This window comes from Ascaphus truei, chromosome 1 (genome assembly GCF_040206685.1).
Source record: "Ascaphus truei isolate aAscTru1 chromosome 1, aAscTru1.hap1, whole genome shotgun sequence".
NCBI lineage: Eukaryota > Metazoa > Chordata > Amphibia > Anura > Ascaphidae > Ascaphus > Ascaphus truei.
The window spans coordinates 469,295,722-469,356,669 of NC_134483.1; the positions used below are offsets into that span (position 1 = coordinate 469,295,722).

The 60,948-nt window shown below is 43.9% G+C and overlaps 1 protein-coding gene across 1 annotated transcript; it reads left to right on the plus strand.

Moving 5' to 3' along the window:
- The first annotated feature begins 14,099 nt into the window (after nucleotides 1–14,099).
- On the plus strand, nucleotides 14,100–59,731 carry CNGA1 (cyclic nucleotide gated channel subunit alpha 1). The gene is made up of 9 exons (XM_075566928.1): nucleotides 14,100–14,380; nucleotides 37,918–38,034; nucleotides 40,143–40,256; nucleotides 42,061–42,123; nucleotides 42,351–42,386; nucleotides 45,652–45,897; nucleotides 51,512–51,616; nucleotides 54,134–54,240; nucleotides 57,782–59,731. The coding sequence occupies exons 2-9, from the start codon at nucleotides 37,931–37,933 to the stop codon at nucleotides 59,197–59,199; spliced, it is 2,193 nt and encodes a 730-aa protein (XP_075423043.1). The 5' UTR covers nucleotides 14,100–14,380; nucleotides 37,918–37,930; the 3' UTR covers nucleotides 59,200–59,731.
- The last annotated feature ends 1,217 nt before the right edge of the window (nucleotides 59,732–60,948 follow it).

Here is a 60,948-nt window from a genome sequence, read left to right on the forward strand (position 1 = left end):
GTAATCAGAGCATACCTGAAAGAGACCAACGAGTTGCCACTGGCCAATTCGCTCCTAGATCCCGTCCTACGAGAGGAGTGCCACCGGGTATATGCCTTGGAGCGTCACGGGGATCTCTACAATCGTCAACGTGGACTGACGACCATATTGCCAGGGGGAGTGCAACGAATGGCGTCTGGTGCTGTTATCCCGAGCGAGATGAGAACGATCAGCTTTTCTCTCTGGAGAGTACCCCTGTGGAAGAAGTTCAGAAAGGGTATAGGGTACTACCCAAAGTGAGGGAGTGGACGACTAAAATCCCTCTACGAACCTACGTTTATGTGCAAAACATCTCCCCATTCCCGATGGAACTTGATGCCAGACAGAGTCTGGGTTGCATATATCCGGTCAGCCCTGTGGAAACAACGCCCCAGGTGAATGCGGCGGCAGCGAGTGAGTGGTTAGTCAATCTGGACTTCAACTTCGGCGAGTCGACATTGCCCACTGAGTGGAAAGAGCGGCTGACAACCCAGTTGAATAAAAACGACGGACTGTGTTTTCCACGAGTGAGATGGATGTGGGGTGCAGTCGCAGCGCTCAACATGCCATTAGACTGAGTGATGCCACTCCGTTCCGTGAACGCTCTCGTCACATCGACCCTAGGGATGTGAATGCTGTGAGGAACGTCTTGCAAGAAATGGAGACCGCTGGGATTTTGACGGAGTCTCGGAGCCCTTACGCCTCTCCCATAGTGGTGGTGAGGAAAAAGAACGGATCTGTACGACTGTGTGTCGACTATCGAACCCTGAACAATCATACGATACCGGACCAGTACAACCTTCCTTGCATTGAAGAGATCCTGAATGCTCTGAACGGAAGCCAATGGTTCAGCGTGCTCGATCTACGATCTGCGTACTATCAGGTACCCATGAATGCAGAGGATCAGGAGAAAACAGCCTTCGTCTGCACCCTGGGGTTCTACCAATTTACACGTATGCCCCAAGGTATATGTGGGGCCCCTGCTACCTTCCAAAGACTGATGGAGAAGACGTGAACCCTCGGGAGTGTCTCGTCTACCTGGACGACATCATTGTCTTCGGAAGGACCCTGGAAGAGCACGAAGAGAGACTGCTTAAAGTGATAGACTGTCCTGGGAAAGAAGGATTGAAATTGTCCCTCGACAAGTGTCGGTTTTGTCACACCTCGGTGACCTACGTGGGACACATCGTGTCTGCTCAAGGAATCGCCACCGACCCAGCCAAAGTAGAAGCGGTCGTGAACTGGCCGCGTCCCGAGAATGTCGCGGAACTACGATCCTTCCTGGGGTTCTGTGGGTATTACCGTCGCTTCGTGGAAGGGTACTCTAGTCGAGCTAAACCCCTGAACAATCTGTTGAAGATATACCCCGAAGATACAGGAAGGAAGGCCACATCGGCCCGTCAACCGTTTGGCGATAAATGGACGCCTGAGTGTGAACAGGCCTTCCTGAAGTTGAAGAAAAGCCTGACCGAAGCGCCGGTGCTTGCGTATGCTGACCCCGAACAACCATACGTTCTGCAAGTGGAAGCACCAGAAGCACCCCGAGGGCCTTCGGCCTGTAGCCTACATCAGCTGCAGTCTGACACCCAGTGAACAGAAATACCCTGTCCACAAGTTGGAGTTCCTGGCTCTCAAGTGGGCGATCACTGAAAAGCTCCATGATTACCTTTACGGTGTTACGTTTGAGGTAAGGACGGATAACAATCCCCTCACGTACATCAATACCTCGGCCAAATTGGATGCAGCAGGACACCGATGGCTGGCAGCTCTGAACAATTACCGATTCTCCCTGATGTATAAGCCGGGACCCTTGAATGTCGGGGATGATGACCTCTCCCGACGGTCAGGGCTAAGTGCTACTCAAGATGATGAGGAATGGGAAGAACTTCCAGGACCAGGGGTGCGAGCTATGTGTAGCACTGCCACCATCATCAACGATCAAGTGGCCTTCTGAGAATTATGGGTTGCGGATTCCTTGGGATGCCAGTCGCAGGGTGTCCCAGCCGCCTACTGCGATCCAAAGGGGATGAACATAACTCATGACAAAGTGCTACGGTGGAAAGATCTGGTAGACTACCAAATACGAGATCCTGTAATTAGTATCATTAGGCAAGCCGTTGAAAAGAAGAATCCAGCCCTTCTGAAGCATGCTCCCAACGACTTGGTTGCCTCACTCATGCGGGAAGTGGACAAATTCGAAATCGATAACTGTTTACTCTATCGGGTGGTGCAATATCATAACCACCCGGACAGACGACAACTAGTCCTCCCTAGGAACCATGGTGTTAAAGTCCCTACATGATGAGCATGGACATCTCGGTGTAGAGAAGACATTTGGGTTGGTCCGAGACTGCTTTTTCTGGCCCAAGATGCGAGAGGCCGTAGAACGCCACTGTCGCCGTTGTTCGCGGTGTATCCAACGCAAGACCCTGCCTACCAGAGCAGCGCCTATGGGCCATCTGAAAAGTTCTGGTCCCATGGACCTTGTGTGTATGGACTTTCTGTGCATTGAGCCCGATAGCCGAGGAATATGCAACGTGCTGGTCATCACAGACCATTACACCCGGTATGCCCAGGCCTTCACCACTAAAGACCAGAAAGCTATCACGGTGGCGAAGATATTATGGGAGAAGTACTTAGTTTATTACGGTCTTCCAAATCGTCTCGACTCAGACCAAGGTCGGGATTTTGAGAGCACACTGATCCGAGAATTGCACAAAATGCTGAACATTGCAAATCACGATCGACCCCGTATCACCCCGAAGGAGACGCTTTGCCAAAACGATTTAATCGGACCTTACTGGACATGCTTAGAACTCTAAAGGGAGCTCAGAAGACTGAATGGAGTCGACACGTGGAGGCCCTGGTGCATGCGTACAATTGTACCCGACACGAGTCAACTGGATTCTCCCCATACTTCCTCATGTTCGGACGAGAGGCGAGAATGCCAGTGGATGTACGTCTTGGAGTCTCGACGGATGGGATACACAATGCTACCCATTTCAAATACGTGCAAAGACTTAAAGACAGCTTGCAGCAGGTCTATCAACAGGCTGAGAAGTCTACAGCTAAGCTGAATGCTGACATTAAAAGTCGATACGATCATAAGGTCAAATATCGAGAGCTTCGTCCTGGAGACGCTGTGTTGCTTCGAAATCTAGGAGTCCCAGGAAAACACAAATTGGCCGACCGATGGAGAGACGGTGTATATGAAATAGAATCTCAGATGCCTGTCCTCCCGGTCTATCGCATCAAAGACACTGAAGGCCGGGTAAAGGTATGGCACCGTAACCACCTTCTCCCCATTCCACAAGTGGGAGATGAGGAAGCAGAAATACTGGTCACACCGCTCAACGGTGAGTCCGACTTATGGGTCAAGAGACTGTAAATAACAAAACCCACTCTGAAACTCCTGAAGACCCTATGGAAGGACCCTCTCAAAGGGACTATTCCACAGAAGGGGCATCTCCCGGAGGAGCTACGGGTAAAGGGCCCCGTAGGCAACGCCTACTAAGGTGGCACCAACAGGCCAGCATTTGGATCCACAGAGCCCGTGCTTTGTGCCAAACAGAGACTGTTCAGAGACATTTCTCCCCTCAAGGGAAGAGGATGAGCCTCAGGACTGTGTTTATTTACCCCCCCGAGGGAGTTGCAGAAGAACAGCTCCGAAGGAGCCAAAGAGTCAGGTACCCTCCAAATCGGGTAATCTATGATCAAATTGGGGCACCCCATTATGAGGCTCAGCAGTTGTCTCGGAGCAAAATCCAATCTGTGATTGTGATGCTCACAGAACTGTGCAACATCGTATAAAGTCAATGCGAATGTGCTAAATTATATAATTGAACTGCATTTTTATTATATAATTTCTGTACATGGTTGTGTCCCAAGCGAGGTCGTTGGGGTTTTTTACCAGGGGGAGGATGTAGCCAGGTCCCCTCTGTCCCGCGCCCCCCCCCTCATTACCTCCGCTGCCGGGGGTCACTCGACAGACCCGCTGGCACTTATGGAGGGTGGGGGCCGCGCAGGGAGCACTCCGGTGCTCCGGAGGTCCCCGGCGGCTCCCGAGCAGGGCGCCACCACCTTGCGCAAGTTCGCGCATGCGAAGTGATAGCGCGCGAGAGGCAGCCAATCAGCAGAGGGCTCTAGAGAGGGACTACATATCCCATGAGCCTAAGAAGCACCCCACATGACCCCAGGGAGCCAATAGGGCTACAGCATCTCCCTGCAGAGGAGATTAGATACATTTTGTGGGCTCTGAGCACATTGGTCAGTCGGCGTCAGGATCAGCTAGGGGAAGGAGGTAGGGTGCAGGAGTCAGTGACTCCCTGCATTAGGCCAGCAGCCCCCTAGGCCCCAGATAGCCCTGAGCCACCAGTAGCGTTGTGTTGTTTCAGGGACAGGCCCCAGGTTAGGGACCCTGCCTCTTATTATCCAGAGTCAGTTAGGGACACAGCGGACGCTGCGCGTCCATCCAGAGGTCTGGGCTCAGACCTTTGCTGTCGCTGCAGCAGCCATCCGGGTGGGATTGCCCCGGACGGTAGTTCCTGTGGTCAGCTGTCACCGGATCCTTTGTGAAGCTCCTTGGCAGGCCCGGGCACTGGAGTGCTCGGCAGGTAACCATCACCAAGTACACCAACTATACTATCTTATAGTCACACATATCTATCTCACGTGAAGGGACATATTGTGTGGGGTTACTGGACATGGGGTGGGATCACCTGGTGAAAGGGGGTAGCGTCCTGCGAGACGCAGTAGTTAGTGTCTCCTCTAGAGAGGGACACCTGTTGATATATATATGAATAAGTACATTTGCTACAGTAAAGTTATTGGTTGTTTTACATGCTGTGTGTGTGATATATATATATATTGTCCTGCGAGAACAACTCCCCCTCTGGTGGGAGCCATCGCAGGAGGAGGCGCTGCACCGAGTATGAGGTTACTCCTATTATTATACGTGCCCCAGGCTCCCCGTGGCGGAGGCTTAGGCCCCCTGTGAGCCTAACAGGTAAAGCACCACACCTGGTAACATTAGGTTCCCCGCACACACATACTATATGCTATTGGGTGGGGGAATACCCGTTACAACTGTAAAAGCTATGTGTATTAAAATACAAATCTATCACCTTTGTCACATAGTAGTCTATTTCTGTAATTATTCTGCGCGATCGTGCCGGGGTTTGCTGCAGTTCAGGTGTTCCAGCTTGCCTGCCCTTTCTCCTCAGTTTTGCCATTTTGGTTACTGGCAGCTTGCGACTTAAGGCTGCCGTTTAAGTGGGAGTCGCCGAGCAAAGCTCTGTTTGCTGCAGCTCCGGTTGGCCTTTGCTGTCACACATTTACCCGTTCGCCTATTTGGAATTCCTGCTGCTGACCCTGGACCATGACCCTGACCTCGCTGCCTTCCGCCTGCCCTGACCCTTCACCTGTCGCCTGGAATCTGCACCACTGCCGCCTGCCCTGACCCTTTGCCTGCTGTTTGTGCCCTCAAGTCAGAAGCCCCCTGCTTATTGACTGGTAACATCAAGAAAATTGCCTAAAGTAGCAGGAGGTGAGGCCAGTGGCACAGAAGCATACCAGCCGCAGGAGCCATAGATTATTACAAAGAAGTGGTTAAGGCGCTCCTCTATGAGGCAATAAATATATAAACAATGATATTTGATTATAACCAAATGCATGATTCAAACAATAAATAGTGCTCATCTATTATATATTAATCGTGCTAATGTGTTTAAACAATACAAAATATATGGAAAACGCAGCTCAACCCTTTTCAGACGGTCCGAATCTCCTTCGCAGATTTCCAAAGTCAGGAGCGGGGAGCGCAGATTTCACCATATGTGAAAAAACAAAAATAATATAGTGCAATCTATTTTTTTTAAAAGAGACATGTTATTGCACTATATTATTTTTGTTTTTTCACATATGGTGAAATCTGCGCTCCCCACACCTGACTTTGGAAAGCAGGAGCCATAGAAGAAGAAGGATTCATGGCAGCAGAATAGCTACCAAACTATTTAATACTATTATCTTTTACCAAAACCAAAAAAAGAATATAAGCTCTGCCCAGCTTCTTGCTTATGGTTTAAATCTGTGTTTTTCTCATTTATCTCCATATGATCTAGGCACATAGGCCATTAATACAGTGTTGGAATGGACCTTAACAGGCTGTTCCTGCTGCCACGTTTCTTGGTGTTCTTTGAGACTACTGCTACGCTGATGGGCGTCAGTGGAAACCTGAACTGCTAGATAAAGAACTTGGAATGAAACCCAAAAATCAAAAGGAAGAAGCAGAAATCATGCTCAGGGGCATGCTACACCCTTGGTGCCATTCCTATGTGGCATGCCACGCCCTTGTTGCCATTCCTATGGGGCATGCCACACCCTTGTTGCCATTCCTATGGGGCATGCCACGCCCTTGGTGCCATTCCTATGGGGCATGCCAAACCCTTGGTACCATGCCTTGCCAATGAGTGTATAACCTGACTGTTAGTGCCCTCCAGTCAGAAGTCAAACTGTTTCTGCTTCCAGACTGGTAACATTAAGAAAGGTCCCGCAGCACAGAAGCAGATCAGCCGCAGGAGCCATAGAAGAAGAAGGATTACGATACATGTCGGCAGAATAGGTACCAATCTATTTAACACCATTATCTTTTGCAAATACCAACATAATTCACCCCCTGTAAGCTTGGCCATAAATAGTAGCTATTTTGCCAGACTTTTGGCCCAAAAGTTTATTTTTCCTAAGCCTTGTTGATTTATTAAGACTCCTCTTTAGCTCTCACTAATTTTCAGTGAGTCCCACTTATTGAAAGCCAACCTTCACTCATCGTGCTCTCAGACATCAATGGGGTCTCAATCATTGAAGGGCAACTCTTCCATTGAAATGTAATTTCCGTGTTCAGAACCCCCCAATATTACTTGCTTGTGATGATTATAACCAAAGAGAATATAAGCTCTGCTCAGCTCTTGCCTATAATAAATCAGTGGTTTTCGCATTTATCTCCATAGGATCTAGGCGCATACGCCATTAATACACTTACACATACAAATTAATCGTTCCTGGCGCTGTTAAAAAAGTCCAAAATACCGTGAACCAACAAGGCAGTCTCTAATACAGGCTTCCTTAGGCGGATTGATGGTCTTGATAGTGGTTTTTCAGGCAGGGGGGTTGTCCTTTAAATGATGTTCTGCTGCTTCTGAAATCACAGAAAAAACAGCAGGGCATGCCAATTGCGTAGTGGGTTTTAACAACTTCCCCTATCTAAAACCCTAGAATCCTACTTCCAGGATATGGGCTCGCAAAGTTCAGTGGAGAGAATCTGTGACGCACGTCCCTTCTCCTCAGATCGTCTCACGGATCCCACGTGGTCTGGTCTGCAGGAGTCTCCCTCAATCAGCGATGGTGTTGATAGAAGTATATCACTCCAACGCTCCCACAAATACACGGGTGGGGGGGGGGGGAGGGGGTGGAAAATGAACAACACTAGTGTGATAACGTACAGGATTTAATGACAAGTAAACGCTAAAAATCACACTTACATAAAAACGGGGTATCAAATACCGCTCACAATGCCGTCCGCAACCTGCACAGCTCCTATTGCCGCCGAGGAGAGACACACCGCCTCTGTTAGATATGATGCCAGATCTGCATATCACCCCCCTTCCAGATAATATCGCTTTACATCTCGGCCATGCAAGTCTTGCACTACAACGTAACAGTGACTGAGCGTTGGAGTGATATACTTCTATCAACACCATCGCTGAGTGAGGGAGACTCCTGCAGACCAGACCACGTGGGATCCGTGAGACGATCTGAGGAGAAGGGACGTGTGACACAGATTCTCTCCACTGAACTTTGCGAGCCCATATCGTGTAAGTAGGATTCTAGGGTTTTAGATAGGGGAAGTTGTTAAAACCCACTACGCAATTGGCGTGCCCTGCTGTTTTTTCTGTGATTTCAGAAGCAGCAGAACATCATTTAAAGGACAACCCCCCTGCCTGAAAAACCACTATCAAGACCATCAATCCGCCTAAGGAAGCCTGTATTAGAGACTGCCTTGTTGGTTCACGGTATTTTGGACTTTTTTAACAGCGCCAGGAACGATTAATTTGTATGTGTATTTGTATTACAGGTTTGGAATAGTCTGTTGTTTTTTTGTTCCATTAGGCTGCTTTATTCACATATCAATCTATTGTTAATCACTTATTTTGGTATCACGTTTTCACTATTATTTGTGTGTAGGTCAGCGCTTTTTAGAGGGCTTATATTTGTTTGTTTGCCATTAATACACTGTTGGAGTGGACCTTAACAGCCAGTTCCTGCTGCCACGTTGCTTGGTGTGCTTTGAGACTGCTGCTACGCTGATGGGCATCAGTGGGAACCTGAACAGTTAGATAAGGAACTTTGAATGAAATGCGCAAAAATCAAACGGAAGTGGAGGCAGGAGGCATCGTGCCTAAACTTCAGGGAGGCAGAGGAGAAGGCATCGTGGCTGAACTTCAGGGAGGCAGAGGAGGAGGCATTGTGCCTGAACTTCAGATGAAACCCAAAAAGCAAGATGAGAAAAGCAACCCCATCTGAAAGACGGGTTTCCATTTGGTATTCAGACAGGGCTGGATTGGGGGTCCAGGCAGCTACCTTTCCCAGCCTGTCTCTCAGGCTGCAGCTCCACCCCACCCAAAGACCAATGCCCCGCCCCTCCGTCCCCTCCCTCGCACCTTTCCCAGCCTGTCTCTCAGACAGCAACTCCAGCCCCGCCCACTGACTGAGTCCCCACCCCTTCCCCTCCCTCGCACCTTTCCCAGCCTGTCTCTCAGACAGCAACTCCAGCCCCGCCCACTGACTGAGTCCCCACCCCTTCCCCTCCCTCTCACCTTTCCCAGCTTGTCTCTCAGGCTGCAGCTCCAGCCCCACGCTGCACTACTTGAGGCCCCGCCCCCTGACCCAGATCCCACTCACCTGCAGAGGAAGGGATTTCCCTCTGTCCTTCCTTCCTACTGCATCTCAGGGGGGAGAGCGGGCCCCCCAAGAGTGCGGGCCCCTGGGCTTTGCTCGGGCTATAGCTACGCCCCCCTGACTATATGCATTGAGTTTCTAGTAATTAATGTGTATACAGTACTTTATATATTTGGTTGTCAATTTACTAGGTTACAGTTAGATACATTTAATTACTATCGTTCAGCCAATCATGATCAACATTGTGTAAACAATTCTTTTGTGGTTTTTGTGTTTGCGTAAATATTTGTATTATTGTAAATATAGGTATCGTAGGTTTATTTTTTATGTATTATTGTATGTAACACCCTTTCCCTACACCCGAGGGAAACAGCAGATACTAGTGTTATGGTGCTTACCTGTTAGGCTTACAGAAGGCCTAAGCCTCTGCTCCTGGGGAGCCTGGGGTGGCTGGTGCAGCGCCTCCAGCCGTGAGGATCCCAGCATAGCCGGAATAGCCCCTCACAGGAATCAGTATACCTATAGAGTATACCCCAATAATCACAACCAGAACAAGGTATATGTGACACTCTTTACTTTGGTCCCACAGTATCCCCTACAATAACAGTACAGACACAATAATAATCAGCAGGTAACAATAATGGTAATTGTCCCCCCCCCCCCCAGTACTGATGGTGCCCTGTGCACCTAGAACCCGGTGTCCAGGAGAAAAACCCCTTCCCAAGTGTTCAGATGAGGGCAGCGCTACCCTCCCTCGTGTAGTGTTGGTGCATGTGGGTACCTTCCTGGGTACTCGAGTACACCAGGGTATTTCTTAGACAGACCGCTTCCGTGATCCCACGAGGCAGGGCGTCCGACACAATCCCCTCTCTCCTTACTTCCGGTAGCTCCGCGCGGCCGGTCCACCGACCAGGGGAATACTCCGCTGCGGCTCCATCTGCGTTGCTTGTTCTCTTCTCCACACACTAAGGGGCAGGTCCCTCATTACCGTCCAGACCTACAACACTCCACTACGATGAAGGGGAAACTAGCTGGGGCCTATGGGGAACAGGTCTGGCCTAGTCCAGGAGGGTTAACTAGCTCCCTGGACACTACCTCTCCCTTCGCAGGCTCCGTCAGGACTGAGCACACCGCCTCCAGTCCACAGAGGAAATCCTGAACAGCCATGACCTCCTCTTCCTGCAGCGCCAACCTCAAGATGGCCCCTGCCTTACACATAGTCCATATGTATGTGGCTGCGCCAACCACAACATGGCCGACAACTCACACAAACCCTCCCGAGCGATGGGAGGGTACCCTGCTACACTTATTTCATGTAGTTTATTTCATGTAGCTAAAGTAGCTCCTGTCAGGTGACCGGCCACTCCTCAGTTCCACAACCTGCTAGAATAGTCACCTGACTATGTATGAGTCCTAATAGGTTAAGAATGTCTTTATCTTGCCCAGTTACAGGGGCAGGGTGGTGACATCAAACAGGGGTATAAAAGGAGCTGCAGAAACTTCCAGACCCAAGGCTCCTGGTGGACACCAGAGGAAAGGAGTCTTGCTGTGTTAAATGTATGCTGTTATGGGTATGTCTTATAAGTGCAACACTGTGTGAAGAAGTATGGTCACCTTTTATTGTTTTACAGTTAGGAAGGAGGGGCCACTGTAATAGTCAAGATGCCAAAGAATGCTATCTTCTTTGTGTAAGAAATCCAGTTGTTTATAATAAAATAATAATTGTTTGTTCTTGTATAGCACTTCTAGTTTTTTACGTAGCGCTCTACAGACATTTTTCAGAAACAGTCCATGCCCAGTGGAGCTAATAATCTATGTTTTTGGTGCCTGGGGCCCAGGGAGATAAAGTGACTTGCCCAAGGTCACAAGGAGCTGACACTGGGAATTGAACCAGGTTACTTCAAACTCAGTGTCAGTCAGGTCTTTACTCAATGAGCCACTCCTTCCATACAATTTGATTGCAAGATCTTTGGAACAGGGACTCCTCTTCCGAAATGTTACTTTTATGTCTGAAGCACTTATTCCCATGATCTGTTATTTGTATTATTTATATGATTGTCACGTGTATTACTACTGTGAAGCGCTATGTACATTAAGGGCGCTATATAAATAAAGACATGAATACATTGGAGATTACTTTTCAACGATATGCATGCCCTACGGATAGGCCACACCTGCAGAGGGTTTCAAAAATAAGGTAACAGGCAGTAAGTAGCCTTTATTATTTTTACCTTCCCTCATATGCCATTCCTATACATATGCTGAGGGGAGTTTTACAGCACTGCGCCACATGCTGTGGTGGGTACCACTAGGCACATAATCCTCCTGGGCATGTTAATATTGAATTGGACAGATAATAGAGAAGAGTGCTGCACACCTTAAAAAGAGAAAAATGATACAATTACCGGTGCTCCAATGTTAGAACGAAAGCCTGCAGTCAGTCCTGAGTACATAGAGGAAGGAACAGAGGGCACAGCGGAAAATCTGCTGTGCCCTCTGTTCCTTCCACTATTGAATTGGAGACATGATTTACTGAAGGCATTCCAGACATTATTTGTTCCTAGATCTGGAAGGACTTTCCGTAGCTTATACTGTAGACTGAGCACCATATCGCCCTTTGGATTATTGTCCAGTGGTTCCCAACTCCAGTCCTCCAGGACCACTAACAGTGCAGGTTTTAAGGCAATCCTCTCATTAGCACAGGTGGCCCAATCATTGTGACTAAACCACCTGTGCTCAAGCCGGGGTATCCTTAAAACCTGCACTGTTACAGGTCCTTGAGGACTGGGGTTGGGAACCACTGGATTAGACTATGAAACATGGGAATTAGCTTGGATGGGAGGATACTAGATCATATTTATCTCTTGTTTTATTCCATAACCCTCTCTAACAGCGTGTCTGAGATCAAATGCATTGTAAGGAACCCCAACCTTGGGACAACTCTCGCATGATGTTCCAGGTCAGGCAGCACACCACATAGCAGTGACCCAGCGGCTCCCAAACTAATCAACAGCCGCCCGGTCACTGCTATCCCGCCACTCTCTGCCAGTGCCGGAAGTCTCGTCAACTTCTGGCTGACAGGGGGGAGAGGAAAGATCAGGCAAGAGCGCACGGGCCGGCAGCTCACTTAAAGTGAGAGAGGTGTGTACAGTATGTGTCTGTCAGTGAGTGTCTGTGTCAGTGAGTGTCTGTGTCTGTGAGAGTGTCTGTGTCTGTGAGAGTGTCTGTGTCTGTGAGAGTGTCTGTGTCTGTGAGAGTGTCTGTGTCTGTGAGAGTGTCGGTGTCTGTGAGAGTCTGTGTCTGAGAGTGTCTGTGTCAGTGAGAGTGTCTGTGAGTCAGAGTGTCTGTGTCTGTGAGTCAGTGTATGTGTCTGTGAGTCAGAGAGGGGGAGAGGGAGCGTAAGGGGGAAAGTGTGAGGGGGGAGAGAGATGGGGGCAACGTGGGGTGGGGGAGAGATGGGGAGAGAGATATGGGGGGGGGGGGTTTCGGGGGTTCCCCAGAATCTCAAAATCAAATTCTGGGGTTCTCTAACTAAAAAAAGTTTGAAAACCACTAATCTATTGAGACAAAACAATGTTGAAACAGATACACAGTAACTCTTGGTTTACAGCTGTTTTATCAATACTTTTATCCTGTAAATAAACTGATATTCATTGTATATTACTGTGACCCCGAATGAAATAATGTGAATTACGCAAACACTTCTGAAACTAGTTATTTCAGCACAGCAAGTGCTCTAACAAAATGATACAAGTTCTGGTCTCCACCTGCTCTGCATACAAGGGGTTTCTGCTGTGACTTGGTAATACCTATTTGGGTTTTTTATTTTTGCGTCGTTATAAGTTTGAAACACCTTTATATGAATGCTTATTCCTGTGCTTATCAGCATCTTCATATTGTTTCATTTGTGTATATTACATCGCAGCTTCAATTTTAACAAACTCTAAGTAAAATTTTATTTGTTCACTTATTCAACACTTTATCTGATTTAAGCGCAGTCAAAAAAAGGGGTCTCTGTTTCTCCTTCTCCTTTTATTTCTGAGTATTCATTGCTCTTTTAGTGCACACTATCACACATACTGTATTCGTTTCCTTACCTTGCTGAGGCCAGAGCTTTTTTTTCCTTTCCCTTCATTGATTTAGGTATTTATTTAACGATAGATGTTTATTACATTTTATATTGAAAAGGAACACAGTTGATGTACAAGTGTGTAATCACACATTATACATTTCATTTCTGTATGCATTTTCAAATACGTATACAACAGTCAATGTCATTCTTATGAGAATTTATAGAGATAGAGATAATAGGATCCTGAAGAATTATAGAGAGCTGACAAAGCAAGAAAAAAGAACAGATTACAACTGGCCTACAGTAAGCATAATCCAATGCTTGTGTACATCCCACCAGCCAAGGTTACCTGCTTGAAACACACTAAATAATATAACAGTAATGTGATTTTGACAATGTGAGTAACGTCCTGTATTTACTTTGTAGAGTACACACTTTACAAAACAATTGAGTCTGTTTTATACTAAAACTGAATGTTCTCACCATGCCATCCGCCCCTTTCCAACATTTAAAGAGGTGTAATCACTTTGCAGGTCACTGTGGTGATGAATGCCATATTGCTAATGTTTCTCAGACCTGTTTGTGAGGCTGCATATTGTACGTTAATAGAGGTGTTTTTTCCTCCCAGTAACTAGCATAATGAAATACCATGGAGTAACCAGGGAGTGTGGAGAATAAATAATATTTTATTCCCAGTTGGGACTTGGCTTTATTAGCAGTTGTACCTTTTTATACAACAATGTACTGAATCACTAAGGGGTCATAATTAGCAAACATCACCCAGGGATTTTACCTGCAACTCAATCAAGCATCTAGTGTTTATTGCCTTGGTTTGGTTGAGACATTGTAATCACCCAGTGCTTGGCTTAGGTCTGATGCATTCCTACTGTACTATGTGGTTATTTATACATAATTCTGATGTTGGTTCCTAAAATGGTTGCAGGTCTAGAGATCACAAGTATAAAGTATTTGACGATCCGACACTCCTGAGCGACAAGATGAAACATGCATTGCTATTTGCCTGCCTCCTGCATATTCATCGTATTCATAAGCTTCTTCTCAGGGGAAGGATAATGGTAACGATGTCACTGCTAGTGGCACCAATCTGTAAATCCTAAATTAAGCCCAGTGCGGTGTCAGGAAAATTCTTATTGAACAGTTGGGTAGAAGCAATATTCCCTAGGCTAGGAATCATGCAGGTGTGTTTTATAGGCCTTCGGAACTGATGACATTTGAATATGGTTGGATTGCAATTGCGGCAGAAATGAATCGCATTGGATATGTTGCCTGATAAATGTTGCAGCTGTTACTAAAAGCGACGGATTACTAAAAGCGGAGGTAAGTAAATGGCAAAAGCGAATTAATTGTGCATGCAAATGTTTTGTATATAATGTGTACCCTGTTCATTTATGTAACTGTATTTGTAACCATGTATTATTGGTCTTAGCTTCATGCCCAGGACATACTTGAAAACGAGAGGTAACTCTCAACGTATTACTTCCTGGTAAAACATTTTTATAAATAAATAAATAAATAATTGCATTTAATACCACATTCCTTGTTTCCTATGGGAAAGAAAAAAAAAGTGAATTAAATAGGACGTGAAAACAATTACAGTATATGGTATTGCAGAGAATATATACTGCATGGTTTACAGTTTATATATAAAAAATACAATGTTATTTGTGTAATTCATTGTAAATTATAACTGATATTATTATGCATTTCTATGTTCCTATACTATATTCCTGCGCTGGAAGACACATTACAGCCTATTGACCAAATTGGGCTGCAGGTAACCTTCCAGCATCAGGTGTCTTATCGCAGAACACACTATATACAAACGATATACTGCTCAACCCCAATGCCTATATACAGTATATGTGAAGGGATCTCTTTCCCTCCTATCTGTCTTATTGCAGAAGCCTGTTTAATAAATATGGCCCTGTACATAATAAACATTGTAGCAAAACTTTTTGGACCCAGTTTTATCCAGAATTACACGATGTTATACTCTAAACAGAATACAATATACAAAATGTACAGTTTACAATAAATACAATATATATATATTTTGGCTCTAAAAACAATTTAAAAATAAATTAGAATTCCATTGTAATTTAAAAATGTAACACTACACTGTTTTTACTCTAGCTACACAAATACAAATGGTGTTGCCAGTTAATTTGAGTGAAGGCTTGGTTAAATTAACAAGCTGGAAAAAAAGGAAAACTTTCTACAAAACAGAATAATCCGAAATCGTAGAGTTGTCTCGGAGATGTTTATTACGGGGGCTTTCTATACTAGCATACTGTATTGTGACTGCAGAAAAGGTGACAGGGACTAAGGAGGTAAATGTGATATGAGAAGAACACCTGGGAACACCAAGTTGATGACGTACTGCACTGGAGAAATGGGTTGAGATGAAGCTGCACGAAGAGCAGATAGGATTGGTGACAGTTCAATGATAAAGTGGGAATTTTAATCTGACAGAATTAAATGTATGACAAATTAAGGAACAAAAGATGAAAAAGATGCACACCAATAAATAAATAAAAAATACTTGCAACCACCGGTGCTCCTGGTTCAGAGACAGCTGCCAATGAATCCTAAGATAGTGGAGAATTGATGATCCAGGGCACAATGCGGATTTTCAAAAAGGTTTAATTATCAAATACAACGTTTCGCCCTACTCAGAGGACTTTCTCATGCCAGTCACTTGAGAAAGTCCTCTGAGTAGGACGAAACGTCGTATTTGGTACTATTTGATAATTAAATCTTTTTGAAAATCCGCATTGTGCCCTGGATCATCAATTCTCCTCTGACAAATTAAGGAAACGTGAAAAGTGCTTAAATTGCAAAATAGTTTATACTCCGATACACCTTTTTCTGTGTGTGCATTTAATGCTAAGAGAATGCAGGATATTACAGGATTGTGAGTATGCAGCTTGCATTCTTTTTTCTACTTTCCCTGACGTTTTCTCATGATTGTTCAGAATGTACTGACATCTGTTTAGTAACAGAGACAAATGGGAAAATAATGTTTGTATATAGGAAGACCTACTGTACACGTAAAATCCATGAGTGCAGTAGGGCTAGTTCCATGAAAGGCCAAAACCCCATTTTAATCCTATCTTATACTGTATATCTGAGTAGAGATTTCCACAGAAGGCAGACCATACATGTTTTTTTTTAAATAAGAGTAGGTTAATGGTACTGCACCGACACACTTTATTCGAGCAAATACCCGGTATGTACCTGGCAGATACCTGGAATGCGCCACTCCTAACCTCTGACAAGCCCCGTTGCATTTGCCTTCCCAGCCTGGGTTCATGCCTGGCTGATGGGCGGCTGATCTGTTAAATGATAATGATTAGGATTTAATAGGCTGCAATGCTTCGCGTGTCTACCAGATGGCATAAATTCATGAATTGTAATGCAGTTTATATATATATACTGTGCAGTATTGCAGCCAGCGGGAATAAAATGCTTCAATCCCTGCTTGGAAAATAACTCAATGTACTCGGGCAGAAAACAGTCACAAACCTCAATACACCCGGGTATACCCGAATTCGTGGGACTAGCCAAGCTCGAATAAAGTGTGTCGCCAGTGTAGGCCCTGATATGTTTGAGGGGTGAGTTAGCTCAGAACCAGGTAACTGGAAGGTTAGGGGCCTAAAATAGAAGTGATATATACAGTATATATATATACAGTGTGTATGTGTGTATATATATATATATATATATATATATATATATATAAAACAAAAAGATAAATTACAGCGCCACAGTAAAGAGAACAACAATCTTATACAGTATACGTATACCCCAGTGTATTATAGGACTGGAAAGGTAGATTAAGTGCAATTACAATACAATAGATAAATAGGCTAGGCAAACAGAATGATAGCTAACTAAGACAGAAAACAAAGGACTACAAAACACTATATGTACAAAACAAAACAACAAACATACGGACAAAAAGGGGGAATATATGGGATAGGATTGGGATTGGCTACAGTTTATTCTATGCGCAAGTTCAAGAGACCTTTGTTAGTTGCATTTTTATATTATTCACTAATAAACCTATTTTACAGATTTATGCTATGGAGCCTGCGCTTTCTATTTTTGTTTTATATACTGTATATATATTTATATTGAAATCAGAAAGTTTGTTGGAGCAACATGAAAAAAAGAGGCTTGCAATTGCAGTACTTGGAAGAACATTCGGGAGGTCTTCATCCAGCAGTGGATCGATAAGGGCTGAAGATGATGACCTGCAATATATATATATATATATATATATATATATATATATATATATATATATATATATATATATATACTATGGAGGTCATGCACTAAGCAGTGATAAGTGGGTTTTCTGGGTGCTATGCACAAAGCAGTGATAAGTGCTTTTAAGTGAGATACATGCCTTTAAAGCAGTGATAACACTGCAGTATCGTGCTATAATGGCCTTTTTTCCCACTTAAAAGCACTTATCACTGCTTTGTGAATCTCAGAGCAGACAGTATCACGCTATAAATACATTTATCTCACTTAAAAGACTTATCACTGTTTTGTGACTCTCACAGCAGGCAATATCACGCTACAATGGCTTTTTATCTCACTTAAAAGCACTTATCACTGCTTAGTGCATGACCCCCTATGTGTGAATATACTATATATATATACTGTGTGTATGTATATATATATATATATATATATATATATATACAGTGTTCGACAAACCTATACATTTGCTCGCACTGGGCGAGTGGATTTAACCCCCGGGCGAGTAAATATTGGCCCAAGCAGCACACGTTTGGTACTAGGCGGCGAGTATATTTTTTTGTGTGGCGAGTATATTTTTTGGTGATTTGTCAACCACTATATATATATATATATATATATATATATATATATATATATATATATGTGTATATATATATATATATGTATATATATATATTTATATATTTTGCACATTGTGACTTTGGGTCCCTGTGTCTCAAGCACCAACATTTAAATTGTATTATCTATAGGGCAAGGAGTAATTATGTCTGCAAAATTCTATATACAGTGCAGCGTATGCAGTCAGTAGTTAAAGAAAGCTCATAAAATCCATGAATAATGGGAAGGCCCATGGAGAAGATGAAAATTCTACTTAAATCTTGAAAGAAGCTGGGAATGAATAGGAGAAAATCCTGGCAAAACTCTTTACCTGCTGCGTGAAGAACACGAAAATGACAAAATAATGGACATTATGCGATAGTTATTCTAATCCATAGGAAATGATACATAGAGGACCTCAAGAACTACAAACTAATCAGTCTACTTACAAGATTTGTACAAAGATTCTCACTAATTGGCTGCAATATACTGTATATAGCCTCCTGTAAGAATTCTTAGGTCACCTAAACAAGCTGGTCTAATTAATCCTTAGCCCTATGGGTTCCTGTGGGTGGACTTGGTTTGGAGAAGACACTCTACCTTTGAACATTCAGTGAGGTATTGTACTCCTTACATGAGAACTGGCTGTCAGAGTGTGACAAAACTGTAAATCAATTTAACACTGCATTGACTGTGTGTCTAGGTGTGCCGTTTTTGACATCTGAAATAATAATAACCCACAAATAAACTTCTTTATTCACTCAAACATTCCAAATAAGACATTTCTTTAGTTTTACATTGTCTGAAGTATTCTCCAAACAGCAGTTTAATTTAAAACCACATATTGATTTACCAAAGAAGCACGGTGTAATTACTCCAGATACTGTACTGTAGAATTGAAGACTTGTCACCATTAGCGTTCCGTTTTCCCCCACCAGTCTTAATGTCTCCTCATCTTTTTCCTCTCTATGAAACTCAATTCTTTTAATGCTATAACTAAAATATGCCATTATTTATTATACAGCCATAAATACTAGTCATTATTTAGCCAGGCAAGCTAGAAGTGATAGTTTCATAGAAGCTAGAACTGGTCATTTGCTTAACCCTGCATTGGCATCCTCACATTTTTTGTCACGACTCTCGTCTTCGTCTTCTTCTTGCGTTTCACTAGTACCTGCTTCCTTTATTGCTCTTTTCCTTCTGATATTGTAACGTTGTATTTCACTCTTGACTCCTCTTGATTTCCCCTCCCTCTCGTCATCTCTTTCATTATTATTTTAATCCTTTTATTATTCTATACAAAATAATAGATAATAGGATGAGAAAATGTAGACCGTTTCATAGAAAAACCTTTTAAGTGCATGACATTCTTTGTGGCTGAACCTTGTCCTGTCTTGCCGATCAGACGGGAAGTGAACTTACAGTAATTGTAGTAATTTCCCTATTTCTGGTGGAATAGGTGGCCGTATTTACTGAGCCGTGCTGGAGGGTGTCTTATCGAGTAGCACGGCTTAGTAAATATGGCACATAATGTTTTGCATTAGAGACACAAATTCTTTTATTACCATTTTGTTCCTAAGTTTATTAGTACTGTTCTGTTGGTAAGATCTCCAAGCTGTATTTTCAATACAATATAGTGTTTATTTTACGTAACGAAAAAACAAAGTTTCGGCCTACATCAATGGCCGAAACGTCATTTTATCTTTATGTAAAATAAACACTATTTGTATTGAAAATACAGCTTGAAGTGCCTGGAGATCTTCCCAACTATATAAATTCTCTACAGGTGTCTGCTTGTCTCTTTGAATGCACCAAGTAACCTCTTTCTAATATATTATTGCTGTTATTGAATCCTTTTCAGTGTGCATTATTACCTTTACCTTTTGATGGGCTATTAGTGCCCACATTTCAATTAAATGTTTTTTTTATTCAGATTACAACTTTATATTGTAGTTTTATGATTAATGTTGTGAATTGTATATAAAAGAGCTGTGTTGGTGCCAGGTTTCTTGATTTTGAAATCACTTTGTAGTTAGAATAATCGCTGCCTCTACTGTACTTCCTAACAAAAACCAGTGGCAATTCCCCAAAAGACCCAGGTACACCCAGGTACATTCTGAATACATGCCTTAAACTTTCCTTAAACTAGCCCCAGCATTTCTGCATTGATTAATGGCCTATCAGATTAACAGCGGGGGTCCCTGGCAGTCCCATTCAAACTGAATTGGACTGCCAGGGATCCCTGCTGTGTTAATCCTATGCCCAGAACATACCCAGCACATACCCTGAATGTAACCCGGCTAGTTTAAAGCAAATGTTAGAATAATCGTTGCCTCTACTGTATGTGTTATATTTTTGCCTAGGATGTATGATCTGTAAAAAGCTGAGGAATAACCAAAGAATTAAGATGTTTTAGTATCAGTCCTATTTAAAAAAAAATGTTTTCTTTGAGAAATTGCCTTTGCTTTTTCGTACCCTTATAATTCACTGGTAAATCATCCAACCACAGTGCTTAATTCAAGAAAAATATAAAATTGCCAGTGTGAGTTTTCTAACCTGAAGGGAACGTGCAGGCAGTGCACTGCTTTGAGGTGCATATAGAAATAAGATGCGACGGTGGCCCACTGTTCATTTATTTTGAGCTGCGTGGCCAACCTATGTTGTATTTCCCTATACCTCCCCATTATAGGAGTATTATTTGACTACATCTGCTAGCAAGTCATTATTGGATTATTGCCTGTGTTGATGAGGAAAGCGATATGAATTATTGGATTTATTACTGGACTAAGTGATACATGTGTAACGGTTTTTCTGGACCCACCTTGACCCACCCAATCTCAGATTGACCCCTGTGGTCTAACCGGTCCCCATTACATGGTTGTGTCTGGTGGTGCACCTGTTGACTACAGGACTCCTGAGTCTCCCGCATGATGTTAGTGGGGATATCAGCAAGACAGGCAGCTGAGGTAGTGTGCTTGTGTCCTACCTATATCCTGTGGTGCCTCCTTCTGTGCAAGAACTTCACTACCACACACCAAGGGTTTGTTGAACTTGGGCATCTTTATTGTGCGTTCAGGCAGACTGCCCCTCATAGCGGTCGTACTCAGCCGCTCATTCCTTTGCTGCACTACATTAGGAAGATTCCTTCTCCTCTAATAGAGTTGCTCTCCACCTCCCCCTTATGGAGATTCACCAGCTTGTCTCTCTGCTTTGAGCTGCACAGACTCACAGCTACTGCATCAGACACTGCAACACTGTTGCAGACCTCCACATGACTCTCCTGAACAGAGTCAGAACACCAACAGCAACTCACTCTAACTTTAGGCAGTGCTGTGTCTTATATCACCTCCAGAAAACAGACACCCTTTGTGTCACTAATCGTGGACACAAAGCATGTTGTCACTTCCTTTGGGACATATGACACCTCACCAGGGTTTGAGGGCAAACCTCCATGATTGTTGCTGGCAATCCTGCATACTTACCAGGTTTACTGCCAGCATGAGAAAGAGATATGTACACCAATTTTACACATGGCTACACATGCATTTTCTCTGAGCACAGATACAGAGCTTGTCTCTAATATTGCCTGAGTTTTCCAACCTGAATTAATGTAATTTTGTAGTCATTGCAACGAGGTAATATTCCTTAACTAAGCCCCGACCATGCTTTGCATATTTGCAGTTGATTTTTGGCATAATGCTTTTTCACCTAAATTTGGGACTTGAGGTTGTTACGTGGGTAGATGGTATTGCCCCATTAAGATAGTTTAAGGCATTGCATTGTGAAGCTGGTAGTGTGTTACGTTTTAGTGAGTAAAAGAAGTAGAACAAAATCCCCTCTGCAGGTTCAGGGAGAGTGGGAACATAAGATACAGTGTGAGGAGGAAGTTGGTGTGTTTCTAAAGGATGCATGGCATGAAGCAAGCTGATGGGATTCTCTTTACTCCATACAGATGATTAATGTTACTAGGGTCGCAGACATGGGGGGAGATGCGAGACAATTGTCCCAAGCCGGCGGCTTGTGGGGGCGGGCCTGGCCGATGCTGAAAGTGTCCGGCTGCCGGCCCCTGATTCCTGCCGGGCTCTAGCTTTCCCCAACTGCTGCTGTGGCATGTCTCCCTCCCACACCGGTCGGCGCGAGAAATTGGTCCCGCTCGGAAGTTAGGCCCAACTTTCGCATCCGCACGCGGGACTGGCGTGTCACTGGAATGCCTTCCACCCCAAGGAAAAAGTGTGTATGTGTGTATTGTGGGATGGGGGTGGGGGGGGGGAGAAATGTGTGGGTATTGTGCAGGGTGTGGGTGTGGGTGTGTGGATGTAATTGTGTGTGGTAGTGTGTGTGTGGTCAAATTGTATGTGAGGGTGTATTTGTGCGGGGGTGGGAATTGTGTCTGGGCATGGCTAGTGGAGTGGAGAATTGAGGGAGTGGAATTGAGTGAGAGGAGGGGGGCATTGTGTGAAAGGAGGGGTGAGTGTGTGTGAAAGAGAGAAGGGGGGGAAAGGGAGAGAAGGGGAAAAGAGGGGGCAGGCGGGAGTGAGAAGTTAGAGTGTAGGTGTGGGTGCGAGAGGAAGAGTAAGATGGGGAGAGTGAGAGCAGTGGAGAGTGAGCAAGGGGGGAAGAGTAATACATTATTATCATTTATTATTATCGTTTATTTGAGAGGCGCCAACATATTTCGCAGTGCGGTACAACGGGGTACAGATTTATGTAGATTACATAAACAGTAACATACAAGTGATGACAAACATGCACAAACAGACACAAAGAGGTAATGAGGGCCCTGCTCGTGAGAGCTGACAATCTAGAGGGATTGAGGGACAATGTTGAAACAAGAATGTAAGGTGGCTGCTCATTGTTGGATAAGGTGTGTCTCAAGTTAGAATATGGTCTAGTCTAGCAGCTGAATCCACAAAAGTTTTGAGGGGGGGTGTTACATAGGGCAGAGATTGGCCCCGCCATACAGCAGGTCCCAATGGGGTTGGAGGGGGAAGGTAGTTGGATGTTAGGGATATGGTGTGTAGGCTTTCTTGAAAAAGTAAGTTTTCAGGGAGTTTTAAATGTATGAAAGCTGCGGGAGAGTATGATGGTGCGTGGTAGGGAATTACAGAGAGAGGGTAGCACGGGAGAAGTCTTGTAGGCAGGAGTGAGAGGCAGTAATAAGAGGAAAGGCGAATGTCGTTGGCAGAACATAGGGGGTGTTTAGGTATGTATTTGGGGGTATGAGCTGAAATGTAAGGGGGACAGCATCATTGAGACCTTTGTAAATCATAACTAGGGTTTTTAATTGAATTATAGAGGCTATGGAAAGTTAGTGTAGTAATATGCGTAGTGGAGCAGTAGAAGTGGAGCGTTGAGTGAGGTAGATGATTTTGGTAGTAGAATTTTGGATAGCTTGGAGACGGGATAGGTGGACAAGGGGACTGCCCACTAAGAAAAGGTTGCAGTAGCCAAAGTGAAATATGACGAGTGAGTGGACTAGGATTTTAGTTGCAGCATGAGTGAGAAAAGGGCTTATCTTGGAGCGTATTTTGGGGCATATTTTGAAGGTGGAGATGGCAGGACTTCGTGAGGGACTGAATGTGAAGAACAAAGGAGAGATCAGAGTCAAAGATGACCTTTGACAGAGGGATTGAGGTGTTGATGAGATTGTGGTGTTATTGACAGTGAGGAAGAGTGTGGGTGTAGCGGTGGCAGCGGAAGGGGGAAATAATATTAGTTCTGTTTTGGACATGTTCACTTTGAGGTAACGGTGAAACATCCAGATGGAGATTGCAGAGAAAATTCAAAGGGCGGATATCGGGTGCTCCAATAGTTCCGGAATGTAATAATTCAAGAAATGTCCAGTATAGGACAAACAGAAAAAAGACAGCTGTCGCATGGAGTGGGTAACGTGATAATAGTGAGATAAGTGAGATGTATCATGTAGAGAATAACCAACCCTCCTGAAGGACACATACAGTGATGGTAACCCACCCTGCTGCAACCTCATTGGGGATACATATCCATATAAATTTTGAATGAAACAGTGATACTCACATTTCTTCTTGAATTATTTGTTCCTTGAACATGTAATTAGAATCCTTACCCACTCCTAGAGCTTCTTGACATCAATGTATGGCGTGACCAGCTGCAAGTTGAAGAATCCAAATAGTGAAAAAATAAAAACAGTAGTGCACTGCCAAGGGAGACAGGTTGGAATAATTATTATTAATAGAAAGACATCACCCAAACAAGGTGTAGGAACCTACACACCTTTATAAAGGTGCTTGATAAAGCACTGTGAAGGTGTGAAACGCGTAGGAGCGTTCCTACATCTCCTTGAGGTGATGTCTTTCTAATAATAACACTTTTTTTATAATTCCAATCTTGCTCCCTAGTGCGCTGCTGTTTTCATTTTTTCACTATTTGGAGATTGCAGAGACATAATTGGAGACTCAGGACAGGAGAGGGAGAGATCAGGGAAGAAGACATAAATATGGGTGTCATCGGTATATAGAGGATACTGAAAGCCAAATGATTGTATTAGTTCACCAAGAGAAGAGGTGTAAAGTGAAAAGAGCAGAGGGCCAAGGGCAGAGCCTTGTGGGACTCCAACAGAAAGAGGGAGTGAAGAGACACCAGAGAAGGAAACACGAAGGAGCGATTGGAAAGGTAGGACGTGAGCCAGGAGAAAGCTGTATAATGGAGGCCAATGGAGTGGAGAATGTTCAAGAGAAGGGGGTGATCAACAATGTCGAAGGCTGCAGAGAGATCCAGGAGAACTAGTAAGAAGAAGTGACCCTTAGATTTAGCTATAAGTAGGTATAGTAATTGGTCACTTTTGTTAGTGCTGTCTCAGTAGAGTATAGACGGCAGAAATCAGATTGAAAAGAGTCAAGCAGGGAGTTGAAGAGAGGAAGTGTGTCAGGCGGTTGTATATAAGTCGCTCAAGTAGCTTGGAGGCCAAGGAAAGAAGAGAGATAGGGCGGTACTTAGAGGTGGGAGGCGGAGTCAAATGAAGGTTTCTTTAGAATGGGCGTGACGTGTGCATGTTTGAAAGAAGATGGGAATGTGCCAGAGGTGGGAGATGTTAAAAAGGTTAGTTAAGGTGGATTTTAGTGTGCCAGAGAGGGTGCGGAGGAGAAGTGAGGGAATAGGATAAAGGGGGCAGGTTGTAGGGTGAGATGATGAGGAGCATGGAGACCTCATCTTCAGTCACAGGGAAAAATGAGCTGAGAGTGGATTTACAGTAGGTGTGCGAGGGGATGTAGGTGTTGCATGTGGACCTTGGCATCAGGGCCGCCAACAGGGGGAGACAGAGGGCACTGGCATCCCGGGCCCCGTGAGTCAGGGGGGTCCGGCCACGCCCGTGAAAGTAAAAAGAAAAAAAAAGTTTTTTTCCCCCAATGGCCGCGATTCTTCAGCGCGAGCAAGGTACCCATCCCGCTGCCTGTGGGCCCGTCTGTTTCTCTTGTGAGGTATTGTAAAAATTATATAAAAGATTGTTTTATGAATAACACTGTAACAGTAAGATGTCAGAATAAATTGTAAACTAGATATTCAGGGGATATTAACTATTCGATAACAAATCGTTAATTTACATTTTAATTCATGTGAGTGATTGTGTAGGCAGGGCCCCGTGTACTGCTTTGCCCGGGGGCCCCTAATGTTTTTAAGATGGCCCTGGCACCAACCTAACTTCTCGCGTGCCCCAACCCAACTTCCCCCACTCGCACCTCCTGCCCGGGCCACAGCCACGGGATTAGCCCGCCAGTCTCGCCCGCCCCCCCCAACCGCCCACCTCTCGCGTGCTCCCTGAGCCCACCTCTCGCGTGCCCTCTGAGCCCACCTCACATGCCCCGGGCAGCTGCCACGGGGATATCGGGGGCAGGGGGGGAAGTGACTGGGGGGCAAGGAAGGAAGCAGCACCAGCACCCACCCGGTCAAGGTAAGTCACCCACCCAGTCACTCAAAAGTCACTGTCACCCACCCAGTCACTGTCACCCAGTCACTGTCACTCACCCTGTCCCTGTCACCCACCCAGTCACTGTCACCCACCCAGTCACTGACTGTCTCCCACCCACCCAGTCACTGACTGTCTCCCACCCACCATCATTCACCCACCCACTGTTATTCACCCACCCAGTCACTGTCATTCACCCACCCACTCACCCAGGCAGGCAGTCACATGTCTTTTGTTGAAAATATAAAAATAAACAGGTTGCATTGTAATGTTTTTTTCTGTATCACAATAAGAAAACAGTTAAGTAAAAGTTGCGCGCTAAAAGATATTTTTTCGTGGTAGGTGCACTATGGGTTTGGGGGGGGGCTGCTCCTTTCATTTGTCCCGGGCCCCATGATTTCTGTTGGCGGCCCTGCTTGGCATGAAGATATGTCATGTCTTATTGACTTAATCTTGTCTGGGAAGTAGATGGCGAGGTCTCTGTGTTGGGTAGATGGGGGTGTAGGTGTAGTTGGGGAAGAGAAGGGAGTTAAAGGTGACGAATAGGCATTGAGGTTTGGAAGTCAAAGTTTGTATGAGTGAAGAAAAGTAGGTTAGCTTAGCAAGGAGAGGACAGTGTTCCAGAAAGAGAACATTCATTTATAGTGGAGGATGTCTGCTTTAGAGCGGAATTTCCTGAAGTAATGTTCTGCAGTGCGTGAGCACTTTTGGAGCTAGCAGGTGATGGGTGCGTGCCACGGTTGTGATGGATTATCAGGGTGGGAGGGAACGTGTGGTGGCAGGAGCAGTCTTGTCTAAGACTAATGAGGCAAAATAGTCTATGTCTCCCTCTCCAGCAAAGTCTATGGCCCGAAAAATAAATAAAAAATTGGCATCATCCTCCTATTCACTAAAGCTAGATTGCAAACGTTCAAGGGCTTTTTATCCACACAATATTGATCTTTATTGGCAATGTATGCAAATGAGGTATTACCAGCAACATAATATTTACATGCTATCCACTTGACTGATTGCTGGCAATAGTGGGCTACTGCCCAAAAATACCAACTTGTATTACTTATCCCACATCTTTTGCACGTTCACATTATATTTTATTTGTCACTGTATTTGGTTTTTAGCGCTATATACACCCATTTTTTTCTTACTTATCCCAGGCTGGCATTAGGCCGATCTTGACTTTGTATATAATGGCCATTATAAACATAAGCTGGCCAACCTACTCCAGCCAACTCCCATTGACTTGAATGGTTCTTTAACCCAAAACAGAGCTCAATGAAAATGTTGAAACAATGTTGAACTTATTTATACATTAGCCCTTAGAAGCTTAAGTGGTCAGCTAGTCATACTCGACGCATGACTAGCTGGTCACTTGGGCTACTAATTGCTTAATATTTGTACATATGGATGCTATGCATTTTGTGTTTTATTTAAAGTGTGTTTATGTTGTATGTTAATATATTTTCCTTTGGTGCATAAAGGCTGTCGTAGAAAGTATCATATATTCCACCCCATCACAATTGCATCACTAGTGCTGACCAACACCGATTTCTATGAGCTACAGTACTTGTATCCCAAGCGTTATTAAAAGCAATCCATAGTTGCAGTTCCATTATTTTTAACGACACATTTTAAAAGAGCAATATTAACCTTGAGTGACTGTAGCCCTATGACTAAGTGTGACGGTGAAGGGGTACCCAGGCCAGTAAATAAAGGTATCATGTCCGGCTGGGTGCCCCTGAGTCCTATTGTAAATGCGAAGTGTCAGCTCTGCAGCCCACTGCTGCAAGCCTGTAAATGCGTTAGATATTGTCTGTGTGTGTCCTGCTAGGAATAAGGGGACCACACACATTATACTAAGTTACATTGTATGAGTGCGGTCACAGTTATGGATTAGTTCCGAGTGTTGCAACAATGTTTCACTGCCAAACCGCAAAGCGGGTCTTAACTCCAGCCGCTTTTTCACACAGTACAGAAGCAGGGAGCTAACTTAGGTTAGGAGTATGCGAGCGCTATGAAATTTGGTGTGAGTGCTGCTGGGGTACAAACAGTAAAGCAGTTATGTTTTCCTTATTATTAACTTTAATACAAAGCCATGAATGAATGTTCCTCTCTTTTTAGTGCATTCAAGTTATGAGAGTAAAGAAATTAACATTCAGCCAGGCAGGGCAGCGGATACATTGGGGATTCACAAGTACAATATATGACCGGCAATCCGGAGAGTGAATCATGCATACCTTAAGTGCGGACTTCTCAGGCACCCTGCTGATGTGTCGGCAGAAGTCTGGACTTAAAGACAGTGACAGACTGAATACTGAAATGTTCTTTCGTCATGCCAATAAAGCTGATTTGATTTGATTGACAGAACACAGTGTTACTTTAGAAGGATGTATTATAAACAGTTTGCCCAGCAAATGCCCGGGAGAGAGGTAGACATTCTGCCGCCAGAGAAGGGGGCTTGGTTAGGTATGCTAAGCGGCTCTGGTGTGATGTTAGCGCATGACCCTTGGCATACCATGAAGCCCCTTGCCCGGCTGCATGAATTGTTGGCAACTCTGCCATAGGGTGGGGGTTTGGTTCCCACTCCGAGATTGGCTGCACATAGTACAGATAGGCTTTGACTGGTTTTAAAAGTCTGTGCAGTCAGTGGGGACGAGAGATTCATCTAAGATACATTGTGTGGTACAAGGACTATTCCATCGTAACTAAGCATTGTACCCCGCTTCAGGAGTTCGTTAGAACTAAGGATTGGCGAATGAATCCTGCAAGGGCAGAACGAAAAGATTACTTTTGGTGGAGAAACAGGGGTCACATGCAGCACCCCTAGCCAAAGACTGTCTTACGGCTCTTTTTGCACACCAGCCCCGCTCTTGGGAATTGGTGCATGGAGACTTTATTTTTGTGAAGTTCATTCCATGGACATTTTATTTTGTTTTGCCCTTTTCCAGTAAGTGTTTATTCGTGTTATTTTGTAAATCAAGCTGTGTGTGTTTCTCGTGTAAATAAATCACAATTTATTTTATCTCACGTTTTGCTCAAAGGATCCGGGTATTTTTGTGTTAAAAGCATTGGTCTCCCGCGACACTATGTAACGTTGCGACAATGTTATGAGGCACAGAAATGATTGATTTTCCTTAACATTAATTATCTTTAGTTATTGACTTCTGTTTGCAAATGTAACGGTTGTACTAAAAACTGTGGTGGCTGGTACTTGAAAAAATTATTTAGGCTTGTATATCATTTAGAATAATGACCGTTATAAATAACGCCTTGCTTTTTAAGGGAGTAAATCCTGGTTAACGTCACAATTACTTACAGTGTTTACTTATGTAATGGATTTTCTGGCCTAGACTGACCCACCCAATCTCACATTGGCCCCTGTGGTCTAACCAGTCCCCATTACAGTGTAGTGTCTGGTGGTGCACCTGTTGGCAACAGGACTCCTGAGTCTCCCGCATGATGTTGTGTGGGGATTGCCAACCCAGACAGACAGCTGAGGTAGTGTACTTGAGTCCTACCTATATCCAGTGCAGCGCCTCCACCTCATCAGGATCCCAGCGTCCGCTTGTGGATGGTCCTGGTGAGGAACTCCTCTGTGGTGCACCTCTCTGTGTAATTACTCCACACTTACACACGAGAGTATATTTGAACAGAGTCATCTTTATTGATGTACGGTGGGCCAGCTGCCCGTCACAATGGATATTCTTAGCCTTCCATTGTTCACCGTACTTCCCTTTAAAAGGTATCTCTTCCCTTAATTGGTGGATTCCCTATCCCCGTAGGGATATCTTCCCAGTGACCAGGTCCCTGGTCACAGTTTCGTAATCTGTCCTTTCAACAGCTTATTTCTCCTCCTCTATCCACTCAGCAACAACTAACTTTTGAACAGTGCTGTGCCTTATGTATCCTCTGGGGGCTGGCACAACTCTGACATCACTAACCATGGATTCAGAACATGTGGCCACTCCCATCCATACATAGGGCACCTCACCAGGGTATGAGGCAAACCTCCATAATTACAGCTGGCATGCCCACAACTTACCAGGCCTTACTGTCAGCAGGAGAGATGACTGTTAGCCATTTTACAGCATGGCTACATTCTCCCCCTGGTAAATCCCACCGTCCCCGGCTGGGACCTAAATTTGAAGTACCTTTCTTCAGGAAGCACTGTAAAATGAAAAACACACACATAATTATTTCAACATTACAGTTCGCATGATAAACAGATTGTGCCAAGCGCGCCCCGACCAGCAGCCAAGAACTCGCGCAACAGCTATCCTGTACCTCCTAATAGTAATGCCGAGGGTCAGGTTTCTTAACCTCCCGACCCCCATATCCAGGACAGTTATGCTATGCTATAGTTTCGCGGCAACCCCCTCTCAGGCCGGTACACTACCTTGTGTTTGTACACATTCCTGCCAATGCTCCAAACCCTCATTAGGTGATCTATTCTCTCTTCAGCCCGGCTGCCTGTAATGGCACCCCCTTTGTTGACCATGTATTCTTCAATGGTCTCCCTTAACCACCTATCCCTATTTTCCTCAATTTCCTCCATGAGGGGTTCTGGGACATATGGGTACTCTAGGCCGTGAGAAATTTTATACTTGGCTGCAATAGCCCTCTTGGCCCGGCTGATCCGAGTCAACTCAGCGTTCCCTGCCCTTCCTGGCAGCACCCATGACAGGGGTTCGTCTGGATCCACAGGGTCAGACAATATCTCTGGCCCCATAGGTTCTATATTATGCTGGCATATCTGAACCCACCGTTCCTGCATCTCCCTCTTCTTCTGGGCTGGTGTAAATTCCCCTACCGCCCACCAATAGTCCACCACGTCCTCTTTTTGTAGCAGGAACCGCGTGCGGTCCATCCACCCCACATATCCCTCGAATAAGGGGGCCCACCATCGGGTCTCCTGAAGTCCTTCGGGTCCCCACTCTAGCGAATCTCCTTCCTCAGTATCCCCCCAAGAAGATATCCCAGAGGTTCCTATTGAGCGGGGAGGATTAGACCACCTCTCCTGTTTGGAGCTCTCCTCCAACTGAACTATGGCCACTTTAGGCACCCACCTGGTCTCAGATACCTTCCCCAACTGCCCTCCACCCCTTGACCCACCATCAGAGGCATAGCTGCCCAGTCTCTCCCCAGTCCGTTCCTCACCAGTTCCCTGGGACCCTTCCGACACCCCCAAACTGGACGTGGACCCACAGGAAAAGGTGACTGGGACAGGGGCGTTAGCTAAGGCATGGGGTTGGGCATAGGGACGGGCAGTGGGTATCCGCGGGGTTCCGACCCACTCTCTACCCTCGGATAGTCCTGGATCACTGCGCGGACGCTCCGCTGGTTGAGTCTCACCCTTCTCAGCTTTCCTCGCCGCCTGCCAGCTCCTGGCCTTCACAGGTGATCGGGAACCGCCGCCGATCGCCGAAGCGTAGATGCTCTCCTTCCGGTCGCTCCGCTATCCCCGCCGGAAATGATGTCGTCACCGGAAACGGATACACCACCATCTTGCGATGGATCCCCATGCGGGATCTCTTCTTCCACGACGACGTCCGGAAGTTCCGCCGCCTGCACGTGCACCGCCTGGGCCTGGCATGGCCTCTCCTCCGCAACAGTCTTTATCGGAGCTAGGTAAGCACAAGGACTTGTCTTACCACTCCGCTGGTTGGGCGTGGACCGCCCATCGCCGCTGGACCCGCCGGTCCCCGAATGGGAGGGGCTCCGCCTCTCGACCTTCTGCTCCACTGGTGACACCCGACTCCTCTCACCGCTGCTCCCGGTAAGTGGGGTCTTCCTTCCGTTCCCTTCACAGGATATCACCACGGGCCAGATCACAGCCCCAGACGACTCTCTGGGATCCTCATCGGAGGGATCCGCCGGTACTTTGTTCGGGGTCACCGATCGTGATGATCGCCGTTTGGCCTCTCGGTCGATACACTGACCGACCGCTTTCCTCTCCTCGTTCTCAGCCAGGACGATACGTTCCGATCCCCATTCTCCGGGATCCGTGCCCTCCCGCCATAGAGCACCGGGAAGTTCGGCTGTCAGCATAGCCATCTTCCCCGCGGGTTCAATAGATTGAATTGGCACAAATGTGGGCATAGGCCATAGATACTGCGTACCACACTGTGGACAGTGCCCCGCTGTACCCACGGTGCCGCCTGGTATTCGGCATTGTAGGCAGAGGCCCACCACAGTCTCTGTTCCAGCCACCCGGATTACCAGCACGCCTCCTGGTACCGAGTATGGCTGAGTGGTCATCATGCCCATCACTTCTTGGGGTTGATCCATCCTCTTTGTGGGAGTCACTCGCTGCAATGGTTTGCTCGCTAAGCTGGCTCCTCGCGACTGACCAGCAGGGGTTGAGTTGGCAGCCACTCCTTTGTCTAGCTCCACCCTAATCTGACATAGTTGGAACCCGCCCCCACTAGTAGCAATTATGGGCGGGTCCCACAACGGGATAGGATGTCCTTTAATTAAGGCCGCGCCTTTCACAGTCCTGGAGGGCGTGGCTTCAGATTTCGCGCCAACACCCGAGCACCGTTCCTTATTTGGGGCCAATTCCGGCCAATTTCTTACAGCCTCTTTACTTGCACAATCCTGGTCTTCTTCTCCGCAGGCAGCACTGATTACAGGGACTATTTTCTGTAATAGCACCGCCGGCTCACCAGCTCCTTGTTCCGCTGGATTCATGCCCACGGGGCATAATTGGAAACCACTCCCGATGGTTGAGATTAGGGGGAGGTCCCATAGATTTATCGGGTGACCCAGCACTGGGGCTGAATTAGTCACTGTCCATGAGGGCGCGGCCGCAGCTTTCGTGCCATACCCCCCATCAGGGCGGGGTTTCCCTGTTGGCGCCAGTCCTGGCCAACTCTGCAACTTTTGCAAATGCAGTTTTCTCCTCAGCAAATCCACGCGGTCTCCCAGGGAAGCGGGAGCCGCCATCTTGGTTATCATTCTGTATAGCACTCACCGGCTGGCAAGCAGATATTTCTTTTTCATCACATATTACAACAATGTCTTCAACACTGTCCTCCAGGGTAGTACCCTGCGGTCCTAGGCAGGACCAAAACGGCGCGGCCACAGCCTTAGCACCACTCAACAGCAGGCTCGTGAAAGTCATTTCTGTAGCTTGCTCTCCCGCTGAACGCACACCACATGCGCTCCTTCCATCTGCCTCCGTCCGCCATTTTGGACACTCCGCACCGCGCGGATTCTCCACTCTTGCGGTTGCCATAGATGTATTATTTTCGTGATTATTGTGCATGGAGCTCCTCTCTGCAGGGCAGCTACCACACCGGCACAATAAAGATTTCTCTGATGCACCACCTTGTATACCTAATGTAGGCTGGACTCGTGTTTGCACTACCTCAGGCTAGGCTCACTCTCTCTGTGTCTGCTGTATCTCCTTCCTCCCAGTCTGTGCTCCCTTTGGTAAGTGGTCTGGAATGGGCTAGAGTACTCTGGAGCTTCCATGCAGTACTTGACGTCTACCTACTGTTGGCTAGCCTAGTGTAGACCCTCTTCAGGACTCCTGACTCGTTACCAGGCTATCCTTCCAGGCATCTTACCAACTAGCACTGCCTCAAGGTGACCTGTAAAGCTATAGCCTCTCTCCAAACCTCCAACTCCTTTCAGGCCCCTAGGTCGTCCCTGCGAGCTGACTATTCTCCATCAGCCCCTGACTACTCCTAGGATGTCCCAACGCAGCACAAAGTGGCAGCAGACACTCTCCCTGTTTCCCAGTGTGCCCAGCAAAAGCCTGTCCTGTTGACAGGTCTACATCTCTCAGCAGCGCCTCCAAATGTAACGGATTTTCTGGCCTAGCCTGACCCACCCATTCTCACATTGGCCCCTGTGGTCTAACCAGTCCCCATTACAGTGTAGTGTCTGGTGGTGCACCTGTTGGCAACAGGACTCCTGAGTCTCCCGCATGATGTTGTGTGGGGATTGCCAACCCAGACATACAGCTGAGGTAGTGTACTTGAGTCCTACCTATATCCAGTGCAGCGCCTCCACCTCATCAGGATCCCAGCGTCCGCTTGTGGATGGTCCTGGTGAGGAACTCCTCTGTGGTGCACCTCTCTGTGTAATTACTCCACACTTACACACGAGAGTATATTTGAACAGAGTCATCTTTATTGATGTACGGTGGGCCAGCTGCTGTCACAATGGATATTCTTAGCCTTCCATTGTTCACCGTACTTCCCTTTAAAAGGTATCTCTTCCCTTAATTGGTGGATTCCCTATCCCCGTAGGGATATCTTCCCTGTGACCAGGTCCCTGGTCACAGTTTCGTAATCTGTCCTTTCAACAGCTTATTTCTCCTCCTCTATCCACTCAGCAACAACTAACTTTTGAACAGTGCTGTGCCTTATGTATCCTCTGGGGGCTGGCACAACTCTGACATCACTAACCATGGATTCAGAACATGTGGCCACTCCCATCCATACATAGGGCACCTCACCAGGGTATGAGGCAAACCTCCATAATTACAGCTGGCATGCCCACAACTTACCAGGCCTTACTGTCAGCAGGAGAGATGACTGTTAGCCATTTTACAGCATGGCTACACTTAGATTAGTAAATTTGGACTTTGTTGGACGAACTTGGCTTTTACTATGACAAGAACTGCTTCTCCAAGTGCACCTTTACCTATATATAAAAGGATAACAGATATATATAAAATGTTATATATACATACATACATACATACATACAGTATAATGATTGATATGGTCCTCTCTGTCCTTGTATGTACCTGATTGAACTGATCATTCCAAATCTTTATGTAGGTCATGATTTCTATCATGAATGTGTCACATTACCTTTGCATTAGCTATCAAAATCACGTTATGTCCACCCTGGCCAGTTTCCCGTGGTAATGATTCTCATTGTGCAAAATGGAGATATTTTCGTTGGGGAACAAAGAATAAACTCAATAGTTTTGCATGATAACCAGCTGTGATCATAAATATCCATCCCTGCCTCATCCAAATGTAGCAGTGTTTCCCCGGCTACTACAGTAGGTGTGTTGTGCTGCAGCATACCTGTGGCTCACAGTAGATCTGAGACCCTGCTGATGTTGTTGGGGAAACAGGACAGGCTTTAGGGGTGATATCTGGTTCCCCTTCATTCGTTGGTCAGTGCCTCCATCTTCCGTAGGCTCCAGGAGAGCTGGAAGCAGTCCCTGCGGAAGAACTCTTTCATATTCCCCCTGACAGACTGCAAGCCCAGGCAGGAGTATATTTGATAACAGGAACATCTTTATTCTTCTCCATTATAGAGTACAGCATACAGGCAGCACTGCATACTATAACACTGGTCTCCAGCCTCAGAATGGTCCCTGGTCTCAACCCCCGGTCATGGGCCCCAGAGGTCGGTCCTAACTCTTCCTCTACTCCCTGATGGAGCAGAGGGTATGGTTCTCACTCCCACTTCCCTAAGGGGAGTCTCAAAGGGGAGAGACAACTAACTCAATTTGGAAAGTGCAACCCCTTAAGACCCTGGGGGAGGGTTCAAGGTCTGAGCCAAGGATTGGGCAGAACACAGGCCTTGTCCTGCCTTCCCCTGTCACTCAAGGAGCTGCTTGCTGGTGGGGAAAACCCTGGATTGGGCCTAACACTGCCTGCACTGATACCAGGACCTATTTGTCAGGCAGGCTAGATTAGTAGCCAAGCCAGGCTACACAAGAAACATAAAGGAATAATATAGAATAGAGATCAAAGTTTGTTTTGATAAAAAAAAAAACTTGGGGTAAAGAAGTAAAATTATGTAGCAATTGGCTAAGTCCCACTGTATCGGTGCATGGAAAAGATGACTAACAACGGCTCTGCAGTGACTTTTAAAAGGTTACTGAAGCCTCATAATTACAAGCATCCTTGTTCTCCTGGTACATAAGGGGACATAAAGACTTAGACACATTGGGCCTCATGCAGAGAGCATCGTTATTTCAAAACTCGACATTTTTTGTTCAATTTCCCTCAGAAAACGGCATAAAATGGCGAGTTGCGAAAAACGCGCCATTTTTTTATTTCTATGTTTAAAACTCGCCTCGCGGCTGGCGAGAACCTCCATCGCGCCATTTTTAAAACTCTCCGAATGCAGAGAGGTGCGAACGGCAAGTAGCGGCTGTTCGCGCCAAAAAAAGGCGCGATTCTCGCATTTTTGCCGCGCCACGAAAATATGGCAAGATGGCGCTCGCCGCCTATAGTAAAGGGGAAAAAAAAGGCGCGAATTTGTTTTTACACGTTTCTGAAGCGCGCATCTCGCCAATTTAAACTCGCCACACGCATCCATGTTAAACATAGCAGAATTCGCACTTTTCTGCATATGGAGAATAAAACTCTCCAAAAAAGCTATTTTTTATGAAATTCGCCATTTTTAAAATTCTATGCTCTCTGCATAAGGCCCATTATATTTTTCACTGCAGCATACATATTTTTTTTTAACAAACATAGGGCCTCATGCAGAGAGCATCGTTATTTCAAAACTCGCCATTTTTTGTTCAATTTCCCTCAGAAAACGGCATAAAATGGCGAGTTGCGAAAAACGCGCCATTTTTTTATTTCTATGTTTAAAACTCGCCTCGCGGCTGGCGAGAACCTCCATCGCGCCATTTTTAAAACTCTCCGAATGCAGAGAGGTGCGAACGGCAAGTAGCGGCTGTTCGCGCCAAAAAAAGGCGCGATTCTCGCATTTTTGCCGCGCCACGAAAATATGGCAAGATGGCGCTCGCCGCCTATAGTAAAGGGGAAAAAAAAGGCGCGAATTTGTTTTTACACGTTTCTGAAGCGCGCATCTCGCCAATTTAAACTCGCCACACGCATCCATGTTAAACATAGCAGAATTCGCACTTTTCTGCATATGGAGAATAAAACTCTCCAAAAAAGCTACTTTTTATGAAATTCGCCATTTTTAAAATTCTATGCTCTCTGCATGAGGCCCATAGTACCCCTGTAATGTTTCAATGCCTCATTGACAGACTTTATTAACGAAAGAATAAGGAACTTCAAGGTGACGACTACAGTAGGTGACATCCTACCAGTGATCAATCCCGACCTCCCTCAAATGGAAGCAATCAGCAAAAGCAGCCTGTGCTCTGCATATGATTGAGGATCTCTGATATCAATAGCTACATGTGCTGTGCTTTATCAGTCTGCTGTATCAGTGCAGGATGTGAACATGTTTAACTAATAGACCCCCAGTTATACTACTGTATTTAAAATAATAATATTGTTTTCTTAGTTTACCTAGCACTTCAATATATGCAAAGACGTACATTTTAGTTTACAGGCATAATTAATTACTGCAAAAAAAAACATGCAATCTAATACCAATAATTAAGTAGGATTAGAATATAGACATATACTTTCTTTTCTCTCTATAGATATGTATGTGTGCACAGTATATACTGTATATATATATATATTCTATTGTATTACTAACCCAATTCAATGGTTTCACACATTACACAGATCTATATCAATCTATAAGTGTACGCTACAATATATATCATCTTCAGCCTCTCTTCTCCACGTTGCTCCAACAATTTTTCTAATTTCATCCTCCCATCTTACTCTTGGTCATCGTCTTAGTCTTTTATTTTCCCTTGGAATCCAGTCGAGTACCATCTTTGTCCAAAGATGGTCATTACTTCTTGCAATGTCACTGCCATTTAAATTTCTTCACCCTTGTGATTATGTCAAATGCTTGTGTTAAATTTAGAACCTATTCATTCTTTTTCCTGTCTCTTCAGGTAAGACCCAGCATACATCTCTAGATATTTCTTTGAGTTGTCTGAAGCTTCTGAATTACCTTCATATTTAAAAGGTCCATACATTTATTTAGGAATAGAGTGATTTATGTATAAATATGTGTTATGCTGATTAATTCTATGGAAAGCCATGCACTAGAAAGGCAACACTCCTGATTATTATATTATGATGAATAACGGTATAGAAATATGCATTTCTCCTAGTGTTCCATAATTTGTACGTTTTACATTACTATGTTACTTTGTTTCTTTACTCTCATCTCATAGAAAGAAATCCAAAATGGCAAGAGTAATCAATACTCATCATACGTATGGCACAGTACCCAGAGTATCGATACAAGACATGGATGAAGAAATAGAAAGGATGGAAAATGGTGAATGCGGGTATGTTATGTTTAGCATTCCTAAACTTATTGTGAATAAATAATGATTTCCCTGTAGAAAAGTATTGCACATTATTCCATAGACATAGTCCTAGATTTCAAATGCATAATACAGACACATGAAACAACAGTAATTGCATATTTGTAGCTTAATATAAATGAAACACATATTTCAGAGAGGATTGAAAAGTTGGTCCGCCACACAAATCAATTTTGCTATATTTTTAAAGCTTTTCTTTGTACAACTTCTAGGAGTGTCAGAGCTCTTTTTTGTTATACTGTAGTGTGTTTACTGCTGGTTTGGGTGGAATTACTGTAGCTTTACTGTTTGAAAACACCTTGACTTTGTTGATGATGAAAGAGGTCATCCTCCAGGGGCAGTAAATCTAGGGGTTCTTAAGAAAAATCTCACTTTAATGGAAAAATATTGAATTGCATCAGTTAGATTCTACTGAAATCCATGGAACTTCTGGTGCCGAAAATCTGTGAAACAGACTCAAAATCAGTAAAATGGTGAAAATCAGTGAGAGTTGATATACCTGGCTATTATTTTTTATTTATAATATATACATATTCCACAGGTTTCCAATGGTTTCTAAAGACGATAACAATAAAATACCAACATTAACTTACGTTGGCATAGGAGGTTAGCAGAGCCCTGCTCCAAAGAGCTTGCAATCTATAAGGAAAGGAAAGTGGAAACATGCTGTAAGGTACATGGGGTGAAAAGGGTTGGTGGTTCTGAAAGCTGCTTCCTATCAAGCAAACAGCTTGGATGCTCATAGCTTTATATCAGATGATCAGTGTTATGGTAGAGGCAGATGGTGCAGATGTAGCAGACATTATTACTCCCACTGGTTCGTTGCAGTGAGATGCACAACGCACCGGCAGGAGAAGCACCCATTGTTTCGAATTAGCCCAAGAAGACGGTGTGATGAACAGGCACCACCTGTAGAAGACAGAGGTGTTCCGGTGGATAATGCATACTCTTCCTTGAAGGGAGATGTTTAAATGTGTGAAGGGTGGGGGGAGAGTCTGATGTTGACAGGTATGGAATCTATAGGTGTGGCACAGCATTGTATGTGAGCACCAGTATCGCAAATCTGGTTTTGCATGATATTGGTAGCCAGTGTAAGAACTTGCATGGCAAGGATGCACTAAGCTCTGTGAACATCAGAACACAATGTGATGTTACCTAAAATAGGAACAGATTTATGTTCCATGAGTTCATCCCGGATCCACCAATATAATTATATGAAACATCTGCACTACGTACCATATCCGTAGAATAGGGTTAACATCATGTCATTGTAGCATAAAGTTGCCTATCTTCCATTATGCAAGTCTTGGCATAATTGTTTTCCAAGAGGAGAGGAAAAATGCCCAGAAATAAGTCAGTTATTTAAATTGTGCCTAAATGTGGTGTTACACCCAAGCGAGTAATGGCAAGTTTAGCTATGACTTAAAAAACGTAACGTTTAGTCCATTCGTTACCGTAACGGATTTTGGTAAATAGGAGATAATGATATAACACCTAATTTGCATCTCATTATCACCATTATATTATAGTTAACTCTATGCTCTTTACTGGGGAAAATATGGCTTAACATTACATTATTGTCCTTAGTGGCTACTACGTCACTACTAACATGCCACTAACCATAGTTACCATCACGTTATGTAGCCTAAGGGAGCTTAGTGCAGTCAGACCATAAAGGGCATGCACAGGAGGGGCGGTGTGTTAGAAAAATGAGTCTGGTGGCAGCATGAAGAATAAACTGGAGGGGGACACACGGGAAACAGGAAGACCAGAGGAGATTATAGTAGACAAAGCAGGATATGTGGAGCGGCAGCACGACTATCGCCTCGATGATAATTTTCATGATGACTCAGTCTCTGGCTAAGAGATCAGAATGCTAGACACTATGTATCAAGGGTTTATGTATTAAGATAAATGTGGAGTAATTCTGGGGCAAAATAACTGCATTATGTATATGATTTAGATTTTTCTTTGCTAGTTTGACATGCATTAATGTGCACTTGCTATGCATGTGTTCTGTATATGTAATATTTATGTAATAAACATATGTCTCTATTGTTAAATCACAGGCCGTTAAATAAGAGTGAAGATAGCCTGTGTGCATTACAAACAGTGGAAAGTGCAAAATGCTACAGCATGTCAGGCAGGAATAGAATACATGCTGCGAGTGGGACAATACACAGGTACGTTCCAACAATGCCAATATTAAGAAGATTGGTACGATTATGAAATCCTGTGAACACATTATACATGACATTTTTCAAAGCTTACAGCCTACTTTTTCTGATTTTGGCTCTACCAAAAATATATTTTTGTGTGTTACTGGAGTAAGTTAAGGGGATTTTGTATAAAGGTGGTAAAGTAATTGTATCATTAAACTGATGTAGCAAGTATGATACCTCCGTCACATTGCGGGGTCTTGTGTCACATATTCAAGGCAGGAAACTCAATATTTCGTTATACAGGTATTATTTGTAGTGGTTAAACAACACAATAATAGGCCCACCATCCCTTTGTGAAAACAAATCATAAAAATAACACCTACTCCTTTCAGGAGACTGTCTAAACATCAGTTCCTTCTGAATGGCTGGCCAACTAAACTGGTTCCCAGCTTTAAATAATCCACTCAGTTAGCAACAATATCAACAGTCTTTAGGCACACAAATATACATTATTTAGTCCTTATCTGTTGTTGGGACTCGGTCCCACGAGAGTATCCCTCTGGATCCAATGTCCTAGACAGGACAGCCCTGCTTCCACAGCAGACTCACGTCCTTTCTTCTTCCTGGGTGTGCAACCCAGGCAGTCCCAGCAGGCTCAGTGACCAACGTCCAGCAGGCCTGGAGAACTGTTCCAGCCAGCTTCCTCCTGGCTGGGGAGAAGTCTCTCTCTCTCCCCCCTCTCTGGGGAAAGCAATCTCTCAGTGTGTGTAGGCCACTTCATGTCTTTTACATTCCTGTTCAATCAGAAGAGCTGCGTGTTTAATTAGTTGCAGCTGCTGCTAGCTGCTCCAGGGAGGTTAACTCCCTTTAGGCTGGAAAGCACATTTGCTACATCACTCCAGCCCATACAGAGACAGTGACCGTATCACACAAGACTTTTTGAACATGCATATTTAAAGGATACATTACATATTGAAATTGATCTGCAGGGTATCCACAGAAGTTCCCCAAGGTATAAGTGAAGTTATAGTAGTAGGGTATGGTGGGTAAAAAAAAAAGGCAAAATCTTTCCCAACGGTACACAGTTAAGTCAGGAAATACTCATATTGTATTAATCTCTCACACAGGTCCTACTTGCTGGCTAGCAGTTTCTTGTTGCAGAACAATATATACAAAAGGACTCTTTCTTGTGACAACCTACATCATAATTACTGTACTGTATGTTGAGTCTCATCTTCTTAGTATTGCAGGACACTTTCCAGAGAGGAAATGCTTCGATCCTTGCAATTAATTTTAGGTCCATTGATTACAAAGATAAAGTGCTCTTTGGTATAGCAGAAATCAAAGAGTATGCAATTATCTACAAATACATGTGCTTTGTCAAACAAAAACACGGAAAGTGTAATGATGCCTTCCAGCCTTTTCTATAATAGCCTACCTTTTGTGTGCTTAGAAGAATGGGAGACAAGACTATAAAACGTTGACTTCTTGGAAAGCATAGAAGTAGGCAATCATAGAAATCCATCCCTGCACATGATGAAATCTCATTAACTGTAGCCCCTTGCTTACTCAGGCCCTGCTGATTTCCACTTCATTCCCTGTCTAGAATCCAGTTCATGTTTCAAGCCAAACAAAGTACTTCTAAAATGGATTCATCATCACTATTTCCAACATTTTGTTCATAATATAAAACATTGGTTAGAGATGATCTACAAAATGTGGGAAATGTGGGAAATGGGAGAGCGAACGAGATACACACACGTTACTTGGTTAAAGGCTTATAGTTTGTACAGTATAGACATGATTTTGTTTTGATATTTCACAGGGAACAACACCTTCCTGGTCCCACTGCACTCTGCAATATCAACAACAGTAATAATAAGGATGAGTAAGTATGCTACGCGTAGTAAAACACAACCAATGTATATCACATGTTTAGTATCGTGGAACAGTATGTATACATGCCTTAAATTGGCAGAATATTCCAAGTATGGAAATATTGTAATGTGAATAAATATGAATGTTTTATTTAAGCAACATTATCAACCAGCAATAATCATTTAAACATGTTCATACAGAAACACAACTGTAGTTATTAATTATCTTCTTTTTCAGAGAAGAAAAAAAGAAAAAGAAAAAGGAAAAAAAAGAGTATGTACCTGTAAATAACAAGGCATTTCAGAAAGATTTACTAAATGATCCTTAAAACAGGACCACCAATAGAGATGGAGAGATGGGGAGGGAGAGAGAAAGAAGGGGAAGGAGAAAGGGGGAAGGAGAGAGGGGGGAGGAGAAAGATAAAGGGGGAGGAGAAAGATAAAGGGGGAGGAGAAAGATAAAGGGGGAGGAGAAAGATAAAGGGGGAGGAGAGAGAGGGAGATAGAGGGATGCAGGGGAGGGAGAGAGAGGTGGGGGAAGGAGAGAGAGAGGGGGGAGAAGGTTAAGGTGACCAGATTTTTAAATGTCTAAACCAGGTCAAATTAAAAAATATGTATAAATTAAATCACAAACTGTGCTCTCCCCATCTTTGCTTTCCTCTCCTCCATCTCCCCTACCCTACCTCTTCCCTTTCCCCCTCCCCCTCCCCCTCCTGTCTCCTCCCCATTCTTTCTCCTCCCTCTCCCCCCCATTGTAATGTTGCTGACTGCAGGACTGGATATGGGCCCGCAGGGCAGAGGTAGAGAGTAATACACTGACCTTGGCCTGGGTTCAGAGGCCTGGGATGCAGGGGTAGTCGGGTACGGTTCCGGGGTTAAGGAAGGCGGCAGACAAAGGGTAGTCAGGTCTGGTTCTGAGGTCGAAATAGGCAGCAGGCAAGGGGTAGTCGGGTCTGGTTCCAAGGCAGGCAGCAGGCAAAACAAAGGCAAGGCAGAGCTCAGACGGGACAAGGTACAAGTACTTTTCACGCGCAAGGTTGGATAGCAACTGCCTGCTACTTAAAGGCCAGAGGCAGCTGCTGGCAATGAGGTCCAAAGCGAAGCATACTTCCTGTGAGGGCAGGGATTGCCATGAGGCAAGATGGTAGCTTTGGAGAAGGTGATGTCACTTCCTGTCAGCAGTCATCCTGGAGGTTCTGACAGATCCCTTATACCCACCCTCTCTCATTCCTCTCCCCCCATCCTTTCTTCTTCCTCTCCCCCTATCCTCTCTTTCCTCCCTCTCCCTCATCCATCTCAGCCTCCCTCCCCCATCCTCTCTCTTCCCTTCCCCCCATCCTGTCTCTCCTCCCTTTGTCCCACTCCTCCCTCCCCCCCATATATACACATACCAAACATGCAACATTAGTGTAACACACGTACTATATACAAATACACATTTATATTCAACTTATACAAACACTAAATATACAACATATACATGCACGTAATGCATGAAACACACAGATCAATTACAAATACTCATACTAACCAGAACACACTTACCAACAAAGACACAAAAAGGGGAAGGGAGAGGGAGAGAGGGAGAGAGGGAGAGAGAACCAGATTTTTAAATGCAAAAACCAGGACACATTATAAAATATTTATAAAACAAATTAAATCACAAACTGTGCTCTCCCCTTTTTTGCTATCCTCCATCCTCTGTCCCCATACTCTCTGCTCCATATCCGCCACCTTTCTGCTCTATCTCCCCCTATCCTCCCTCTACCTTATCCTCTTTCCTCCTTGACCCCCCCATCCTCTCTCATCCCCCTCCCCGCCCCCCCATCCTCTCTCATCCCTCTCCCCGCCCCCCCATCCTCTCTCCTCCCTCTCCCCCTGTAATGCATAGATTCTGGATTCAGTCAAGAACTTGCACACTCCGAGTCAGTAAACAGCCTTAGAGATGTAATCAAAAAGGGATTGTACTTACCTTCGGTTATGTTCTCAGTTACAGCTTGCACAGTTTAACAGCATACAACAGCAAACACTCCATACAACAGCAAACACTCCATACAACAGCAAACACTCCAAACACATGGGGAAGCCCCAATTAGTCTAGTCTGATCCCGAGAGAGCGAGGGTAATTCTTGGGCAGGGCACCTGCACGGTCTGTGTAGAAGCTTCTGGCCCTACTTCAGCTAATAATGGGATTTCCCAATACACCTCCCCATCCTCTCTCCTCTCTCCCCCCCATCCTTTCTCCTCCCTCTCCCCATCCTCTCTCCTGCCTCTCCCCATCCTCTGTCCCCACATCCTGTCTCCTCCTTCTCCCCCATCCTCTCTCCTCCCTCTACAGTCTACACCCCCATCCTCTCTCCTCCCTCTCCCACCCTCTCTACTTTTTCTCCCCCTATCATCTCTCTCCTCCCTCCTGTCTCTCATCCTGCCCCCCATCCTCTATCCTCCCTTTCCCCATCCTCTCTCTCCTCCCTCTACCCCCATTGTCTCTATCCTCCCTCCCCCATACTTTCTCCTCCCTCTGCCCCATCCTCTCTCCACCCCCCTCCCCATATATACACATACCAAACATGCAATATTAGTGTAACACACACATACCATATACAAATACAGATTTATATTCAACATATACAAACACTCCAAATATGCATGCACGTAATGCATGAAACACACATATCCATTACAAATACTCATACTAACCAGCACACACTTACCAACACAGACACACGGAACTAGGAGATCTAGCGAGGAACAGCTATGGAGTGCTCTGCAACGCCACCTGCTGCCCAGAATCTGCAGTGGTTAAGCAGCCAGATAGCCATGCTCTCCTCCCTCCTACCGGCTACACATGTTCTAATGTGATTAACCCCGCATTCTCCCCTGATCTCCTCCAACCTCCAATCTCCTCCTACACTAGCTGCCCAAACCAAGAGGACACTGGCTCATTACTAACTGGGATAGTCCCGGCTACACCAGGATATTTTGACAATTGTTGAGACACTGGAATAGCTCATTAAAAACTGTGACTGTCCCAGCTAAAACGGGACATCTGGTCACCACCGGAAAGGGGGGAGAGAGGGTGGAATTAAAGACAGGAAGAAAAAGAGGGAGTAGAACAAGATAGGGAGAGAGGGGAAGATAAAGAGAGAGAAGGAAACAGGGAGATTTGAAGAGTGGATCTGAGTGTGCCCACTGCCTACCTGCTGCCTTGGAGGTTTGAGGTTGCCTGTTACGAGCATTGTGGAGAGGGCCTGCAGAGCTTCCTAATGTAAGGTGCCCATGGAGGTACATTTAAGGGAATCCTCCCTTCCACCACCCTACATTATGCTGCTTGGACAGGCACTTCCACAGACACCTTCCACCAAGCTGCATCTGCAACCCCTTTTAGAAGGCCCCCTCTGCAGATCAGGCCAGTGTCAAGTTTGCCGGCAGGGGGCCCAGGATCTTTACTCACGGGGCCCGGGACAGATGTCCCAGCTGTCCCCCATCTGCAACCCTGCTTAAGACATTACTGTATATAACAATAACATATTTTACAGAAAGTCTGATCATAAGAAGGAGAAGAAAAAGGACAAAGACAAGAAAAAGGACAAAGACAAGAAAAAGGACAAAGAAAAGGGGGATAAGGAAAAGAAAGAGAAGGATGAGAACAAAAAAAAAGACAATGCAAAGGAGAAGGAAAAAGAGAAGGAAAAGGAGAAGGAAAAGGAGAAGGAAAAAGAGAAGGAAAAAGAGAAGGAAAAAGAGAAGGAGAAAACAGATAAAGACAAAGACAAGAAAGAGGAGTAAGTCTTTTGTAACAGGACCAAAGAAGCCAGTAGAACAGATTTTGGTCTGTATTATATTTACTAAAAGTTTAATGTTTTTAAGTCATCATGAAACAGTACTGTAAAGTAAAGAACTATACAGGCCACGTGTGACGTTTCTCTAATGCAAAATCAGGGCAAAAAATTAACAACCTGGTTTCGATTTCTCAAAGATAAATATCATACATGTCATGAACGACACACCTGTGAGCACATGACTTGCATATGTGACAAGGGTTAATACACACAGCTATTTAGCTCAGAGGTGCTTAACTCCAGTCCTCATTCCTCCCCAACATGTCAGGTTTTCAAGATATCCCAGCTTCAGCACAGGTGGCTCAATCGAGTCTCTGATTGAGCCACCTGTGCTGAAGCAGGGACTGATTGAGGCACCTATACTGAGGCTGGGATATCCTGAAAACCTGACCTGTTGAGGGGGCTTGAGGACTAGAGTTGAGTACCCCTGATCTAGCTGACACATTTATCTCCCTGCAGGTTCCCTATAATGCATAATAGCTCCCCTCTAACCATCACAAATATCACCGTAACTCTACCACCACCCAAAATATGTATGTCAAGATGTATGGATATGTTTTTGAGAGGATTCATTCTACATTATGAGAGACAAATGGATATCAGTTCTTTACACTCTCACAATCATGGATTGTTTCGTATCACTAATTCGTCTGATCACGTGTTGTAAAGATGTATTTGTAATTCTTGCGAATGTCAGACCAATAATATTTCATATTTAGTCAATTTAAACAGTCATGTACAATATCTTCCTGGCTACACCCTCAGGTATTTCCAGACCCCAGAAGAAATCCTTTATATGAAAGGGTAAAAGGGGACGATAGACAGCACTCTGATGGTGTTAAATATATGCAATTGCAGGGTGCACGGAACAAAAGGGGACCCTTATTTCCCTGTATAGTACTAACAAATCTACGTAAGTACCAGCACTCACTGTCTAATAGCTAAATGATGAAAACAGTTGTAATGCAGAATAAACATTTAATAATACAATGAACCAGAAATAAATCAAATGTGTTTGCAGAAACCAGTATCACAAATGGGCATGTCACAAAGTGAGGGGTGGGGGGGGGGGAAAGAAGGAAAAGGGGAAAAAACATGAAACACAAGGAATATACACAAAAAAAACGGAGAACGGAAAGTATGCTAGGGGGGCGACGTTTCGAGGGACTACCTCTTCATCTGGCCCATTCCCCCTGGTCCAAAAGGACCGAGAGGTACTTCCCTAAGCCTCCCTTCCCCTATACCTGGTCAAATCAGACACCCCTGAAAATAGCTAGTAAACATACTGCACCGACACACTTTATTCGAGCAAATACCCGGTATGTACCTGGCAGATACCTGGAATGCGCCACTCCTCACCTCTGACAAGCCCCGTTGCATTTGCCTTCCCAGCCTGGGTTCATGCCTGGCTGATGGGCGGCTGATCTGTTAAATGATAATGATTAGGATTTAATAGGCTGCAATGCTTCGCGTGTCTACCAGATGGCATAAATTCATGAATTGTAATGCAGTATATATATATATACTGTGCAGTATTGCAGCCAGCGGGAATAAAATGCTTCAATCCCTGCTTGGAAAATAACTCAATGCACTCGGGCAGAAAACAGTCACAAACCTCAATACACCCGGGTATACCCGAATTCGTGGGACTAGCCAAGCTCGAATAAAGTGTGTCGCCAGTGTATAGTGTAAGCTAAATACAGCTAAACAGCTAATAGCAGGGCAGCAATAATCCACTAATGGTACAGTTAAAGCTGAACACAGCATGCAAGAAAGCAGCTTGCAAATGAGCACCAAGAGTCCACACAGTCAGTGAAAGGTTAATGAGAAAAATAAATTAAGTGGTCAAACCCTCAGTGGCTCTGCTCCTTCAGCTGCTCGTGTGGAGTGCTCGTGTTGAGTTTATTTTTCTCATTAACCTTTCACTGACTGTGTGGACTCTTGGTGCTCATTTGCAAGCTGCTTTCTTGCAAGCTGTGTTCAGCTTTAACTGTACCATTAGTGGATTCTTGCTGCCCTGCTATTAGCTGTTTAGCTGTATTTACAGTAGCTTACACTATATGTTTACTAGCTATTTTCAGGGGTGTCTGATTTGACCAGGTATAGGGGAAGGGAGGCTTAGGGAAGTACCACTCGGTCCTTTTGGACCAGGGGGAATGGGCCAGATGAAGAGGTAGTCCCTCGAAACGTCGCCCCCCTAGCATACTTTCCGTTCTCCGTTTTTTTTGTGTATATTCCTTGTGTTTCATGTTTTTTCCCCTTTTCCTTCCCCCCCCACCCCTCACTTTGTGACATGCCCATTTGTGATACTGGTTTCTGCAAACACATTTGATTTATTTCTGGTTCATTTTATTATTAAATGTTTATTCTGCATTACAACTGTTTTCATCATTTAGCTATTAGACAGTGAGTGCTGGTACTTACGTAGATTTGTTTCCTTTATATGAAAGGTTTTTGTATGTATTTCTACCGTCAGAAATTAGTTATGACTCCCCAATTTGCTAAAACCAGAAGTTGGCCTCAGATAACTTCACTTCTAGAAAAATACATAAAATCCAGGGAGGGCCAGTGACCTGACCTGTAATAAAAACAATTCCTTGTATTTTTAAGATGCAACTTACATTAACCTCTAGTGTGACAGATTTAATTCAAACTGAATATTTTCTGGCCTTATCATGACAATACAGTACTATTTTTTTTGTTGCCCTGTAGTAAATTCAGTGCTGGTTTTCTCATCAGTTTTGCAGATGAGCACCTTTGATTAATATCCCTCTCTAGTATAGTATAGAAAAGCAAAGGGAACCATAGAACGCAAATCAGGAAATATTTTTCTTGCATTATATATTTTCAAGAAACATGACCATCTATATAGGAAACAACCCATACCCAGCAATCACATGGAAACTGGTTGTTCACCTCACTTCTTTACTAGTGCATATCTATTAACAGTAACCAGATACTGTATTTAAGTGATACACCTTTAGGTTGTTAGTATAGCACAAAAATAAACTTTAGTAACTCTATACGATTAATATATAAATTGCAATGCTTCTCACTCAGATTAAAATATGTTGGAAAATCTTAAAAAAACGCTAAGAAAAGTCTTAAAAAACTCCCTTGAGCCTATTCATTAAAACGGCATTTCCTCTTGGGTGGGGGTGTTTGTTTTTTGTTTTGCTCTACGTGGGTAGCATGGGGTATACGGAGCTGAACTGCGTTAATTTAATCTATGGTGACCCCCTACTTCGAAAGATACATACCTCGGAAAAATCTGCTGGTCGCAGCCCCGGCTGAGTACGCAATATGGCGCTTTAAAGGTCCCGCATCCCAATAGGAAACCACAACGTCTTCCTTGTGCTTCCTATTGGTCGGCATGACATGGGAGCTTAAAATAGAATTGGGATATCGGCAGCATCTGTAAGAGGTATATATCTCGGAGAGCAGGGGGTCCCCGTAGTGAAAACTAACACAGTTCAGCTCCGGAGACCCCCTGCTTTCCACCTAGGGGGAATTTTTTTTTTTTTTTAAATGAAATGCTGCTTTAAACTCTGATATTGCCAATATGAAATTGCCTGAAAATGGCATTCCATTTGACACAATAAAAATCTAGTGCTTTCACCCTATCCATTAATCATTATCTATGCATTAAAACCACCCGGCTCGAAAATCTCATTTGTAAGAGTTTTTCCTCTGATTTGCTACAACACTGCCCAGAAAGTGACAGCTAGAAATCTCACCTCTCCCAGGTACAGAATGGAAAATCATTGGGTTTTTGGAGAGAGTGGAAAGGAGACATAGAAATCTCAAATATCCTTATCACAGATTCATGAATAGGTCTCTATATTTCTAAGAAAGGTTCCACTTAGGGCTAGATGCACTAAACTCTGTTTGCCTACTCAACATAACGTTAAGCTAAATTACGGACAGGGAACAAAATGCTAATTGAAGTCATATCTACAGTAAATCTGGCATTATTCCCATCCAACAAAAGACAGGGGTGCCCAATGCTACATCCAATTGACAAAACATATAAAGTAATAAGTATAAAGTTTAAATACTTCAATAATAATTTTATTTACTTGGTTATTTAGTTAAACCCTTTGGCCAAAGCGTCATAAGCCTGCATACTATGTCAAGATATAACCAAAATTAATGCAGGTCCTACACTACACTGTGAACCCTTCCCTTTACCTCTTTATGAGGGGAAAGAACCATAGTAGATCCTGTTCTTTGCAGCAGAGTGAAAATACCTCCCAAGTTAAAAAGGTGAGGAGGAGTGAGCTCTGGGGGGAGGTTCCACCTACCTCCATTACAACTGTTGTGTGTGTTATTCAATTTCTGACTGGTAACAGCACAAAATTCCTTTTTCATTTATTTGGATTAAATGTTATATTTTAATTACATTATACATTATTTGGCTCTGGTGCGCATATTAGGGAGCTCTTTCTCAAGCACCCAGGTGTACTTATCTACCTTAACTTTCCTAGTGGAAGGCTGTGTTACTCCTGTCTCCGGTGTTGCAATGCTGTTGCTACTTCAGTTCTTGGCTGATCCTAAAACATGGTTCCAACTCTGGAATTCATACTAACTGCTCTACTAATTCCGATCCCTGGTTCCGACTCCGGATTGCATACTGACTACGCTACTGATCCTGATCCCATCTCCGGCTTAGATACAGACTACTCTATTGATCCTAATCCCTGGTTCCATCTCCAGCTTGCATACTGACTACGCTACTGATCCTAATCCCTGGTTCCATCTCCAGCTTGCATACGGACTACGCTACTGATCCTGATCCCTGGTTCCATCTCCAGCTTGCATACTGACTACGCTACTGATCCTGATCCCTGGTTCCATCTCCAGCTTGCATACTGACTACGCTACTGATCCTGATCCCTGGTTCCAACTCTCCCCGTGGATTTGCCAATGGTGCCTGACAGTATTGATCTGTCTTTAGAGTAAATTCTGTAGGCAATGCTGTGTGTTACATTTGCCACCGCGAGACGCAGAGAATGATGCAATGTATCAATGCACTTTCCTTTGCACTATACTGTACATAGACCCATTGTAGTATTATATGTAAAATTAATATTAGTAGGATAATTTATCACCTAATAACGTCTGTCATTTGGAATCTTCCTTGCCGTATCCACTAAAAGCAGGAGCAAGACAATAGAGCTCAAGTTTGTGACTTTGAATAAAAACAATTATAGTGCAGGAAGCATAGAAATAAATCATATGTTAAATCTTATTGCAATCATTGAATACACAATGGTGGACAATTGTTTAAACAATGTACTCCACTACACTAGCTGACTAACCGGGTGCACAACGCATTTCTCTGCTGCTCTCATGCTCTTTACACACAGTACCATCATAAATAGTTAACAATTTACATATTTAAGATAATGCAACATATTATCCCAACAGTATGAGCTTCATATTGTTAAGCATAAGAACTGCCTGAATCCCCCATTTGTGAACAACATATATTAGCAACTGCCTATGTACTTCAGTCTAATTTTCAACATTTTCTTTTGTTTTTACTTTTGTCCAGGAAGAAAGACATTTTTGTCATTGACCCAGCAGGAAACACATATTACAACTGGCTGTTTTGTATTACAATGCCCGTCATGTATAACTGGACCATGATCATAGCAAGGTGAGCTCAATGTGCTAATAAACCAGATTGGGCTATGTCTTTGTTATGTGAAAGTGTACCTGGAGATGAAGCCATTCCAGATTTTAAAATGGCACAGAACCGCCTCATTAGGAGGAAACCTGATGTGTAAATCCACAGGGAGGCTGTGATGGAAGAAGAAAGTCGGGGAAAGAGGGTTAATGACATACGGTGGGGTGGTTTTGTTGTTCATTGTGCTGCACCAGTGATAACTAATGGATGTAAGTCTTTCCTGCAGCTGTAGCCCTGTTTCCTCCAGAACACAGGAAGCTACCAGTGCTGCTATATACCTGTCGGCTCCAGGAGCCTGAGCCTCTGCCACGGAACCTTTCACAGTATAAAAATAACGGAACCTTTACAATAACAGTGAATTGCATATGAATATGAATATGATGACTCTCTCTTATGGTAAAGAAATAAGTGTACAACTGCCCCACGCCTCGCAGGGCTTTACTTCCCAGAAGTGTTACCCGACACCGTGTCCCACACCGTGTCCACAATAATGCGTAGTCCCTTGGTCACTAGACCCACAGTGTTCCCAAAGAACCCACCCTTATAGGCGTGATCAGCGCCTGTGTTTGTACCAGTTTGTTGGTGCACTTGTTGACTTTACCTGCCAGGCGCACCAGCGCCCGGTCCAATGAAACTTCACAAAGGATCCGCCGATCCACTCTCCTCCACGACATCGTCAGGGTGATCCCACCCTGGTAGTGTCTCTTTGGTGAGGCCTGGTCCCAGACCTCTCCTCAGGGAGTTCAGCGTCCGCTGTGTCCCTAACTAAATTCAGGTACTAAAGGGATCCGTTCCTTATGCTAGGGCCTTTCCCTATAGCAGCCACAAGCTATACACTCACTCAGGGCCTATCTTGGGCCTAGGGGTTTTTGCTGGTCTAGTGCAGAGGCTACTTGCCTCTCTGCACGCCCCTCTGTCCCCTACCTCTGCCTGTCACACTCTGCCTGCATGCAGGACTACCCCAGCTCCTATTGGCTCCCTGGTGTTACGTGGGACACTCCAAAGGCTCATGGGACTTGTAGTCCATTCCAGAGCCTTCCCTGATTGGCTAGCCTTTGTGTGCTTTCCCACTGCGCATGCGCAACATGAAATGCGCGAGTGCCCACAAGATGGCGGCTCGCTCTGCAACCACCGGAGCCCCCGGCGATGCGATCGCTGTCCCGGCGCACACCGCACACCGCATGCCCCCTCCCACGGAGCTCCGGAAGGCGTGTGCCCGCGCACCCACAACTGGCCGCAACTCTTCCGACCGCGCGGAGGTAAGTACAACCAAGGGGGGAGAAGGGGGTACAACCTCAGAGAGGGACCTGGCTACACAGCATTTCCTCATAATGACCTGCCTCAAATCTGCTTGTCTTACTTCTTGCTCTGAACAATACATGCGATACTGTATATTGAATGTAGTTGATGGACAAGGGCACATGGATTTCAATCATAAAGAATTTATTGTGCCATAGAAGCCACAACGTTTTGGCCTGCTGGCCTTTCTCAAGTGAAGCGGCAAAGTGAGAAAGGCCAGCAGGCCGAAACGTGGTGTGTTTTATGGCACAATAAATTCTTTATGATTGAAATCTGTGTGCCCTTGTCCATCAATTACATTGGATATATTGGATGAAATGCAGGTCTTCCCTGGGACTAAAAGTGCGCTTATAGTGACGGCGACGCGATGGTGCCGTCACGGCAAAACAAATGCATTGTCACCGTTGTGTGCGCTTATAGTGCACACGACAGCAATAAAGCGATGGAGTGACAGTGCTACCAAAAAATTTGATTTTTTTTGGCGACGGTCTCCCCTTGCAGCCAATCGTGAGCTTCTGCGTGCCTCTGCCCACCCCTTTTATGATGTTGCTTGCCTTGCAGCCAGCGACGTCGTCCAAAACGAAAGTGCAACTCTAGCGATTGGCGACGGGTGACGTCATCGGTCGCGTTGCCGTCGCCAGCACTATAAGCGCAGCTTAAAGAGCACCGGTAAATGTATCATAAGTTATTGTTATTTTTCTTTGGTGTGCAGCAAACATCCTTACTTTTGCATGAACTGCATATAGAAAAATACAAATAAAGTTATGAGGGTGAAAAGAGACCTATGTCCATCAATTACATTTAGGACGACAGATGCCTACCTTATATTTGTATTTACAGTATACTAGATTAGGTAATATTATGGTGCTTCCTTAATAATAATAAAAAAAAAATAGAAAAGCAAAAAAAGTCACCAACCCAACATGTACATTTCTGGCCCATATGGTCATTGCAATTTTTGTAACACAGCAGACATGAGAAATGCTAAAAAAGTGCTTGAAAGAACAGAAGTTCAAGACAGATTTACTCTATCAAATACACATATTAGTATTTCAAATATATTTGTTTATTTATGTGGGTGCTACTGGAGTGTGAATAGAAATACAAATCATATACTACAAATCGACTGAAATGGATATTTCTTTAAAAATACTGCAGTAACTTACAGATTCTTCTTTTTATCTGCAGGGCTTGTTTTGATGAACTGCAAGGAGACTATTTAGAAATGTGGTTTATGATTGATTATTTATCAGATGTCATCTATATTCTAGACATGTTTGTAAGAACGAGAACAGGTAACCAAATGCACAGTATCTTTGATATCTTCATTACTCCGTAAGGTCACAGGGGCAAGGGACAAATCCTGTATATACAGCAGCTCAATCTGCTAACACAACTACTGTACACAAGTAAAAACAGAATCATTGGCTAACTGGGGAACAGCTGCTCCACATGTTCCTTGGCAAAGAAAAAGAAGTACACAACTTATACAGTATGTTCATATTATCATTTTAAACACTTGTGTGTAGCAGATTATGAATTTCTGGATTTTCCCTAGTCCCTTCTGAATTTGTATTAATCCTATTGTAATAAAAAAAATCATGTTTTTCCACAAGTTTCTCCTGTTTAAAAATTATCCAGTGGTTTCAGTTTTAGATAAATATTCGTTAATAGCGCATAAGAGCTCATAGGATTGTACTGTGTATGGTTAAATGGTATCACTGTATACAGTAACTATTGTGAATTACATAGAGAGGCTTTCAGGCGTGAATCTGAATTGTATTCCTTGTTCATTTTATTCTCAAATAACTGTTACAAATAATAAAAAACGGTTCCAAAATAAACCACTTTCATGTCATTACAACACCAATATATTTTGTTAAGTGGGACTCAACCTCCAGAAAAGAACACTGTGAAGGATTGGTGGACAACTCAAACATGCCAAAGCACTCACAACTCACCGGGTTAGAACAAAAAGAAAAGAAAATTTATTAAACTGCATGATTAAAATAACATACTAGGGACAAAACAGAAAAGGTTCTCCTACCACACGTTTCACGCTGTTATAGCGCTTTCTCAACCTCCAGAAAGGCTTCTGCATATGGTGTACTGTAGTTTGACACACCGTGTGGGTTTAGTCTTCCATAAAGGCAGTGCATGCACACATTTGTATGCACCTACAGTATATACAGTATGTATTCTGTATGTATGTATCAAAAAGATCAGGAACACCAGATGGTACAATAAATGGGACGCCGAAACGTTGAGCTAGTAATGACACATTTATTGTACCATTTGGTGTGCCTGATTTTTATTTTATTTTTAACCTTCTACATAGTACTGTTTAGTGTATTAGCAGAAGCACTCGCTCTAATCGTTTGGAATATTACTATTAATGTGTGACCCAACTTCTTTACTATATATATTATATATCTATATATAGGCATACCTCTAGCAAAAGATAGACCAAACATGGCGAGTGTACATATCATATTAAATCAAATAAATGGTTTTACTTCATCCAAAACACGTTTGAATGAGACACATCACAATAGCAAAGGTAAAGTGATCAAAGATAGTGTATTGTAATCCAGAACATAACCAATACAATACACTATTTTTGATCACCTACCTGTGTTGTGTCTCCATCTTCAAATCTGTGGTTTGGGTGAAGTATATATATATATATATATATATATATATATATATATGCAAAAAGTGGCACTGTGTGCTCATTTGCATGTCATTTCCCAGAATCCCTTGCTGCAGTGGAAGTGCTGTGCTGGGTGATAATGGTGAAAGGCGTGGTTGCAGACCTGCCTAAGACCTGCAGATGAGCATACAGTTGTATTTACATTACATTACATATACTGTATATGTACACACACTATATACACACATACATACATACATACATATATACATGCACATACAAACATATAAATATAATCAGAATAGTTTGTGCATGACAAAATATGCAATATACTGTACCAGCTCTGTAAATGTAACACAAAGAAAAATTGCTGAGGCAAGAAAAAGTGTCATGACAATGAGAAACGTACGTCGGTGCGTGTCAATTGTTGATGACGTCACCATAGCGCATCCAGTGTAGCGAGCAGGAAGCAGGCTGTCCTTTGCAGGGCTCGTAGCAAGGCTGAATCTTTGTATCTTACCAGGCAACATTAGTAGCCTGACAACACCGTCTCCACTAACCTGCATTTTTCCTGCTGAAACTCAATGCCAGAAGTGTGGCAGATTAACAACCACGGCACAATATCTATTCACTACATAGGACCATTATAGACAGCATAAGAATTCCCCTAAAAAGCTCTATGGGTCTATGTGTATTTAGCATACTAACACATATACTGTACTACCTGCTGAATTATATTGCCAATAGTGTGGCTGATTAATAACCATGGCACAATATTCATTCACCATATAGGACCGCAGAATTAGTATGGGAGTTCTCTCTACACAGCTATATGGGTACAACGGGTAACTTGCCGTGTACAGTATATAACTAATAACTAGCAAAGTAGTACAACTGTCTATATCTACACAGCTTGTGTTTTCATACAAGAAACAAGGAGTTTGGTGACGTCACCATCTATTTAGCCTCTACCTATTGAGGGCTACTAACATTAGCCATTATTAGAGTTACATAGGGTAACGGTAGCTATATGTTCTCAGTCCACGCTCATTTACCTGTGGACTGAACCACGCCAACATTTAGGCTGGTTCAACTGATAACAATACATATCTATTCAGATATCAGTTCTGTGCCCACACATATTTAGTTGTGGACTGTGTATTACAGCATATGAACTGCCCGATAACACTCTGGCTGGTACACACTTTGGGGCTGCGACTAATTACCAAGTATAATAAATGGTCACACTACTTATGTTGAGGCTAATAATATTATCCCGAAAGAGCAAGTCCAGCACTTGGATTAATTATCCGTTACCACTCACTGCTACGTTTTTTGCGCTTATGTTTGTTATACCACACACGCCTTTATCGTGCTGGTATATTGTCTTCCCCCCATTATTTTAACAAGACCCATTAAAGGTTACATTTTAAATCAATCATTATACACTGAAGTGAGTGCTCGTCCCAAAGGGGCTCTTTTTCTTGCCTCTGCAATTTTTCTTTGTGTTACGATTACTTTAGCTCCTGGCACCATTCACAAATCACTATAGACTGTTGCAAGAGCTTGTTCATTCCTCTTGCCCCCCCCCCCCCACCAGCCCTGTAAATATATATATTTACACATATTGTGATACCAAACAGTGGTGTCACATTTGGACCACAGAACAATCTTTTTTTTTTTTTCCACTATTTCTAGTGTGCTGTTTCCCCTATGCTCAACTTCTGGTGTGGTGATGTATATTTTATTATGTTATATGTTACGTGCACACGCTAATTCTACTCTAATCTACATACAAGGAGCGCCCAACTATATGTAATATACAGTATATATATATATATATATATATATATATATAAAAATATAGCCATTGGATGAATGATTTAAAATTAATTACTTTAGCGCCCAACTATATGTAATATACAGTATATATATATATACTGTATATAACATATAGTTGGGCGCTAAAGTAATTAATTTTAAATCATTCATCCAATGGCTACCCATCACCCATCATGTGTTATATATAACACATGATGGGTGATGGGTAGCCATTGGATGAATGATTTCTCTCTGCAAATCCTTTGCAAACTCAGATGACCTGACAAGTAATCTGATGAGATTGTATGATGAAAATACTAAAAGTACTGCACCATAACGTACCTATTTCTTTGCTTTTACAGGTTACCTGGAACAAGGTCTGCTTGTCAAAGACGAAACTAAACTCAGAGAAAAATACAAAAAGACTTTGCAATATAAGTTGGATGTTGTGTCTATTATACCAACAGATATACTGTATTTGAAGTTGGGATTGAACTACCCAGAGCTAAGGCTCAACAAATTACTGAGAATATCTCGCATGTTTGAGTTTTTCCAGCGAACAGAAACAAGGACCAATTACCCAAACATCTTCAGGATCTCCAACCTCATCATGTACATTGTGATCATTATCCACTGGAATGCCTGTGTGTACTATTCCATTTCTAAAGCTATAGGATTTGGGGAAGACACATGGGTCTATCCCAACACAACGGATCCAAACTATGGACGTCTGGCTAGAAAGTATGTATACAGTCTTTATTGGTCAACACTGACCCTGACTACTATCGGCGAAACCCCTCCGCCGGTGCAAGATTCCGAGTTCTGGTTTGTGGTTGCCGACTTCTTGGTGGGAGTATTGATTTTCGCTACCATCGTCGGTAATGTTGGTTCCATGATTTCCAATATGAACGCAGCCAGAGCCGAATTCCAGGGGAGAATTGACGCTATTAAACAGTACATGCATTTCAGAAAAGTCAGCAAAGATTTAGAAAAAAGAGTCATCAAATGGTTTGACTACTTGTGGACAAATAAAAAAGCCGTTGATGAGAGGGACGTATTGAAATACCTACCTGATAAGCTAAGAGCGGAGATTGCGATTAACGTTCACCTGGATACATTGAAGAAAGTTCGAATTTTTGCTGACTGTGAAGCTGGACTTTTGGTTGAATTGGTCTTAAAACTGCAGCCTCAGGTATATAGCCCCGGAGATTACATTTGCAGGAAAGGAGATATTGGACGAGAAATGTACATTATTAAAGAAGGAAAACTTGCTGTTGTAGCTGATGATGGGATTACACAATTTGTGGTTTTGAGTGATGGTAGCTACTTTGGGGAGATCAGTATTCTCAACATTAAGGGAAGTAAAGCTGGTAATAGAAGAACAGCCAATATTAAAAGTATTGGATATTCGGATCTCTTCTGCCTATCTAAAGATGACCTCATGGAAGCTCTGACCGAGTACCCAGATGCTAAAGCCATGCTGGAGGAAAAAGGAAGGCAAATTCTGATGAAGGATGGGCTACTTGATTTAGACATTGCAAATTCAGGCAGCGATCCCAAAGACATTGAGGAGAAGGTGGCTCATATGGAGGGTTTAGTTGAAAACCTGCAAACCAAATTTGCTAGACTTTTGGCTGAGTATGATTCAGCACAACAGAAACTTAAGCAAAGAGTAACAAAAATTGAGAAAACCCTGAAGCCAGCAACAGAGGTAGAAGCTTCAGAGCTACCAGAGGTAGAAGGAATCAAGGAAGAAGCAGCACCACCCACAAAGGAATAAAGTAATTAATTTTAAAGTGCGATGCCCACTTTTACTGCACAAAATCACTTTTTTATATTGAATAATGGAACAAACTCTATGAACTTTCATTTAATTTCTCACTTGTAAAATCATGAAAAATGTTTACACACCTTGAAGTTAAGCCGGACAATTTTATTGTCTCAGGCACACAAATGTTGGACATGGATTGAGCCCCAAAGGTGATTTTAATATAGCTTAAAGAAACAATACGCTGTTCCAAAAATATATTTTTTTCTATTTATATGAAAGGTTGAGCATCAAAGAACAAAGAAGGAATCAGAAAAAAAAACACAATTTATGTTTCCACAATCGTCCTAGTAACCATATTATATATCTGCTGTAAAGTTAAGAGAAAAATTCCTCATAATTAAGCAAATAGTCATCGTATAAAACCTTCCTTTTGTTACTTGTTTTAGTTCGTCAATAAATGTATTCATTTTTATCAACACAAATGTCTATTCACCTAATTGTAAAATATGTATAAAATAAATGTTAAAATAGTATTTTCAAACGTGCAGTACAAATGGTATTTTATATTCAATTGAATCTGACCTGTGTGTTCTAAAATGTCTTTCACAAAGAAACTTAGTACAGACATACCCCGCATTAACGTACGCAATGGGACCGGAGCATGTATGTAAAGCGAAAATGTACTTAAAGTGAAGCACAACCTTTTTTCCACTTATCGATGCATGTTCTGTACTGCAATCGTCATATACGTGCATAACTGATGTAAATAACGCATTTGTAACAGGCTCTATAGTCTCCCCGCGTGCGCACAGCTTCGGTACAGGTAGGGAGCCGGTATTTCTGTTCAGGACGTGTTGACAGGCGCATGCGTGAGCTGCCGTTTGCCTATTGGGCGACATGTACTTACTCGCGAGTGTACTTAAAGTGAGTGTCCTTAAAGCGGGGTATGCCTGTACTCCCACAGAATTATTTAACTGCACTGAATGACATTTGTACCGGTCACTGGAGGCCAGTACTTTTAACACCTTTACCTTCCAGGATCAATTTCACTAGGCAGGACAAGGTAGTGGAATAAAATTAGGTTTATTCTGGTAGAACCAGCAGGTATACAAAGTAACACAAAACAGGGAAAATACACATTCACTGGGGATCTGGGGGGAGGCACTGGCGTCAACTAGGTGCAGGGCGTCTGCTTTAGGAAGGCTTACCCTGTCTGCTCCACATCCAGGAACACCACAGTACTATATTCGTTATTGCTACCTGGCTTTCCCCGCTGGCCAGGTCTTTGTTAGTTTGTAGAACTTGTCCGCACCTCTAGAACTTGTCCTCAGCTTGGCTAGGCTTATCCGGCACTTCAATGTGGAGTGCTTTGCTATTGCGAGCAAAGTACCTTGAAAAGCCCGCCTCTGCTTCACCGGACCAAGCCTACAATAGGAATAGTCTGGTACTCTGATTGGGCAGTCCCTTTACATAGACCTCGGTGTCCTATGTCCAACATGGAACTGGCGGCTAATCACAGTACGGATCGTAATGCAAAAGCCAGTAACAAGCTGGAGGCTTGGCTTGTTGCACCGTCAGAGGAGGGGGCATACCCAGGGGATCAGGTAGCTGGCGAGTGGGAAATTCGAACTGGCCAATGAGAACTGTGTCTACGAGCAATGGCTTCCCCTTGCCAGCCCCATACCTCCTGCTGGGTAGGCTCCAGTGTCTGGAGAGAACAAAGAGCCTCCCCTGCAGGGAGCTTTGTTTCTAGACCTG

Excerpts from the sequence above, each read along its gene's own strand:
- CNGA1 (XM_075566928.1), top strand. The coding sequence starts at position 37,931 with ATGGCAAGAGTAATCAATACTCATCATACGTATGGCACAGTACCCAGA. Across the intron at positions 38,035-40,142 it reads ATGGAAAATGGTGAATGCGG|GCCGTTAAATAAGAGTGAAG; the intron begins GTATGTTATGTT and ends GTTAAATCACAG. Across the intron at positions 45,898-51,511 it reads GACAAAGACAAGAAAGAGGA|GAAGAAAGACATTTTTGTCA; the intron begins GTAAGTCTTTTG and ends ACTTTTGTCCAG.